The sequence below is a fragment of the Sminthopsis crassicaudata genome, chromosome 2, assembly GCF_048593235.1.
Source record: "Sminthopsis crassicaudata isolate SCR6 chromosome 2, ASM4859323v1, whole genome shotgun sequence".
Taxonomy (NCBI): Eukaryota; Metazoa; Chordata; class Mammalia; order Dasyuromorphia; family Dasyuridae; genus Sminthopsis; species Sminthopsis crassicaudata.
This window is the reverse complement of record NC_133618.1, coordinates 641,712,755-641,775,981: the sequence shown is the minus strand read 5'-3', so window position 1 is coordinate 641,775,981 and position 63,227 is coordinate 641,712,755. Positions and strand designations below refer to the sequence as shown.

At 38.8% G+C, this 63,227-nt stretch overlaps 1 protein-coding gene across 1 annotated transcript; it reads left to right on the top strand.

Annotated features, from left to right (window-relative positions):
- Window positions 1–3,297: 3,297 nt before the first annotated feature.
- ZNF365 (zinc finger protein 365) lies at window positions 3,298–33,495 on the top strand. Its single transcript, XM_074296634.1, has 5 exons — window positions 3,298–3,425; window positions 8,168–8,902; window positions 23,030–23,210; window positions 27,424–27,461; window positions 29,405–33,495. Exons 2-5 carry the CDS (start codon window positions 8,181–8,183, stop codon window positions 29,664–29,666), a joined length of 1,203 nt encoding a protein of 400 aa, XP_074152735.1. The 5' UTR covers window positions 3,298–3,425; window positions 8,168–8,180; the 3' UTR covers window positions 29,667–33,495.
- Window positions 33,496–63,227: the final 29,732 nt, after the last annotated feature.

Below are 63,227 nucleotides of genomic sequence, written 5' to 3'. Positions count from 1 at the left end.
ACTGGTTATAATGTTAAGCAGAATATGCATTTATACCAAATATACCAAATATAACAATATAACAAATATACTGAAGTTACAGAATGGATCTGGGTGAATACTGAGTAACCAAATCATTATGAAGCAGGGAATCCCGGCAGGCTTACTAGAGGAGAAAGAAAAAACGTTCCCTGCTCCTCTCAAAGACTAATGAGCTACATATCCCAAAGTGATCTTACTGGAGGAAAAGGGACCCATACGTGCAAAAATGTTTGTGGCAGCCCTCTTTGTAGTGGCAAGAAACTGGAAACTGAGTGGATGCCCAACAGCAGTAGAATGGCTGCATAAATTGTGGTATATGAATATTATGGAATATTATTGTTTTATAAGAAATTATCAGCAGGATGATTTCAGAGGGATCTGGAGAGACTTACATGAATTGATGCTAAGTGAAATGAACAGAACCTGGGGATCATTATACACGGCAACAAGACTATACGATGATCAATTTTGATGGATGTGGCTCTCTTCTACAATGAGATGATTCAAACCAGTTCCAATTGTTCAATGAGAGCCAGAGAAAGGACAATGGGAACTGAATGTGATTCACAAAATAGCATTTTCACTCTTTTAGTTATTGTTTGCTTGCATTTTCTTTTTCTTCTTTTTTTCTTTCTTTTTTTTTTTTACTGATTTGATTTGATTTTTTTTGAGCAGCACAATAATTGTATTAATATATGTGCATATATTGGATTTAACATATATTTCTACCATGTTTAACATATATTGGACTACTTGCCATCTATGGGAGGACATAGAGGGAGGGGGAAAATTTGGAACACAAAGTTTTGCAAAGGCTAATGTTGAAGAATTATCCATGCATATGTTTTGAAAAATAAAAAAGCTTTAATAAAAAAAGACTAATGAGCTAAAGTTTGAAAACGAGTGGAAATGAGTCATAATTAAATCTCTGAAAAGAGGCACGCCCCATGATATCCATTAAAAATCAACTACAATTTTGCAAAAATGAGTCAAAATATAAATTGACCTTCACCTCAAAAAAAATGATTTAAAAAGAAACTTTGATCAAAATGTCATGTTTCACTGGGGAACAGTAGATTAGGACTTTATTTTACCTAATGTATTGCATGGACATTGTGTACAAGGTACTGATATTGTGTCACTCAATGCTCTGTGATGCAGGAGGTCACAAGCAACAGCAATAACCAATTAGTAGCTAAACAATTTCAGAGGGACAGTGGACAGAGGCTTCAAACCCGAATGAGGAAGATCTAAATTAAAATCCTGTTTCATATACCGAACTGTGTGACCCTAGATAAGTCCTTTAATTTCTTCTTTCAGTGTCAGTTTCCTGATCAGTAAGATGGACATAAAAATATGTAGTCCCTACTGGATAGCATTTTTATGAGGAACAAAAAAGATATAATACACAAAGTGTTCTAGAAACCTTGCATTTTGTTACTGTTATCCTTAGATAAGTCTTAGGAAATTTTCTGAAGCTCAGGGATGTTATGAGATTTTTATCAACCAATCCACAAGCATTTATTAAACACTTCAATCAAATAACAAACATTTATTAAGCTCCACTGTTATTTTTTTTTCTTTTTACCTTGTTCTCAGAGAGCACCTACTATGTGCTAAGTCCTGTAAGAAGCACTACAGATTAAAAAAAAAATACAAAATACAGTCCCTGCCCTCAAGGAGCTACCTGTTAAGTGCCGGGGATACAAAAACACGACAGCAAAAATAAGCTTTTTCCTCAAGGAACTTGCATTCTATTGGGGAAATTGATGTGTGACATATATGGGTACATAAAAAATTAGATAGTTTGGGGGGAAGGCACTGGAAAGGGAGCAAGAAAAGTTTTATGTGACAAGAGAAGTTTGAATGGGCTTGAAGAAATCCGGGAATTCTGGGGCAGAAGTTGAAAGGGCACATTCTGAGGCATCGAAGATAGTGCAAAAATACGGCGATGGGAAAAGAAAGAACAGCAAGAAGACCAGTTTGGCTGAACCGTGGGTGTGCCTGAGGAGGAATAATAAGGTAAGATGGGTAGAAGTTGGGTTAGGTTTCAAATGACAAATACAGGAACTGATATTTGAACCAAAAAGGTAATATAGGGCTGCTGGATTTATTGGTGGAAGACTATTAAGAAGATCGAATGGGAGAAAAGATGTGAAGAGAAGCCCTGATCCCAGAATTCTGCCAGTTTCTGTCAGTACCCAAGCACTCAACTCTTGTGCCTCAGGAGCGTCATCTGTAAAGCGTGGGGGGTGGTTAGCTGGCCTCTGGGGTGCTAGATTCTAGGTACTCCTGGGCTCTCCCCATGGCCTTTTACAAAAACCCTCTCAGGGTTATGATATTCCTCCAGGGACATACAATAAGTCCTGAATATATAAATCCCTGTCTGTCGCTCACCATTCAGGCAATCTGAGTCGGCATCTCCCTTCTCTGGGTCTCAGTTTCCCCCACTGTAAAACAGGAGAGGGGATACATGGTTTCTAAGGTCCTTCGGGGACAGGCCTAAGCTCCGAGGGAAACCTTTGAGGAAGAAGCCCTAAGAACTGCACTGGGAAGGCTTCTCGGAAAAGGAAGATAACGTTAGGAGAAAGGAGGCCTCTGAGTGGACCTTTTGGAGGGAAAAGGCACCCGATGATCCAGCTGAGGGATCTCTGAGTTAGGTTAGCTTCGGGCTGGCTCTAAAGTTCACCTAGGTCAGCTGGCAGCGCCCCACTTCTGTCCCACATTCTACCCCGTCTGGGGTTGGGGGCGGCGCCCTCTCTCCCTCTTCCCTAGCCCCGAGGACAAGGTGACAACCCTAGATCTCCTGTCCCAGCAGCTTCCCCCAGTGATCGATGGCATCGTGAGCGCCCACCGGCAGTGCCCGGGGCCCACCCGGGGGATGCAGTGAGCTCGGCAGTCAGCGCCTCCACACCTCTCAGTCCGGTGCATCCCCGTTCCATTCCCTCCAAGGCCTGACGCCGGACTCCTCCCGGGAGGTGGGGGAGCGCAGTAGCCGCCGGGGTCGGCTCAGCTCCGGTCTAGCTGCCGAGCAACTCGCTGACCGCGGCCGAGCACGGTCCCCCCCCGCCCCCGGGAAGCCCGCTCGGTGGGCCCTCCCCCTACTTCGTCCGCCTGTTCAGCTCCCCCCGCCCCCAGCTCCCGCGGTCTGCTCCTCCCCCCGACCCCGGCCGCCGCCAGCTAGCCTACATCCCGCCTGCCAGCCCCTGCCGCCGCCGTAGCCACCGCCGCACGCTCCGCCCTGGGCGCCGCTCGGGCCCCGCCGCAGGGGGGGGTGCGGGGAGGGAGGGAGGGCGTCAGTGCAACTGGGTACCGGGCTCTGCCTGATTTACGGCTCTGCTGAAAACCGCTTCTTCCGAGCCGCAGCCTCAGCCCCGGCCGCCGCCGCCGCAGCAACAAGTCTGGTAAGTCGGTGGCTGCAGGGGCTGCCGCAGCTGCGCAGCCCGCCGGGGGTGGCGGAGCCAGGGGGAGCCCCGCGCAGCCCGCCCGGCACCGCGCGCCCCGCACGGCCCACCCCGTGCTGAGTGGCTCCGCGCCGGTGGCCCTGCGCAGCCCGCCCGGCACAGCCCACCCTGCATGGCCTGGACCGGCTCTTCCCGAGGGGGTGGGGTGCGGAGGAGAGCTGGGGGCCCTCATGGTGACAGGGAAAGGGAGTGACAGAACTGGGGGCAGGGGGCAACAGTAGCTGTGGAAGCCTTGGCAACGAGCTATTGAGGTTATTCGGGTCCCCCGGGCGCCCAACCCCCAAGAACCTGAGCCCACGCTCGGCAGCGCGGGGGAAGGAGGTGGGGATTGGGCAGCCACAGCGGAGAGTCACCGCTGCCTTCTCATCACCTTCCTTCCCAGCAGCACCATTCCCCCCTCCCCCTCCCCCTTCTCTAACAGTCAGGCAAAAATCGCCATAAAACCACTGGACTGCTGTTGCCTCCTGCCTCTGGACCCCAGTTTGTCCTCCTGCATGGATCAGAACATGTGACGTCCTCTGTCTTTTTTTTTTTTTCCCTCCCAGCAAATGTGTTCCCTTTAGCACATCTCTTTAAACCTGACATCTTCTCCACCAGCAACCCCTCATCCATTGCCCCCCTCCCTCCAGAGCTGGGTCAGAAACCGATACTCTCCCTACTTCTCTACCTACCACCCCCTTACCCCTATCGTGTCCCCTTTCCCGGAGGCCCCCTCCTTATCAGAACACCCGCCCCCCACTCCAATCAACCTTCTCCCCTTCTTCCAGGCATTGGTCCCAGTGAGCCTTTGCGCCTTCTCACAGCAAAGCTAGCCAATAAGTGAGTTTGTTAGGGGCTTTCTCTGTGGATGCGCACAAGTCAATTGGTCTGGAGAGTGTGACACGCCAGCTGTGTGAGGCGCCCTTGCAGCCCTGAGTGCTTCTGGAAGTCTTGCTGAGGCTGGGTCCCCGACATCCATGCTTTTCTAACGTGACGTCCCCTAGCCAAGACTGCTCATGCATGTTAAATTGGGGACCGAAACCATTTACCTGCCCAAGGAGCTCTGGGCACAGTTTGGTGTCGCTTTCAGGCATCCTTGCCAGCGGGAACGCATTCATCCCTTTCAGAAAAGGAGAGCTGCTAGTTGCTAAGAGTTCTGTTGGAGAACTGCCTTTAAATAAACTGGGGATACGAGTATTAGGAGGATATATTTAAAGCTGGCAAGGATTCATCGACTCGATTTGCTCATTTATAACAGCAGTTCCCTTTTCTTCAGAGCCTGGGTTCCTAATTTGAGGGTCAAAGGACAACTTTCAGGGGAGTTCCTGAAGCTGGGTGCTTTAAAAAAAAAAAAAAGGATGTCATTATCATCATTGTTATTGTAATTATTATTTTAACTAACCTTTAGTTTCCTTTTTTCAGTTAACTAGCATTTATTGACTACTTTTTGACACATATTCTGCCAAGTACTGAGGATACAAAAAAGGGCAAAAGATCTCCCCAAAAGAGATCACAATCTGTAAGGAGAGACAAATACAAATAACTATAGAGATAGGAGAGAGATGTAACATAAATTGGAGGTAATCAACCAGAGGAAGGCATTAGTATTTACCAGTTAAGGGTACACAACTTGTACTCTGAGACTGGGCCATAGACTTTACCAAACTGCCAAAGGGGTGCATAGCAAAAAAAAAAAAAAAAAAAAAAAAAAAAAAAAGTTAAGAACCTTTTCTACAGAGTCTGAGGGTTTGTCAGTTTGTTATTTCTATTTTACAAATGAGCAAACTGTGGCTGCAGAAGATTTGATGGCTTGCCGGAGATCATACAAGCCAAAGTTTCTAAATATGTATTCCAAATTTTCCCAGAATACTTCCCTAACATTCAATGAACATTTGTCCAGCCCATTCCATGGTGTAAGCACTGGGTTAGAGACCAGGGATGCAAAGACTAGAGTCCCTGCCCTCAAGAAGCTTACATTCATTCTTCTGTCCAAAATCCTGAGCAGGCTGCATAGGTTTGTTTTGTTTTGTTTTGTTTTTGTTTGTTTGTTTGTTTTTTGGTTTGTTTATTTGTCTTTTTAAAATTACTTGTTATTTAGTCGTTTTGGACTTTTATGCCCCCTTTGGGTTTTCTTGGCAAAGATGCTGGGTGGTTTGCCAGTTCCTTCTCCAGCTCACTTGACAGATGAGGAAACTAAGGCAAACAGGGTAAAGCGATTTGCCCAGTGTCACACAGCTAATATGTATTCAAGGTCATATCTGAACTCAGATCTTCCTGATTCTAGGTTCAATCCATTGCACTCCCTAGATTGCATGTAATTGCAATAACTCAGTAATATTAAATCGACTTTTATTGAACTGAAAGGCTGTATTCCAGCCAAAGGCCTCCTTTGTTGGAAGCATTCATCAACGGAGGACTACAGGCTTTCAGGACCATTTATATGCTTTGGATGCTCTTCAAAGTCCAAGGGCACAAAGGTTTTTCCTTGTACCGTCATAAGCAGGACTCTGCCTGAGGCTGAAGAGGTGAAATTTGCAGGTTTGGGAATTACAGTTGGTTGGTTGTCTCATTACTCATTATTATTATTATTATTATTTAAGACACCACTTACAGTTGGGGAAAGACAGCTGAGTTTGCTTTTCTCAGGACCTATTTTCTGTAAACAAATATGTTTTCTGTAGACAACTGTCCCCACTTTCATTACTTCAATATTTCCTTGCCTTTGTATGAGCAGCTAAGTGAGCTGGGGCCTGGGAAGCAAGAGACAACCAATCCTGGAAAAGTGGTGTCATAGAAGCCCCCGTGGGCCTGGAAGGCAGTCACCTGAGGCATCCAGCCCAGAATAGAATAAAGTCTGTGTCCCAACCCAAGGCTTCCTTTTGATATTCTTTTTTCCTGCAGGGATTCTGGGCAGAATGTCACTAGTTGCAATAATTCATCCATAGTAAATTGACATTTGTTGAATTGAACAAAACATATACCCAACTAATGGCCTCCTTTCGTATATTCGATCAGTAATGGACTTTAGAATGGGCCTTAGAAACGTGAGAAATTATGGCTACTTTTCAGTGCCTCTGAATTTACATCTGCAAGGTAGATGGATGACATCCCTTTTATCTTGAAAATGGGAACAAACTAATAAAACCTCAACATGTTTATTTTACTTCATCTATCTCATTTTATTTGATACTCAAAACATGAGGGTATGTGAGTAGTCTCAAAACCAAGAACATCTGGATTCAGGTGTTGCCTCTGATCTATGCTGGTTCTGTTACCCTAGGCCAATCCCATCACTTTTCTTGTCCTCTGGGTAACACTAAGAACTAAGAGGTTCTGACCTAGTTAGGTAGAGGGAGTTTCCTTCCCTGGGAGTTCCCTATTTATACTAATGAAGTCACAGTCTAGTCCCTGTCCCTGCTCAAAATAACCTTCTAATGTAATTGTTGCTGGTAAGCTTTGAAAAGTCTACACCTGTGACTTCATCCATGGAATCAATTCCTTGAAGGTAAGATCTTGCCATCTTCCCCGTACTTCTTGCCTTAGAAATTTGGCTGGAGATGCACGGAGGTTATAACCAGGATGAATCAGACTCAGGTCTTGCACCCAGGTCTCTCCTATTCCAAAACCTGTCTTTTATCCGAGATACTGTCTTGCCTCTCTAGGTGCAGGTCTTTGTTTAATCTACATTTTATAGGCGAGAAAATGAATCTTCCAAAGACTCCCTCCTCATTTCTACCTCCTGGCTTCCCTCAAGTACCAGTTATAAATCCCTTCTCTTACAGAAAGCCTTTCTCAACCCCTTATTTTGGTGCCTTCCCTCTGTTGATTATTTCTATGTTGTCTTATTTGCATGTTGTGTCTCCTATTAGGTTGTGAGCCCCTTGAGATCAGGTATTGTCTTTTTCCTCTTTTTGTGTCCTCTTGCTTAGCACAGTGCCTGGTACACAGCAGGTGTTTAATAAGTGTTTATATTCTAACTGGCTAGGAAATGGAGCCTATTCAGTCAGTAAGGAGTAGAATCAGAATTTGACCTTGAGTCCTGCTTCTTTCTTATCTCTGACACACAGTTGTATTTTAAGCAGTAATATTATAATCCAAGCCTGGTTTGCTATTTTGTTCTGGGGATTTCTGCTTTCCAAAATTGTAAAGTCCTCCTTGTACCACCAAGGGAATTGCCTGGCTGAACTGTAATTTGTAATTGGAGAGAGGATGGACTGTGTAGACAACATCAGGAACCAGTTCTGGAGAGAGATGGGAAAATGATGTTTCTGAAGCTGGATTCCAGTTTTTTACATCCATCCATTCTGTGTAGCTGCTGAAGCCCCAGTTGGGCCTCTGACTAGCTGCACTTTGACCCTATCAAATGGAGGGGGCTGGACTAGGTATCCCCTAGGTTCCCTCCTTTTTGAGAACTCTGACCTTTGACTCGATCAGAGGGTTCCTACCTGTTTTTGTGACATAGATGCCTTTGGTCCCTTTTTCTAATTCTCTTAAATTCATTTGATAACAGACATAGGATTTCAAAGGAAATCAATTCTTTTGAAATCTAGTTATCTAAAAGATATTTTAAAATCCAATTCATGGCTCCTAGATTTGAGGAACCCTGATTATCACCAGCCTCTATCCCAGCTTTTCTTTCTTGCAGATCTGGCATTTGAATATATGTAGAAACTCTTTGGTCTTTTTCTCCTCTCCTCCTCCAGGATTTTTAGAGTAATGCAACAGAAGGCTTTTGAGGAAAATAGATACCCCTGGCAAGAGTCATTTGAAAATGTTGCTGTGTGCCTGCCATTTCGCTGCCCACGGTGTGGAGACCATACCCGCTTTCGAAGCTTGTCTTCCTTGAGGGCCCATCTGGAGTTCAACCATAGTTATGAAGAAAGGAGTCTCATGACAAAATGCAGCCTTTTTTCTCCCCTCAAAGATCCAGACCTGATCACTTCATCAGAACCCCTGAAATTAGGGAGTGATGGCCGAGCGGTCAGACAGAAATCCAGCTATGTGAACTTGTGTAACCTGTCCCGGGAAAACCTGAAAGATCGCAAATCCCTTCAGGTGGTGGCGGAGAGGCCCGTGTCTTTCGTGCCCATCTACACCTCCATAGACTCCTTGGATGGTCCGAGGTCCAGCCCTGGGCTGCCCACCACGGATGCCAAAGCTTCCTTTGAGGCCCATGTGAGGGAAAAGTTCAATCGGATGGTTGAGGCGGTGGACAAGACCATCGAGAAGAGGATCGACAAGCTGACCAAAGAGCTCGCACAAAAGACAGCGGAACTCTTAGAAGTCCGAGCGGCTTTTGTGCAGCTGACTCAGAAAAAGCAGGAAGTTCAGAGGCGAGAGAGGGCCTTGAACCGGCAGGTGGATGTGGCTGTGGAGATGATCGCTGTCCTGAGGCAACGGCTCACGGAATCCGAAGAGGAGCTTCTCCGAAAAGAAGAGTGAGTGAGGGCCAGGAGGGGAGGGGACAGACCCTTCATACTCAGTGACAGCAAAATAGATTTTTAAGTTTTGGTTGTTTTAATGAGAGAGCTGTGGAGGAGCCCTTTCTGACCTTGGCGTAAATTGGAGTGATAAATTCAACTAGAGTGTTGGACTCATGGGCGGGGTGGAGGGGAATAAGTATCCATAGGTTGGCAGGAGATAGAATGCTGGGCTTGGAGTCAGAAAAGACCCAAATTCAAATCTGGTCTTAGATACTAGCTGAAGAAGGAAATGACAAACCACTCCAATATCTTTGACATGCACATAACTGAAATGACTGAGGAACAGACATTTCAAGAGAAAATGAGAGCAACTTTACTGCTGCTTCAGGTAGGAAGACAGGCAGGGGAGGAGGTATCACCTAGAGTAGTACTACTGAAGACTTCTAAAATTCCCACCCTTGAACAGAACCCTCATTGCCCTGCCCTAGTTGTTGTTCTGCTTTCCATTTGCTTTTTTATTCCCATCAGCCATTTTCTTTACCTTTAAAAGGAGAGATGTTGGTTCCAATGATCTGTTTTAGTAGGAATAATGAATACTTTCAGGACCTATGATTTTATCTTTTGGGGTCTTCTTTCTGAGGTGAGGTTCAGCACTAAAATGATGGGGGTTATGTAGGTACCAGATAATGGTGGGAACCAAAAGTTGGAGTTCGATCCCATGAAGAATTCCTAGTGGCCATTCTCTTTGGCAAGACGTAGGTTTATTTGGGGGAACAGATTACAGACAAAAAGAAGGGATAGTAAATATGAAAGAATAGGAGACCATGTGAAAGACAAGTTCCTCAGTGGAACTCACAATTACTCAATAGAAAGGGAGTATCCCATGAGGTTGAGGCATGCCCTTAGCTGGTGGACTAAATCCTGGAAAGAACTCAGCACCTTAAAAGAGTTAGTTAGCCCTGAAAAAGAGAAATGGGGTTGGGAAGCAGGAGAGATGCTACATGACATGGGGGAGAGAAGGGAAAAGACTCCATGAGATAGAGTGTCATGGAAGGTACCTGATGGAAGGCAGCATCCATGGAATGGCCCATTAGTTGAATTTATAGGGGAAATGTAACCTCGGACATGACTGGGATTTCTGACATGGCAAGGGGAAACTGCCCCAAGTCCTCTACAGAGGATGGGTCTCAGGAGTTTGACATAATTTGGATTTCAGCCTGGATAACCTCCCCAGGACTAAACTGGCTCTGGAGCTAAACCGATCTCCATCAGCGCCTTCTCCCTGCTAGTCTCAGAGCTTAATTTTTGTCAATTCCTCTGCTAACCACACCTAGCACTGAAGATCTCATCATTTTTACATCTTTCAATCATAGCTGTTTTGGCCCAAAGGAAAGAGAGCTGAATTTGGAGTCAGAGGCCTTGGATTAAAATTCTGCTTCTATTGCTTCCTGTGTGTGTGAGGGCCACAGGTTCCCTGTTCACAAAGGGACTGGGCTGGAGCAGTGAGGGGGTCTCCCTTAGCTTCTCATCTATGATCCTCTAACTTCTGTGGGACTTCTTGGTCTTTGGGAGTCACTCCTCAAAAAAAATTCTCTGATATTTCATTGTGATGCAGAGATGGCTAATGGCTATTTCACTGGAGCAGCTCTGACGTGATGGAAAGAGAAATTCTGAGAGAATTATTTCTTAGCAAAGCTAGCAATTGCCAATAAATGGGGTCGGTGATCTCTCAATGATCAAAGACCCCGGAGTAATGGATCATAGGATCTTTCTTAGTGTTAATAAGATGATGAGCAAGATCTCAAGCAACCAGTATGTCTTCCTATGATTGGCTGGATGGTTCAATGACATCCCTGGGAGATAAGATCAGTCCTCAGGCAATGAAAGTAGATTGTAAAGTGATGGGATTAGCCTGAAGACAAGGAAGTACAACTGTGTAGATTGGGGAGACTGATCTTTAGGTTAATTAGGTTTCTTTGGAAAGTGAATGGTGAGTGAAGTTAGATAGGGTTTTTCTCTGGTAAAATATAAGCTTCTGCAGGACAGGTGTTGCCTCATTTTCATATTTGTATTCCTAGTGTCAGCAGGGACTCGACCCTAATGAGTCACTTCATTTGTTATTTGTCCATCATTTTCAACTTGACTCTTATGTGAGCTGGATATAAATGAGGCAGTCTTCAGCCTCAGTCTTCCTGAGTTGTCAAAGTCCAGTAGCAGGACAAAAGTCAAGAGTGCCAGTGATAGCCTGGGATCCAGAGGATAACTTTGGGATCTTTAATGGCTGACCCATCTCTAAGTTCTCCATAGCTCCTGCTTCAGCCGCCTTAATGACTGTTGGAGCAAATTGTCCTCTTCTACCCATTCCCATGATTGGGGTTGACACCTCCCTAATTTACCAATGGATTCCAGGTCTGTCAGTTATCCTCGGCTTATTTTAGCTTGTCTGTCGAAATGGTTTACTGAGATGGGGCAGCTGTTCATTCTACAGCTCCTTGGAGCCACAGGTGAGAGTTAGATGAGAAATGGACACCAAAGTCCTGCAGAGGCCTTGGCAAGCCCTCGCGCCAAAGGCATAAGTCCCTCCTGGATGCCTCATATACCCCTAGACTCTAATACTTTTTTGCTGACAATGGGAATGTGTGCAAGGCAACACACTCTGGGAATATAAAGGTCAAAGAAAAAACCAGCCCCTACTCTGAGAGTTTTAACTGTATTCAGGAGGGATGCAGCGGGTCAACTGAGAAAAACTAATAGATCGCACTTATTTAAGGTTTGCAATGTTTTTCTACATGCATATTACCTCATTACCTCTCCGCAACAACTAGGTACTATTACCTAGGACCTACTATTAGTAGTCCCATTTTACAGGTGAAGTGACTTGCCCCAAGTCATATATATAACAAGTATCCAAAGTAGGATTCAAATTCAGATCTTTGCCTCCAAGTCCAAGCTCTGTGAACTATATTACCTAGCTCCCTCAAAATGCATACAATAATTTGAGGAAGAAAGAAAGAATACTAACATATGGGGTGGGGACCATATCGGGAAAGCTCCCATGGGTGAGTCTTGAATGAAGTTAGGAGCTCTAAGAAGTAGAGGAAAGGCTCAGGACCTGGTAGGATCATAGTATTTAAAGTTCAAGGAATGTATTCTTGGCAGGGGGGACTGAATGCAAAAGCATAGAGGCTGGAGACAGAGCATTGGGTTGGAGAATCAAGAGAAAGCCAACTTGTCTGGAAAATGGGGTGAGTGGAGGAGAATAATATGAAAGAGTCCTAGGAAGTAAGGCTGGAATCAGATTGAGGAGGGCTACAAATGCAAACCATTACTCCAAATTTTATAACGAAAGGATGATCAATGATTTGTTGTTTTTTTTCCCTGAGGCAATTGGGGTTAAATGACTTGCCCAGGGTCACACAGCTAGGAAGTGTTAAGTGTCTGAGACCAGATTTAAATTCAGGTGCTCCTGACTTCAGGGCTGATGCTCTATCCACTGCACCACCTAGCTGCCCTAATGGTTTGGTCTTCTTTAAAATCCAATAACAAATCAACTCACATTGTATTTTAAAAATCTTTTCTGGAAAGGAGATATCCTTCTGGACAGATTCAAAATAGAAAGACGGGAATCATAACTAGTAATTGTGCAGATTGGTTCAAGAGTATAAAATTAACTTGGAGCAAGCAGTGCAAAATCTCTCTTAAATGACTTATTTAAAGGAAAATTCTCTTGGAAGTAGGTGTGAAAAAGAGGCTTCAGCACAACCTGACAGCTTCAGAAGATGAGTGGTAAGTTTTGTTTTTTTGCTGAGGAAGTGGAGGTTAAGTGACTTACCTAGGATAACACAGCTAGGAAGCATTGAGCCTGAAGTTGGATTTGCACTCAGGGCCTCTTGACTTCAGAGCTGGTATTCTATCCACTGTGCCATCTAGATGCCCCTTGAGTAGTAGGTTTTAAGGTGAACTAGAAGAAGAAGAATTTTTTGCTGTTGCTGAAGACTGAGAGTCCTGTTGAAGTTGTGTTGCCCTGTGATAAAGCCCTGATTATACCACTTTAGTTTCAGCTCTGTGACAGGCACGGGATTCATTTTTGTGCATTTGTACAACAAAGAATTTCGACTTTAATTATAAATTCCCAGTTAATGCTCCCATCTGGCACAGACAAGTCAAGTCAAGCCAATGAGCATTTATTAAGTGCTTAATATGTGGCAGCCACTGGGTCAAGAAAAGGCAAAAAATACTCATTGTCCTCAAGGAATATTCATTCCAAAGAAGGCGGTGACAAGTAAATAACTAGGTATATTCAGCATTCTAGTAGCTTGAAGTTAATATCATCAGGGAATATACTAGAAGCTGTGGGGAGGAGGGAAAGTTGGTAGAAATATCTCCTGAAAAAAGGTGGGATTTGAACTAAGAATACATCTTCAAGAACTGAGTTTTCAAAAAATAAACAATAATTGAATTGTTTGAGTGAAATGTTTCACTGCTGGACTAAGGGATGAGGAGAACAAATATGGAAACTAATTCTATTTCCTTTCTGCTAATTTGTCATTTACATAGGTCTCTTCTCAAAATCTGCCCTCTAAATTCAACTTAATTCAATTTTGTTCTTAGTATTCAGGAGTTTTTCAGCACCCATTTGGGGCCTTCTTAGCAGAGATACTGGAGTTTTTTTGTTGCTGTTGTTGTTTTGTTTTTTTTTTGTTTTGTTTTTTGTTTGTTTTTTTTTACATATTTGTTTTTTTTTTTACAGATAAGAATATTGAGGCAAATAGGGCAAAGTGACTTGGCCAAGATCATACAGCTGAGAAGTGATTCGAAGTCAGTCCTCCTATCTCCAGGCCCAGTGATCTATCCATTAGGTTACCTAACTGCTCTAAGTAGCGCTATATTGTGGGACTATTCTCCCATGGCCCCTTCAACACTTGTCATTTTATTTTCTTTTTTATTTTCTTTTTTTGGGTCATCTTAGCCAATCAAAGGCATATGAAGCAAAACCTCAGAATTAATTAACTTTCACTCCTCTAATTAATTGCGATTTGGAGCATTTTTTCACATGCCTATTGATTAATAGCTTCATTTTCTTTCTTTAAAAAAAAAAACCTGTTCTTATCCATTGATCATCTTATCAACTGGGGAATGGTTTTTATTCATATAAATTTGAATTAATTCCATATCTATTTTAGAAATGAGCTCTACTTGCAGTAAAATCTGCACCAAAAAGATTTTGTTTTATTTTTTCTCGCCAGAATGACTTTTCCTTCTAAATTTAGCTTTGTCATTTTTGTTTATGAAAAGAAAAAGACCTTCTTTTTTTTTTTGGTAATCAAAATAGTCCTTTAATCTTCTGTGATGATTCCATGCTTGGCTCTGTCCTTTCCATAAATCAGAAAGTAATTTTCTTCCTTGTTCTTTTAATTTGATTGTGATGTCACTCTTGATATCGAAGTTTTATACTCTTTCGGACCCAATCCTAGTATGAGGTGCTGGCCTGAACCTGATTTTTGTCACGCTGTTTTCTTCTTTTCCTGGAAGATTTTGTTAAATATGGAGTCCTTGCCCCAGTAAGTAAGATCTTTGATTTTATCCCACACCATGGTATTAAGTATCTTTGGTTCTAAATGTTGTGGGCCTAATCTTCTGGTTAACCCTCTATTTCTCCCCCCATATCAAATCATTTTGGTGATTCCTGTCTTGTAGCATAGTTTAAAATCTAGTACTTCCCTTGGCTCCAAGAGAAGTGTGATATTGAAGACCTTGGGTGAAGGGCCATGTGAAGATCACTTAAAGGAACAGAGAGTGGTTAGCCTGAAGCATGAGAAGAGAATCTAATCTTCTTGAAGAAGGAAACTGCCATTTTTTTTTCTTTATTTTTACATTCTCCATGTCTAGTATGGAGCCTGGAACAATTAAGAATGAATGTTCTGGTTCCTTGGGCTCCTCCAGATCTTAGATGTTTGGATCCTGTGGGAGAAGGGCTTTAAACATCGGACAAAGAAAAAGCAAGAGAACCTTTTGGGTATAAGGAATGTCAAGGACAAAATCCAGTCATGAGCAAGTGTTGTCGGTAGGGGGATAATGAACGTGGCCGTAGCATAGATTATAGGGAGAAGGGTTAGGATGTAATGCTGGAAAGAAGGAAAGTAGTAGCGCAGGATTGTGGAAGGTGTCCTTGAATACTATTTGAAGGCATTTTAGCTTTGCTTTAAAGGAAATAGGATTTTGAGACACGATTTGATCTCTGATGGAAGAAGACAGGTATTCTAGCAGTGTAGATGATCCCTTAGAAGAGGCAGGGATTTGGAGGTAGAAACCCCTTTAATCAACCAGTCAGCAAATCTGTAGTAAGCATCAACTATCTTAAGAAGAAATTGTGCAGGTAGGTGATAATGAAAGATTGGGTGAAAATGGGAGGAACAGGAATAGAGAGACGGAGACAGATACAAACCATGTGGCTGGAGTAGAATCAATTTGCCTTGTTTGTTGGGCATGAGAAGTGAGATGTGTGGAAGGGTTAAAGCTGTCCCCAAAGTTCCTTTTTTTTTTTTTTTTTTTTTGAGGCAATTGGGATTAAGTGACTTGCCCAGGATCCCACAGCTGGGAAGTGTTAAGTGTCTGAGGCCAATTTGAACTCAGGACTGGTTCTGTACCACCTAGCTAAGATAGTACAGATCCTTTATGGGTATTCTAAAAAGCTATAATAAGGCAAAAAATTTTAGATTTGATATCAGAGGACTTGATTTTGTATCCTAGGGCAAGTATTCCCTTTCCCTCTCTGTGCCTCAGATTGTTTATTTGTAAAATGAAAGGTTAGATCATTTTAAGCATCCATCTATCTCATCACCTATATCTCTGTGCACCATATCTCTTATCTCTATATCTGTGAGTTATATTTCTGTTATTTTTTTTTCCCTGAGGGGCTGGGGTTGAGACTTGCCCAGGGTCACACAGCTAGGAAGTTTTAAGTGTCTGAGACCAGATTTGAACTCGGGTCCTCCCAAATTCAAGGCTGGTGCTCTATCCACTGCACCACCTAACTGCCCTGAGTTATATTTCTGTATGTGTGAATAGATGATGGAAGGATCACTTATTAAATATTTACTATGTACCGGGAGCTAGATTAACATTGCATGTACAAATAGAAGCCGGCAAGAGAGTTCTTGTCCTCGTGGTGTTTCCATTCAGATGAGCAGAGACAATATAGAAAGGGAAGCTGGAAATGGCGGAGCAAGGTCACTGTGAAGGAGGGGGGGAAGTCTGTGGAATGAAATGAGACCTCTGTGAATAAGGAGGAGCATGGCAGTGGTCTTTCCTGAGAGACAGACAGAAGGAGGGCACACGGGTGCTGGTGGCTGAGGTTACCAGGGCTGAGGGATGGCATTCAGAAAGACCTTTACCAGCACTTTCATAGAGATGAAGGAGGAAGGAGATGCTAGGAAGTTGAGAAATTGGGAGGCATTTTAAAAGAAGGTTCCTCCCTGCTAGTATCCTCAGCACCTTACACTGTTGCTCAGTTACAGTCCTTCTAGTCTCTTGCAGACTCAGTCTTCCCCTATCCAACCACTCCCGGGTCTTTGCCAGGAAAACCCCAGGTAGCTTCACGGAGCGTGGAAGAGTGTCTGCTACCCACAGTCAGGTTCTCTGTTTCCATCCCTGGCCCGGCTGCCAGCACCTGGCACCAGTTCCACTGTAAGCTGATCCATGCAGGTCCATGTCAGTCTGGAGCAGATAGATGGCAGATGTTGGGTAGAGGAGCTTGCTTGTTTTACCAGCTCAGCCCCTCTCCCCTTAAATGGCGTGAGCTGACACTCGATCAGGTACCTACAGCCTGTCTGTCTGCCCTGGGCTGGTAAATATCCAGGCAGCAGGTGGATGAAAATTACCTCACTTTTAATTGTCTCCTCTCTGGTTGGCGAGGGCTGGTATTTAGTTCTTCCTAACTGATATTTATACAAATGGGGCAACATCAGGGCTGTTGTCTCCATCTTGTACCTGATTTTCCTCAGCGTGGCTTCGGACAGGTGGGGGGGATTTCAAGTGTCAGATTTGCTTGTGTAAAGAAACAGAATTTGTTTCCAATTTTTTGGGGGGCAGAGGAATTTTCTGTAGCCCGATCAACCAAGAGGCACCTGCTATGAGGGGTCAGTAGTCAAGAGCCCCAGTTCTCTTTATCAGTTGTGAGGAGACCATATCCTTGGTGGTGACTTTCCATTGCTCAGAGAGGAGCTGACTCCAGGGGAGAAAATATTCTGTGTGAGCAAATTTATCCCTGTCCAAGGACTTATGCTAATGGTAACTAGATTCATTCTGACATTCAGGATTTCTCCAATCGGTTTTTGTTTGGTCGGGTTTTCAGTTTTCAGTTTTGTGAGTCAGAAAAGGATAGAAGTACTTTGGTGGTTATTTGATGTATGTGTATATATGTGTGTTTGTGTGAATATATGCATGTTGTACATGCGTGTGCCTGTGTGTATAGGTGTATTATATATATGTATGGAGATAATAGTCTTTGTGATCAAATTCACCTCTGTCCAAGGACTTCTGTAATCAGTAACTAGATTCATTCTGACATCCAGGATTTCTCCATTTTTTTTTTTTAAGTTTTCAGTTTTTGAACTTCTGGATCAGAAAAGGGTGGAAGTACTTTGGTGGTTTTTTAATATATGTGTATATACGTGAATTCATGTGAATGTTTGTGAATGTACGCATGTATTGTGTATGTGTATATAGGTGCATTATACATAGGTGTGTAGATAATAGTCTGTGTGATCAAATTCACTCTGTCCAAGAATATATATAATCAGTAACTAGACTCATTTTGACAGCCAGGATTTCTCCATTTTTTTTTTAAGTTTTCAGTTTTTGAACTTCTGGATCAGAAAGGGATGGAAGTACTTTGATGGGTTTTTTTGTGTGTTGTGTATATGTGTGCATGTATGTGTGTATATGAGCATGTGGACAGGTGTGTATGTATATACATGTGTGTATATCAGTTCTAGAGAATTGGAGAGCAAGCTAACAACATTTAGTATAAAATAGAAGAGGGATATTTTGGGGGGGGCTGCCTGGATGAATGCTTTGTTCTTTAATTTTGGCCTTCATTGGTATAAAAAACAGCTGATATAGGCTATTAGGTGATTTGGCTGGGGTCACATTGCCAGTAGAAACCAGAAATAGGATTTGAACTCAGGTCTTCCTGATTCCCAGACTGCTTTTCCAACAACAGTGTCATGCTGCTTCTCAATATTGACTGAATAATTAACCAAAGTCAAAGGGGTGAGAGGGAGAATAAATTGTGAGCAGCCCATGTGGTCCACTGATCTCTGCCAGATAGCAGATAAAGCTAGAAAAATTCTAGTGTTGGACATGGGTGGAAATTACATATGGTGGGTGGAAATGGAGGGGCATGGTCTGCATTCAGTTCAATTCAGCAAAGCAAATCTCCATCCAGAGCTGGGCACCAGAGAGACAAGGCAAAAGTGATGGGGGACCCACTCACTAGGGACTTTCAGTCTTTTGAAAAGAATTTTATTGGGAATTTAACAGTCCTTAGCCAGTTCAAACACTTTACTATTAAAAGAACAAAAAAGAAGCCTGCATAAGAAAATGTGTACTTTGGTGTGCCTTTTTTTTTTTTTTTTTAAAGAAGCTGCTAAATGTTTCAGGCAAGTAATACAATTATTCTGTTTAGGTCTCATTCAACATAAACTTTTTGTTTGTTGCTGAATATTTGTAAAATGCTTTGTTCTTTAAAAAAAAAAAACCAACTCTGAGACTAGGAATTGGGTTTTTATTTGTTACTTTTATTTTTAGTGTCTTTTTTTTTTTTTTTAAAGTCCCCAGAGCTTAGTACAGTGCCATGCCCAGAGTGGATGCTAATAAATGTTTGCATTGTTTGGGGAGCAGAGAGAGCACAGTATGTACCCACTGAAGTCATTTTGGGAGGGTTGAATGCCAACAGTGGAATCCAGAAAGGCCTATGTAGGCCTTGAGGTAGTGGTGATGAGATTATGGGGCTGTTTGAATGTGGGAGTGTAAATAACATTTGTCATGATTGAAAGCTTACCTGCTTTACCTATATTTTCTTATTTATGCCTTTGTCAGGTAAGAGCTACAGGATTATAATTCCCCTTTTACAGTTTTAGGAAGATTATATGGCCATCATGATCTGGTTTTTACCCAAATGAATGTGTTAAGAGGTCAGGAAATGGTTTTCTGCACCTTATGCATGTCTTCATAGGAATTGGGTGCTGAATGCTAAGGGAGCTTTCATTTTCACTTTTAGGAAAATCCAAAGACATTCCACTTCTAAAGGTTAAGTAGAAAAGACTGTGGCTTTGGAATCATAGGATCTGGATTCAAATCTTACCTTTAACACTAACTCTTTATGATATTTGATGTTTTTCTTCCTTAAAAAAATAAAATTAACAATTTATTTTATATTTATTATTTACTAGTTTTTATTTATTGATTTATTTTATAGTTTTATAGTTTCTTTTTCAGAAAACTTGCTTTCAGTTTTATTTATTAATTAATTTTTCTTTTTATTTTCAGTTTTATTAATCTCTCCTTTGATTTTCAAGATTTCCATTTTGATATTTAATGGGCATTTTTAATTTGTTCTATTTTAATATTTTTAGTTATATGTACAATTCATTAATCTATTTTTTCTCTCTTTTATTAATGTGCAATTTTAGAGATGTAAATTTTCCACTAAATACTGCTGCTTTGACTGTGTCTCACAAACTTTGGTATGTTGTCTTATTGTTATTATTCTCTTTAATGAAATTATTATTTTTATGATTTGTTTTCTGATCCACTCATTCTTTATGATTATATTATTTAATTTACAATTAATTTTTAACATATCTTTCCCTGTCCTTTATTGAATAAACTTTTAATTAAATTATGGTTTAAAAAGTATACATTTAATATTTCTGTTTTTATGAATTTGTTTGCAAAGTTTTTATGCCTTAACACATGGTCAGTTTTTGTAAAAGTATCCAGAATGAAAAAAGATGTACTCCTTTCTGTTCTCATTGTTTTCTCTAGAGATATATCATATCTAACTCTTCTAATATTCAATTAATCTCCTTAACTTCTTTATTTATTTTATTGCTAGATTTATCGAGTTCTGACAAAAATAAAGTTGAGATCTCTCATTACCATAGTTTTACTGTATTTCTACCTATAATTCATTTAACTTTTCCTTTAAGAATTTGGAAGCTATGCATTTGGTATGCATGTATTTAGTACTGGTATTACTTTATTGTTTGTAGTAATTTTTAGCAAAATATAGTTTTTCTTTTTATCTCATAATTATTTCTATTTTTTGTTTTTCTTTGATTACTACTTTTATTTATTTATTTATTTTTCACTTCATATGCTTGGGTTTGACTCCTCTTAATTCACTGATGGGTTAGAGGCCTTCTTCTCCAACCCCTTATTTTAATTCTGTGTAAATCTCTCTTTTCAAGTATGTTTCTTGTAAACAACATGTTGTTGGCTTCTGGTTTCTAATCTATGCTGTTTTATGGGTGAAATCATCCCATTCACAGTTTTGATCACTAATAGTACATTTCTCTCTATGCAATTTTCTCCTGTTCTTCATTCTTGGCCTTTTTGTTTATACAATCCTTCAAAAATCTCTTTTGCTTCTGATCATTGTCTCTGTCCCCTTTTTACAGAAGAGGAAACTGAGAATGAGAGAAATAAATCATTTGCTTAGGACCACTCAGTAAGTGCCTAGGAAAACCAGCTTTTATTATTCTTTTCTATCCCATTAATGTATCACAAATTACTCTTTGTTGGTTGTTCTGGTTTTTTGTTTTTGTAATAACCTACAATACTGCACTGGAGAGTTTAAAGAGATAACACTTTTGGGATTCTTTTCCATTCTGTTTTCAAAGCCATGGTCTGACATCACATGGTACTTCAAGATTTGTGAAGCATTTTACAGATAGTCTTTCACTTGAATCTCACAACAACTCTGCGTAGGATTATTATCCTTTTTCTATTCATGAAGAAACTGAGGTTGAGAGTAGACATTGACTTGCCGGCCCCTGGTCACAAAGTGTCTGAGTGATAGCTGGGTCTCCCCTGACTCAGGGCTTTGGGGCTTATTCTGCCTTACACCTCATCTTCCCCCAACTTCTTTCCCCGCCACACACACAAAACACTCGACTACCTCAATTAGACAAAGGCAGATGTCTTCGTTTCTTCCCTGGAAGTGTTGTGCTGAGCATCGAGTCTCCAGAGCTGTTGTTGAATACTGGCTCTGCTGATGACTTCTTTTGTGACCTTCGGCAAGAAATTTAGTCTTCTTAATTTTACATTTTTTCATTTGTCACATGATAGGGTTGGACTAGATGATCTGTGCAATCCTTTCCTTTCTAAATTATTTCTTCCTCTTCTAATGGCTAGCACAGAGCTGTGCCTTCAGCAAGTGTATAATTGATTCATAACTGAACCAATGAATGAAAGAGTAAAATCTCCCAAGTGACAAAGAATGGTGATACTGTTTCTTGCTGTTTCCTAATTAAGCAATTCCTGCCTAATGAGGTTCTGCAGAATTGAACTCAGGTCTTCCTCACTCCAGATACTATATATTTCTTTTTTTTAATTTATGTTAAACATGTGCAATTCTTCTATACATATATCCACAATTATCAAGCTGCACAAGAAAAATCAGATCAAAAAGGAAAAAATGAGAGAGGAAACAACTATAAGCAAGCAAACAACAAAAAGCTATAAATATTAGTCCTCTCTCTGAATGCAGATGGATCTCTCCATCTCAGCTCTATTGGAATTGGCTTGAATCGCCTCATTGTTATAAAGAGTCACATCCATTATAATTGATCATCATATAATCTTGTTGCCATGTACAATGTTCTCTTGGTCCTACTCACTTCACTCAGCATCAGTTCATATAGGTCTCCCCAGGCCTCTCTGAAATCATCCTGCTAATTGTTTCTTATATAAAAATAATATTTCATAACTTTCATATACCATAGCTTATTCAACCATTCCCCAGCTGATGGGCATCCACTCAGTTTCTAGTTTCTGACCACTACAAAACACTTTTGCACATATGAGTTCTTTTCCCTTTTTTATGATTCCTTTGGGATACAGGCCCAGTACTAACACAGTAGAGACACAGATTGATAGCTTTTTGGGCACAGTACTAAATTGCTCTCCAGAATGGTCCACAATGTATTAGTATTAGTTATATATTATATATTAGTATTAGTTTTCCCCCCTGCCCTGAAACATTTATCATTATCTTTTCCTGTCATCATATGATGATTAAGCTGTCACGTAGGGAAGAGTAGATAACAACTGGATCCTTTTGAAGACACTTAAGAGAATTTGGAGATTGTTAGCCTCCTAAGTACAAGTCAGAGAATGGATTCAGCTATTTGATTTGACTTGTCCAAGAGAATCATAGAATCTCAGATAAGCTGGATGGGAAACTGAGAGGTTATAGAATCACAGAAGTTGCAAGTCAGGAGGGATGTCAACAGCCAAATCATTTATGAAAGAGATCCTTATTATAGTCCAACTCTCACATTTTACATATGAGTAAACTGATAGAATCAGAGGAAAATAATGAAAGAAATGGCAACCTACTCCGTTATTTTTGCCAAAAAAAATCCCAAATGAAGTCATGAAGAACTGGATATGACTGAAAAATGACTGAACAACAACTGAGATAGAATGTTGTATATGTGAGAAAAATCAATGAGGTCATTTGGCTGTACTAAAAAAAAGGCACGAAAGGGAGTGGTGTCTAATAAGACTGGAAAGGTAGGTTGCAAGCAGACTCTGAAGGCCTTTAAATGTCAAATGGAGGAGGTTATATTATATCCTAGAAGTGGGGATGCATTCTAAATACGGAGGATGCAAGGACATGCAAGTAGGAATGAAATGTCACATAGAGGTTAATATCCAATATGACTAGGAGAAGTGTGTGTGTGTGTGTGTGTGTGTGTGTGTGTAGAAAGAAAAACTAGAAAAGGACCAGAAGGGTGGCTTTGAGTCTGCTTACGATGGACTTTAAATATCAGAACAAGGGGTATATGTTGTAATACTTATTTTATCAATTTTCTCTGTTCTTCTGTTTTGTTTTTGTTTTTTGCCTTGTAGAGAAGTTGTCACATTCAACCATTTCCTTGAAGCGGCCGCAGAGAAGGAAGTCCAGGGAAAAGCCAGACTCCAGAATTTCATCGAGAATCTGTTACTACGGGTTGACTTAGCTGAGAAGCAGTTAGAGTATTATCAAAACCAACAGGTCTCAGGCCACAGCAAGGGTGCCAGTGAGCATTTGGTGAGTCTAATGAACATCTTCATTTCTTTCCCTGCCATGCTCCTCTCCTCACCTAGCTTATTGCACCCCTTTTACCGGGCTCAAGAAGCAGATGAGAATTCTTAAAAGGGCAAACAGTGGTGCACCATGGGAGCAATTCTAACCATATGACCCTCCTGTCTCCTGTCCCAGAGGGGTTGAATGAGTTAATTTTCTTTGTAGTCTTCCTTTCATTTCTTGCTTCATTTCTAGTTCTCCCATATTCTCACAGTTTCACATAGATTTATCTTTTGGAGAATTCAAGTCAACATTTATCAGGCAACTATTATGTGCCAGGCACTGTGCTGAGCAACGGTAATACAAAGACGAAAATCAAAAGCAATCTCTGCCCTCAACATGCTGGAGGAACAGCATACACACACCACACAGATAAATATGCAGTGCTTACAACTAGATAGATACACATTTATACAAAATATGTACAAAGTAATGGGAGTCGGGAGGATAACAAGTAACAGAAAAATCCGAAATAGCCTCTTGGATAAAATGTTACCCAAACTGAGCCTGGAGGGAAGTTGGAGGGTCAAGAGATGGAGCTGGGGAGGGAGAATTCTTAGTGTTAGGAGAAATAGAGATTTGGGAGTGCAGTAAACAAGCATGGGTAGCTTAGGTGGAGAAGATGTTGAGAATGGGGAGAATAAAGAATAAGAAATGGCCTCTGTCCTTATCATCTAGAAGAGGAGCCAAGATTGCCCCACAGACAATAACCTGAGATCATCCAGGAAAAGGGCATGAGTAAGAGAAACTGGTAGGAAGCTGAGTGTGTCCACAGCCAATGAGAAGTCATGTCTGGCTGGATGTGAATGAGCATCCATCTGAGCTGGTAGATTCCCTGAGCCATGTAAAGCAGGAAACATTTATTTCTTGGAATGGCTACCCCAGCATTTTTTTTGGTAGACTCAGCTTTGGCCAGTCATGCCTGCAAACCTTTATTCCCTTCAATCTCCCTCTAAAATAGATATCTTTTGTCTTAACATGATCTCTGGTGGCCAGAGGTATCAGTCTTTTTAGTCAGAACTGCATGGAAGACATCGTTCTTTACTCTCCCCGTACGCTGGTGTACAGTGGGTCAAGCTGAGAGGTGCCAGCGTTTGGGAATTTGAAATTAATTTCTCTCTAACGTAACTTCTCCCTGACCTGTGTTAAAAGTCCGGATCATGAGCAATATTAAGTCCTTTGATAATGTGTCATCTCTTTACCTCTAAGTTAGCAAAACACTTACCTTGTTTTTGGCAATTTTCATCAGTCCCCTTCAATGAAACCTCTGGGCTGGACATTCATCCTCCTGGTTTTGTCATCTCTACACATGAACGTTTCTCTCCTTCCCTCGCTCTCTTCTTTCAAGCTTCTTTGTTCTTTTCACCGGGATGTTCTAAAAATGTATTATGTTTACTCCAAGGTTTTCTCCTTGCCTCTGAAAATGCTGCCGAGTTATAGATGCAGAATGACCTAATTGCCCATCTGCTCACATTGGAGCTGTTTGGATATATTTTGGAGATATTGGGCTGATTTTGTTTGAAATGAGGATTTGTATTCAGTGCCCAATTATCATTCGTTGATTCCATTCATTTGAGCACTTATTAAGTGCCTTCTGTATGCCTGCTGGGAAGAACAGCTACAGGAAGGCAACCTGAGCTTGTACTAAATGAGGATCAGTTGAAGAAACTGAGACCTTCCTGATCTACACTCTTCTGCCAAGGCAAAACAAAATTATTAATGCTTCTGTCCCTCAAATTACTTTGTGTTTTCTTTTTTTTTTCCCCTGAGGCAATTGGGGTTAAGTGATTTGCCCAGGGTCACACAGCCAGAAAGTATTTTTTAAAATTTTTTTTAGTCTTTTTTAAATTAATTTTTATAATTATAACATTTTTTGACAGTACATATGCATAGGTAATTTTTTTACAACATTATCCCCTTGTACTCCCTTCTGTTCCAAATTTTTCCCCTCCTTCCCTCCACCCCCTCCCCTAGATGGCAGGCATTCCCATACAGATTAAATATCTTATAGTATATCCTAGGTACAATATATATGTGCAGAACCGAATTTTGTTGTTGTTGTTGCAAAGGAAGAATTGGATTCGGAAGGTAAAAATATCCTGGGGAGAATAAACAAAAAAGCAAACAAAAAAAATTGCTCACAGTTTACACTCATTTCCCAGTGTTCCTTTTCTGGGTATAGCTGACTCTGTCCATCATTGATCAGTTGGAATTGGATTAGCTCTTGTCTGTGTTAAAGATATCCACTTCCATCAGAATACATCCTCATACAGTAACATTGTTGAAGTGTATAATGATCTCCTGGTTCTGCTCGTTTCACTCAGCATCAGTTGATGTAAGTCTCTCCAGGCCTCTCTGTATTCTTCCTGTTGGTCATTTCTTACAGAACAATAATATTCCATAACATTCATATACCACAATTTACCCAACCATTCTCCAATTGATGGACATCCATTCATTTTCCAGTTTCTAGCCACTACAAAAAGACAGCCAGAAAGTATTAAGGGTCTGAGGTCAGATTTCTTCAGGACTTCAGGACTGTTACTCTATCCACTGCACCACTTAGCTGCCCAATACTTTGTGTTTTCTATACATTTGTATATGCTTTTATGAATATGCATGCTGTTTTTCCATATAAGCTCCTTGAAGACAGGTCCCAGTGATTTTATCTCTTATCTCCAGTGCCTGGTATATGGTAGGAGCTTAATAAATGTTTTTGATTGATTCATTAATCTAATTAATCAATCTAAAGATGAAAAAGGCCTGGGAAAGAGAAGACAAAAGGAAGACAAGGGCATTTGACTGAGTAATAGAAGGAATGACACATAGAAGGACGTTTAGACCCATTCTGGAGAAGGCAGAGCGAAGAGTGAGGGCAATGAGTGGGATAATAGAAAAAGACAATTTTAGTCTGGTGGACAGGAAGAATTTCTGAACAATTCTAGCTGGCCCATTGTGGAGTGAGTTCCCCAGCTAAGGATGAAATCATGGATAGGTGAAAGAAAGGAGTTCTTTTCTACCATTCTACCATTCTGCCTCATTTATAATCTTCCATATTAATACAACTTTCTTCTTTTGATATTTTTTTCTTTTTCTTTTTCTTTTTTTTTTGCTGAGGCAATTGGGGTTAAGTAACTTGCCCAGGATATATGTGTATATGCATACAAATAAGTATGTACATTTGTATATGTGTGTATACATAAGCCTACAGGAATGTACACATGTGTTTGTGCATTTTTACATATGTATGTATGTGTATACACACATAAACATGCACACAGAGACTGTACAAGTAGCCATGTTGAATAGATGTAAGGTAACCTTGAAGGGGAAGGTATCAACAGTTGGGGGGATGAAGAAGGACCTTCAGGAAGCCACTGGTGCTGGAGCTGAGTCTTAAAGAAGCAAAGGCCTCTGAAAGGTGGAAGTGACGAAGGGGAACATTCCAAGCAATCTCTGCTTTAAATCCTATTTTCCTTACATCTCATAGGAATTATTCTTTTTTAAACAATTATTTTATTTAAGTAAAACAGAATAAGAAAAACAGAAAAACAGAAAAGGAATGCAAAACAAAATAAAATAAAAGACAACACAATGTTATGTGCCCAGAAGAACATTAGGGAGGATTCAAAACATATAATAACAAGTTACCATTTCAAGAAAGTATACACACACACACACACACACATATATTAGTAGAAGAAATTATATTCATGTGTGTCCATCTTTACTTCCTTGTAGATTTTTTTTTGTTCTCTGCTGTGCTTGTAGGAATTATTCATGGGGCCTCTATATTTTGATTTTTTTTTTCATGGCAATATGACCTCCTCAATATGAGTGGAGATTGCAACTTATTTATGCTTTCGCATTCTGTGTAATTTTTGTCCATATTCTTCCATGAACTCTCCATGTTAGGAGCCAACATGTTGGAACAATATAACCTTCTGAAATAAGTCTCATAGCAAAGATACACGACACACACAGAGAAATCAGTCTGAATTCCAATGTGAGAGAGCAGCAGCCAAATAATTCAGCACTCTTCCATATGGAAATCAGTGTGGCCCACCCAATGGGTCCTCACAATTTATACAGAGTCCTTGTCGGGGTGGGGGTGGGGACTAGGAATTGTTCAATCCACCTGTGAAGTAATGCTTTTCTCTTATTTGTTTTTCTTCAGTTTACAGACATCGCTTCAAATAGGAAACCAAAATGCCTGTATGTACTTATATTTATGTTTTTGATTATTTAATTTAGATTTTAATAGAGAATGTTTTCATGTTGCATTCTTTTTTTACGATTCACAGGTGATATGTCTACACAGAGCCATAACTAGGATAAAATAATCAGACCTCTATCCCTGGGTGCTAAAATTTGGAGTGTGCTCACAGCACACAAATCCCTTTTACAGCATAGAAACAGCTGAGATCAGCACCAATACTAATTAATTAAAACAGGTTATAATCCAGATGAGTTCTATAATTTCCCATCCTCCCAGGTACTGTCTTTCCCAAAAGTAGTCTCTAGGGCCCTCAAACACCAAAATAGCTAGTTATAACTCTGTGTAATTAGACATATACAAATATCAACAACGACATGATCATATGGTGTATGTATGGTGAAGATCAGGAAGAAATTTACCATTGTGTTTCTTATTTTTTAAAACTTCACTGGGGACCGTCTGATTACTACTATGGAAAAGTATAAGTTTAAAAAAAAGGGAAAAAATGATAGGCAGAAATAGCAGGCGGTAAAGTAGTCAGAAATAGACTTTAGACATATTTCTTCATAAACGAGGGAAACTGGAAGGATAAATAGTCCAACTTCCTCAATCAATAAACATTTGTTAATGCTTGCTAGTGTCAGGCACTAGCTAAGCACTGTGATACAAAAAGCAAAAGACAATGTTCTGCAGAGGAAAAAAAGATTCCTGCCCTCAAAGAGCTTACATTATAATGTGGGAGGGAACATGCAAACAAATATATGCATATGTAGGAAAAAATAGGAAATAATTAATAGAAGGAAGGCCCTAGCAGATGAGGAAACTGAAGTTCAGAGGGAGTCCAGAGGATTGACTAAAGAAATAGTAAAAGCTAAGAACTAGCAGAGCAGAATTCAAGCATATCCTTTGATGTCATATCCAATATTCTTCCAGGATTTATTCCCTCAAACACTTCTAGTGTCCTCATTACTATAATACTAGGAAAGACAGTATGGGTTAGAGAGAAAAGCTTTTGGACTGGACTTCAGGTCCTATTACACATCAGCTGTGAGACTGTGGACAACTGGCTTATCTTTGCTGAGTCTCGGTAATAAATAAAACATATTTTAAGTGGTTTTCCAATCTGAAAATGCTGTAGAAATGTTAGCTGTCATCTTCCTCCTCCTCATCTTAGTCTAATACATGTGTATCACTTAACTTGTTTAGTTAGTTAAGAAATATTACAAAGGACTTGGTTTATGTACCCTATTCTTGACTGAGTACTGGGAGCTGTTTATTTAGTTGGTTATTTTACTGATGCTTTCAGGTTTACATTGTTATCACTTCTCAGTGATCAAGTAGAAATCCACCTTATAATAAAAAAGTCAATTTTAAATAATTTTTCTCTAGTTATATATAAAGCAATTTTTTACATTTAAAATTTTGCACTAAAACTTTGAGTTCCAGATTTTCTTCCTTCCTCCCCACCCTCATGCTCCATTAAGAAGGTACATGTGAAGTTGTTTAATAATTAAACAAAAACAAATTGAGCAAAATTAATTTGTTAGACAACACAGATCAACATGGTGGCCGTGGCTGACAATGTAAGCTTCGTTCCATCCATGGCAGCCTCCAGCCTTGCCACTTCAAAGGAAGAATTTCACCGTCAGTGCCGTACTGCTGCAGCATTGATCAGATTTCTGAAGTTCTTCAGTGTGTGTGTGTGTGTTTTCATGGTCATTGTGTAGCTCGTTGTTTTGTTCTTGTTTAGTTAGTTCTCTATCAGTTCTTGTAAATCTTGCCAAGTTTCTCTGAATTCTTCGTAGCCTTGATTCTACTTCTTTAACTGATTATGGTCCTTGCCTTTTTCCACTTTAAAAATAGGGGCTCAAAAAACCAACTTAAGCCCCTACAGGTTTTCAAAGACAGGATCTTCACTATGTTTCTCTCTGATCTGCAGGTGTCGAGGGGCCCCTCACCCTGCATGTCACAATCCTGACCTCAAGGCCCACTTCCACCCAAAGGGAAGGAATTCCCTGAAGAAAGCCAAGGATGAACGAGGGAGCATGCAGTCAGCTAGGTTTGCCCATGACCTTGCAGATTCCTCGAGAGAACTCTGGAGACCTTTGAAAAAAGGGGAGCCTCTGGGCCCAGCCAGGAAGGTCAACGTCAAGGCAAAAATGGTCAAAAAAAAGTCACTAGCCATCGTGAACATCATCTGAAGAGAGTGGGGGTCTCCAAGCTGCCAGTTCTGAGCTTTGGGGAAAGGAAAGTAATTTGTTCCAAGTACCACTTGGCTGTCCCACAGGACATTGATGATTAACACATTAACTTTGTGAGAACAGGAAAACCTCAGTTAACTAGCCCTCAATTAACTAGAACATTAAGTTAACCACCTCTGAGGACCACATCACCTTAGAGGAAAAATCACAATAAACAAATAAACTTATACTAATGTCTCAAGCCCCTACTCTCAGTATATGCTTGATGACTCTTAACAATTCTACCTAATTTTCTCCTCTCCTAAGTATACATTGCTAATCCGTGATCATTCATTTTCTGTACCTAAAGCTACATAGTGGCCTTAGCCATCAGGAATATTCAACTGTACTTCCTGGCTTATTAAGAAAAAAGTGAATTTTATAAAGTTTTTTTTTTTGCCCCCACTGATAACAAAGATTGGGACAAAAAAAAAAGTGATACTACCTTGTGACTTTACACAAGTCACTTAACCTCCATGGACCTCAGTATCCCCATCTGTAAAATATAGGGGTTGGACTAGATGTCCACTGAATTTCCTTCCAACTTGATCTATGATGCTACAATCCTGTAGTTTCTACTTGACTCGTAGTTGAAAAATCAACTTAAATAAATCAGTTTATCAGGATCCCTATTTACTCAAGTCTTCTGGTTCATTGAGGTTTTGCTGTTGTTTAGTTCCCTCAAGTGAAATGTCGGTTATAGGGTTATGTTTTTCTGGATCCCAAGACCCCGCTATTCTGTTAGGGAGCAGCTTAACTTGTTGATGCAAGCATGGGATTTGGGGTCAAATCTCACCCTTGCTAATTATGAGTTGGGTGACTTTGGGCAAGTTTCTCCCTGGAGGTTGGACTTGGGTCCCTTCCAGCTCCTGTGATCCCACATAGAACCTAATTTGGGTTCACCCCTGTCCTTTTCTATGGCTGCACATTTTGCATCCAGACAGCCTGATGTTGTTTCTTATTAGCCGGCATGTTCTTACTAGCATCTCCTTAGTCACCTGTGGTTGTGCTGTCCATTGGACTCCTCAGCCCCTGCGTCTATCTGACTGCACTCACCAGTGGCCATCTTCTTCAGCATCGCCATATCCTGGGTCTGCAGATGCTAGAAATATCAGCACGGCTTTTCCCCCATGGCACATTCACTCTTGGCAGTGCTTTCTCCTTCTCAGCCGTAGTAAATGGATGTGATTTTTTTCTCTGATATCCTTTCTTCCCAGGCTGCCTTGTTCTTTGTTCCTTAGAGCTTCTCCCCACTCTTATGATTAGTACACTCACTAATCTTGCCTTGAACCTAATATTTGATATGCTTAATACATTAGCCTGTCTGTTGAAGTAATCCTGAAGTTAATGAGGGTAGGCCAGCCCCCTCCAGTCCCCTAGGAGCCCCCTCTGAGAGTAACTTCTATTTCTCCTAAGGTGTGTCCATTTGGAAGCTTCTTTGGGATCATCCCTTGCTTCCAGAAACGGGTTTTTACATCGCCGTTTTTCAAGTAAGAGTATCAGACCTCACAAAGAGCTCACAAGTGCTGATGTCTGGAGTTATGAACAAGGTCAATCTTGTCCACAAGACAAAGGTCCATGTATATATGACTCAAGTACATGAATAATTTATTTTTAAATACTCAGGGGGAGGGGGGAATAAAGGGGAAGATATGTGTCTTTGTGTGTGTGGGGAGGTGATTTTTAAGTGACTTATATAATTACAATGATAATCTAACTAAATGAACATTAGTCAGAGTCTTTTGCTCTGGTCATTACTGCCATAAGCACCAGACTAGTCATGAATTGAGAATGGGCAGTGAGGGTTTAATGAATTGGAAAAAGTCTGATGAGATATATAACTAGTTGGTACACATTACATATCACAGTATTCAAACTTGTCATAGTGAAAAGTTTCCATCCCTCGACCTTTGAGGTCAGGGAGATGGGTATTCATGTCATGTCTGTGAAGGAGTCCTGTGGATAAAGTGCCCATGAGTGTCACTGTTTAGGTTGAAAGTCACATTGTAAAAAAAAATTGGTAAAGTAACATAGATATTTATTTGGGGTCCTGTTGTACCCCAGACACTATTTATTCTTACTGTTCATAACCTAATTGCACTTTAGAATTTCTGTACTGATTCAATGAGTTCTCAACTATATTGCATGCTCTCCTTTCTGTCAGGTAATGTGTGTATGATGTGATGACAGCATAATGAATGCTTTGCTGCAAAGTGAGTGGCCAGAAACTCTTATCTCGCTGTATCCCTTTGAGTTATGGCAACCAACATCTTCAGTTTTCATTCAGCAAGCCCTCTCTATCTGGGTGAAAACAGTGGTTCCCCAAAGTACCACCATGGCACATGAGTATCATTCAGGTGTGGAGAGAAGGGAGCAACTCCTTGCCTGCCAGAGCAGTGCTTTTGTTGCTGACAGTTGTGCTTATTAAAGGCAGGGACGTGCGCCTTACCTAGCCTTTTTTGTTCTTGTCTCTGGATTTTTTTGCATCACAGTCAGGGAGCATTAGGAGTACAGGGAGGTATTATTGGCTCAGCCCCCATACATATCCCGTGGGGCTTTGTAGACAAGAATCCCTGAAATGGATGTGGAGGGATTTACACTAACAATCAGGGTTTTAATGAAAGGAATTTTCCAAACCTAAGTCTGAGCTTAAGGTGGGACCAGGGAACTGAATTTAGCATCAAGAGAAATGTGGTCAAAAGAAAAAATTTAATTTTAGCTTGTGGGCTTCTGCTAATTTTCTGGTTTGAAGGGGTGTTCATAACCTTATGCTAACCATTAAATGATCTTCAGACCACTCTTGCCATGAAAAATCTTATCATCCCCCAAAATCCCAGAAGGCAACCAGAAAAAAGATTAAGTCTTCACTTTTGATTGTTTCTTTCTTGGTGCTGACTCAAAGACCTTGGTCTCAGTCAACCTTCTGACATGGAATTAGAAAGTCAGACGCTTCCGTTAATCCCTGATTGTGAATCTTTGTGGCCAAAACCCATTTCATGAACTCCATCCAACACTTCAGCTCTCATAATTAACACTAAGTGGTAGGTGAATAAACTTAAAAGCAGGGCAGAGGGACCAAGTGAAATCTTTGCTCTTCATTCTTATCTGGCATTTTTATATGGTTGGATCAGGGACAAACCAAAAGGTTAGCACATTCTAGTCAGCCTGAGAGTGCTCATCTCTCTACATTTATTAGACAATGGAAACAAAACTGAACTTTGCGTGTTACATACCTATAATTGAGGTATCTTCTATACATTCAGTAGGAATTTTAAAAAGAATAAGAAGTTACAGGTAAATTCTAAACCCACTAAAAGGGCTGATGTCATGCATGTGGGGTGCCATGTATCTATTGTTGCTTTATTTAGCCAAGGAAGAAAAGCTGAGATGTGGAGTCTGGCTTGCTCCTGTGGGGTCACTCTATGGGCTGTGCCCTGGGTAACTGGCCCCCAGTTTGTACATATTAAGGGAGATATTTGCAGCTAAAGTTAATACTTTTTTTTGTAGGTGGCACCAAAGGTATACGGCGGAAAATGTTCAGTGTTGAACAAATCAATCTATTTTTTATTATTTGGTTCAGACTCGAACTTTTTTTCTTTTCTTTTTAAACTGGATTACAAAGTCTTAATGCTTAACAAAAGTCTTAAGTTCAGGTTACTTAAAGATATTGTTTTGCAACCTACTGCAGGGCCAGTCCGTTGTAGAGAAGTTGGAATATACTGTTATCAGAGTTTTAAAAGAAAATGTTTTTAGACTATGAGAAATTCTAACAATAAAGCTATATTTCTGAGTAACCATGGTGGTGTATGGATGTATATTTGAATTTCAAACTGTTCATGGCTCAGTATCATCTTGGGTCTTGTTACACCAAAGAAGTGTCTCTTTATGAATAGGAGATTTGTTGGTTACATAGTCACTATGATTTCATAGTCACTCTGACATAATGCTGTGGCCATTTTAGCACATGGCCTCTTTCAAGTGACTTGCCCAAGGTAACTTGGGCTTTAAGTGGTCCAGATGGGATTTAAACTGAAGGCATAAATTCTCTGATACCAAATCCAGCCAGATTTTCTACCATACAAAGGAAATTACAGAATCAGAATTTCAGAGCTGAAAGATGTCACCTAGTCTTAACCAGCACTGAACCTAAGTTTGTCTCATTAATCCTGCTTCTGCTATCTAGAGTTATGCAGAGTAAATAATCCTTCTTCCACTCTTGCAGCCATCTCTGAGGTTCACCCTTCAGTTTTGTCTTCTCTAGAATGGGCAGCCCGGGTCATTTTTTTCAGTCTGACCGTTCTCTGAACTCCTTACAAAAGACCCAGTGTAAGACTTCCAATGTTTGGGATGGGTAATTTGGCTAATGGCCAAGGATGAAGAGTGAATTAAAAATCATTAAGGGCTTATCAGGCTCTCATGATCACTGAGGATAAACATATGACAAGAGAGACAGCCCTCGTCCTCATGAAAACTTACATTGGGTAATGAGGTGGTGCAGTGGATAGAGCCCTGGGTCTGGAATGAGAAAGATGAGTTCAGATCTAGCTTTAGATTTTCTTTATAATCCTGAGGAAATTGCTTACTTAACTCAGTCACTTCAGTCATAGATTTGGCCCCATACAGGGCTCTCAGCCTCAGTTCCCACATCTGCTAAATGGGCATAAAATAGCATGTACTTCCCAGTTTTGTTATGAGGATAAAACAATATAGTACTTATAAATTGCTTTGTAAACCTAAAAGTGCTACATAAATGCTGTGATTACTTTATTGTTATAATCATCATCATTATCATCATATTCTAATAGGAGAGAACAACATCCATTTAGAATAGTGGCTAGACAGTTCCAATGATCTTGTGATGTAGAGACATCTGCACCCAGAGAGGACTGTGGGAACTGAGCATGGATCACCACACAGCATTTTCACTCTTTTCATTATTGTTTGCTTGCATTTTATTTTCTTTCTCATTTTTTTTCCTTTTTGATCTGATTTTTCTTGTGCAGCAAGATAATTGTATAAATATGTATGCATATATTGGATTTAACATGTAATTTACCATGTTTTCCCCCCTGAGGCAATTGGGGTTAAGTGACTTGCCCAGGGTCACACAGTTAGGAGTGTTAAGTGTCTGGGGAGTCATATTTGGACTCCGGGTCCTCCTCACTTCAGAACTGGTGCTCTATCCACTGTGCCACTTAGCTACTCCTATTTTTTACCATGTTTAACATATATTGGACTACTTATCATCTAGAGGAGGTGATGGGGAAAAGAGGGGTGGGGATTGGAACACAAAGTTTTACAAGAGTTAATGTTGAAAAATCATCCATGCATATGTTTTGAAAATAAAAAGTTTTGGACAAAGCACCAGCCCTGAAGTCAGGAGGACCTGAGTTCTAATTTGATCTCAGACACTTCACACTTCCTAGATGTGTGACTCTGGGCAAGTCATTAACCCCAATTGCCTCAGCAGAAAGAAAGGAATGAAAGAAGAAAGGAAGGAAGGAAGGAAGGAAGGAAGGAAGGAAGGAAGGAAGGAAGGAAGGAAGGAAGGAAGGAAGGAAGGAAGGAAGGAAGGAAGAGAGAGGGGGGGGAAGAGAGAGAGGAGAGAGAGAGAGAGAGAGAGAGAGAGAGAGAGAGAGAGAGAGAGAGAGAGAGAGAGAGAGAGGAGAAGAAGAAGAGGAAGAAAAAGAAGAAGAAGAAGAAGAAGAAGAAGAAGAAGAAGAAGAAGAAGAAGAAGAAGAAGAAGAAGAAGAAGAAGAAGAAGAAGAAGAAGAAGAAGAAGAAGAAGAAGAAGAAGAAGAAGAAGAAGAAGAAGAAGAAGAAGAAGAAGAAGAAGAAGAAGAAGAAGAAGAAGAAGAAGAAGAAGAAGAAGAAGAAGAAGAAGAAGAAGAAGGGAGGGAGGGAGGGAGGAAGAAAGGAAGGAAGGAAGAAAGAAGGAAAGAAAGGAAAGAAATAAATAAAGAAAATAGAATAGTGGCCAGGGAAGGGAGTTATGCCCTAGGAAGTCACAGAGAAGGTGACGCAGTATATAGGACAGTTAGGTAATGAGGAAAAGATTTGCAGGGGGTGGGTTACCATTTGCATGAATGGAAGTTGCCACAGCAGTGGCGCAAAACTATTGAAGCACGTGTTTGTCCACATTGGAAAGTACTCTGTAAAAACCTCATTAGGAAATGTTTTCCTTTACTTCCTCCTCCACTTAGTATCATCCATTCCCTTTATTATGTGCACCATAATCACTTCCCGATGTATTCTGTGTCCCTACACTCTTTCCTTATTCAAACAACAATAACAACTAACCAAAATGGACTAGCACAATGACCATATCTGACAATGTATGTGCCATTCTGTCACTAGTCTCCAGCTTTTCTACCAAAATCTGGGAAATGTGCTTATTATATTGGTTATTATATTTGATCTGAGATCAGTTATTTAGTGGTGTTTTCACTTATGTGATTTAATCTAGGAGTCCCCAATTTAATTGACATGAGCACGCTTAACCCCTGTTGAGTCTTAATAGCTTTTATGAATTGTTTTTGCTTAAAAAACAATTCTGTTGCCCAACATTTCCCACTCCAGGGATGTTAAACACCCTCAGGTTTCAGTTAGACTGATTCTAGGGTGACAGCTTTGGACCATTCACAAAAGACCAGTTTGATGTCCACTGTACTAAACTTCCTCTACAAATAGTAATGACAATCACTAGCAATTACCAAAAAACAAACAAACAAAAAAACCAAACCAAAAAAAACCCAAAAAACCTTTTCTTCCCTTAAAATAGTCAATAGAACATTAAATATTTTAATAGTCAATAGAATATTGAATATTTTAAAATAGAAATTAGCAGCTTTTTTTTGGCCTGAATTCTTTCAAAAAGGACAAGAAAGAGATAACAAGAATTATGATCATAGCAATACACTTTTTTTTAAAGCAGTATACATTTTAAGGAAGGAAGGGTTCTAGAGATTATAAGTGCTTTAAAAAGTTTAGGTTGATCTTGGTTCCAGAGAGAGGAAGGAGAAACAGTGGGTAAAAGTCACAGAAACCAATTTAAACGGAATAAAAAGACAAATCTTCTAACAATTAGAACTGTCTCAAAGAAGGACAAATCGCTTTGTGTTGCAATGGGCTCTCTCTCTCACTAGTGGTCTTCAAGGGAAGTCTGCATGAACCCATGGCAAAGATGTTGGGGAGGGATTCCTGTTCGGCTTCCATTAGACTAGCTGACCCCTGGAGTCCCTTCCAGCTCTGAAATTCTGTGAAGAGCAGAAATAAAGACTCTGCCCCCCAGCTGAGCCCCAGATGGATCAACAACAGATGTCAGTGGAAGACGGATGAAAGAAAAGTTCATTTCTTTGAATTTTCATCATCTTGGGCCATTTTTATCCTGTGAGATTTTACTTTGTACAGAATCAAACCCTATTCTTCAGAGCCCCAGAGGCAGAATGGTAAAGTGGAAAGAGCCCTAACTCTGTAGTCAGATTTCAGGCTATCGACAAGGATTTATTATGGATTTACTGGGTGTCAGACCCTCTGATAGGCACTGGGGATACAGAGACAAAGACAGTCCCTGCCCTCAATGAGTTTGCAGTCTAAGGGGGTGGGTGGGAAGACAACATGTAAATAGTTAGGTAGATACCAAATTGTTACAGAGTGGATGGGAGGTGTGATCTGAATGAGGAAGGCATTAGCAGCTAGGGAAACCAAGGAAAACTCCTGCAGAAAGGGTACTATTTGAGCTGAGCTGTGAAGGAAGGAAGGGAAATTAGGAGACAGAGATGAGGAGAGCTTTCTAGACCCAGGAGACAGTTAATTCCACTTAGAGTGTCGAGTTCAAGGAACAGCAAGTAGGCTAATAGCTGGATCTGCCCCAGAATTTTGTCTCTGATGCTGATCACCTTCTTGATTCTGGGGCTTGTTTAGCTTTTCTGACTCTCACCTACCACATCTTTAAAATCAGAGGCTTGGATAGCTGTCCAATCTCAGTCTGTGATCCTATGACCCAGTGACTTGGTGACCACTGAGGCATTTGTGTCTGACCCATGACAAAGCCTTCTAAGATCATGTGGGTCTGAACAGCCACCATTGGACACATTAACTTGAGGTCATTTTGGTCATCTTTGAGAACCAAGGACGACAGCCAACCAACCAATTCATCACTTGATGATCCTTTGACCCCTTCTAATTATTACCCTATTTTCCTTCATCCTTCAATCAATATCTAGCACATTACCAGTGACAATGGGAGTGCAGGAAGTTGTTTATGACAAATGATTAAGAATGAGCATGAAAAAAGTGGCAATATGAGAGTGACCCCCAGAATAGCATGTTGATACCCATGAGATAGGAAAAGAGCCAGAGAAAGGTCTCCAGCACCTTGGCCAGATCCTGTGCAGCACAAAGGATGAAAATTAAAAATTGACCAAGTTTCCAGAGAAATGGACAAAGTGCACAAAGAGGCAGTGGTCAGAGCCAGAGGAGAATACCCCCATCAGGGATATCATGGACCTTTCCAAGGATCATCTATTACTAGTCATTTAAATGACTGGTAATAGATGATCCTCGGAACTTTTTCCTAGAACTTTTTTCCTTTGTGTAGCTCATGGTCCTTACAACTTTAAATCTTCAAAAGTTTCTTTTTCATTAAAGCGCTTATGTGTCTTGTCCTACTTTTCAGTCATTAAAGCTGTTTGGATCATGAAACCTCATTAAACCTCAATTGAACTATTCCAAAAGCATGCAATTCAAAGAAACTGCTATAGATGCAATGAACTAGATTCCCCAGTGGCCCTTTAGAAAATATTGAATAACAGCAACCTGATTAATTCAAAGATTGCCTTTCTTTTTTTCTTTCTTTTCCCCCCTTTCTCTTTCTTTTTCCTTTCTTTTTTATTTCTTTGTTCTCTTCTTTTTTCTTTTCCTTTTTTACCTTTGTAATTCCTTCCTTTTTCTTTTTCTTTCCTTCTTTCTTTCCCTCCTTTTCTTTCATTTTATTTTTTTCCTTTCTCTTCCTTCCTTGCTTTGTTCCTTTCTTTTTCTCTCTCTCCTTCTTTCTTTCCATAAGGCTTGCAGGTGGAGATAACATTTTTCTCATCTTTGATTTTTTTTTTCTTTCATTATTTCTGGGCTTGTGATCCTGAGAGTTTTCAAGGCATATGTGTTGGCCAGAACAACCATGTTATCTTCATTAATTAAAACTCAAGTCACTTTGAGTTTTTGACATCCTTTCCATGTTAGTTAACAAAGCTTCATAAAAATTCTAACTTCATGGAGCCATTATTAAAACTGAAAATCAAAACACTAGGATAGATACATAAGTTTGAAAAAAGGGCTATTAATTCAAGACATTTTACATCCCACAAAAAAGAAGTAGAAATGGTAATGATGAATCCATTCTCCAGAAAAGATTGTTTTATTTTCCAAACTGTAATGTTTCTTAACACTAATTTTGAAGTAGAAATGGTTCATCTTTCCAATATATTTATTTTTATTCCTTTTAATGGTGTGCAAACCAGTTTCAACTGACTATAGAATTCTCCTGGTTTACTAATTCTTTTTTTTTGTTTGTTTTGTTTTTTTTTTTTTAGTTTTATAATTATAAATTTTTTGACAGTATATATGCATGAGTAATTTTTTTTTATAACATTATCCCTTGTATTCATTTTTCCAAATTTTCCCTTTCCTCCCTCTACTCCCTCTCCTAGATGACAGGCAATCCCATACATTTTACATGTGTTACATTTACTAACTAATTCAACAGAGTTTGTAATTTGGAAATGATGATAATAATATCAATAATGGCTACAATTTATACAGCACCTAATATGCTATATTATTATGTTAAGTGTTTTACAAATATTACCTCATTCAATCCTCACAACGACTCTAGAAGGTAAATACTATTATTATCCCCATTTTAAAGTTGAAGAAACTGAGGCAAACAGAGAGTAAGTGACTTGCCCTGGAACACATAGAACTGGTAAGTATCTGAGGCTGGATTTGAAGTTGGATCTTCCCAACTCCAGGCCTAGCACTCTATCCATTCTGCCACCTAGCTGCCTCTAAGATAAATGTGCCCCGAATGGTTAGCGCTTATATGCTAGATATTCTGGGAAGCTTTAAGATCAAGTAAACTCAGTCATAGCAGCTCACTAGCAGCCCAGGGCAAGGAATGTGTAATTTAAAAGCAAAACATTGAATTGAAATGGAAACAATTAGTGAGAAAAGGCAAACAATTTGATATGCCATTCTTGGAATTGGAGTCTTATCCCAGAGCAAAGAGATAAAGGAATGGGTAAAGCAATCCTCAGCAAACTTATTTTTTGAGATAGATATCCCTGCTGCGTGCCCCTGCCCAAAGTTAGGAAGAAGCACTCATGAAATCCAGGCCCCTCTCCAGCACAGGGCACTGCCATTCTCCTCCACATGGATGCAAATTGCTAGGTTCCCTTCCTGGCCAGTCTCTGGGACTAGAAAGCTTCAAATGTATCTAAAATGCAGTTACCCCCATTCTATTTGATACCTCTTGCCATGGTAGTTCAAGATTATGTCAGGATTTTCTAGACTAAACATTTCTCGGTGCAATTCTGCTTCAAGATACTCCTATTTCCTCCAGCATCAACATCTCCTTGTGTTAAAATCCTGGTCACCCAGGTGCTCAGTCTTGCTATGTCTCCTACCTTTTCTCAACTCTACCATCCTCATGCTTTTAAGAAAAGCTCACCAACAGGAAACTCATCATCCCAGAGATGCCATCACGTGGGTACTCACACTTCAGCAGGACCCTCAGTAGCTTCTGCCCCTCTGATCAAAGGGCTGTAGAATGGAGCAAAAAACATCTCCCTAGAAAAACAACAAGAGAAATTGAATTTTTATTGGGAAATGGATTCAGGTTCATCCTTAAAACTACACTACTCCTAACTTCTACTACATCTACTCCAGTTAGAAAAAAAGTCCTGCAAATCAAGTCCTCCCTTCTGTCTCTTCCCACCCAGTAATCTAATCACTAGAAAATTATCATCCTAGAGATTGCTTCATTTTGGGGGTTCACACCTCATTAATTCCCCACTTCCCTGCTTGGAGGATTAGAAGGTAGAGCAAAAAAAATCAAGCCAAACCAAACCAATCCAAAAACAAACAAAAACTTCACCTCCTCCCATAGTATCTTTTATAGAGGGCTCAAAATCCTTCCTTTTCCTTCAAAAGCCCTTCTTTGTCACTGGCTCCTCCGCTTGGTTTCCACTCCACTATCACCATTCTTCCTATTGCTTTTCAATCACCTTTTATGTATTGCCTTCTTCCATGTAAGCTTCTCGAGGGCAAGAAATCCCTTGCCTTTTTTCATTTGTCTTTCTAGTGCTTAGCACAGTCCCTGACATGAGAGGTTTTCAATAAATGTCTGTCCTGTCGTCATCATCTCATCCTGAAGCTCTCTGCACTTGGAACTATAGATTCCCCTCCCTTCTTCTCTCTTCCAGGTTTTCAGGACACTCCTCTTTTGGTTCTTCCATGTTTCTGACCTTCTCATTATCCATGTTGTGCCAGTAAAATGCAGGGCCCTCATGGCTCTGTTTTGGATGTTCTCTTTTCCCCTGCACGCCCATTTGATCTATCAGTTCTCAGGAGTTCAATCATCATCCCCATGCAGATAATTTCTTGATCCAGAAATCCAGCTCCTGTCTCCCTCCTGAGCTAGTCACCTAGCCTGTAATACATATTAAATATGTAATTCTTTCTTTTCTTTTCTTTCTTTCCACTTCTTGGCTTCCTCTTAATTTTGCTATTTATCACTAATGGTCCTTTTTAATCTTTAGACATCTTGAATCATAAGCTCCCATAGGAGCCTCAGACTTAACCTTTCCCAAGTAGAGTTCATCCTCCCCACTCCCACCCAACTCTTCCTGCTTCCAAATGACCAAGGGCATCAGTATGCTCCTTGTTCCCCAGACTCACTTTGGTTTTCTTCTTGGCTTCCCATTTGTGCTTATCCTACACATTGTATCTCATTCTGAGTCATTTGATTTCTCTCTTTACTACATCTTCCCCATACTTCCCCCATACATTGTCTTCCTCCTCACCTCCTTTTGCTAGCTACCTTTAAAACTCAGTTCATAATGAAACTTCTATAGTGGCCTTTTCCTGGGCTACTCCCCCAGCCTTCCCCATCTTCTCCTCCAAAATTGACTTCCATTTACTAGGTGTATATACTCTACGTACCTAAATATTTGCATATTGTCTTCCCCATTAGAATGTGAATTCTTTTACAACACAGACCACCTTTGGTCTTTCTGTGTAGCTCCTGAGCTTCGCATGGTCCTCCACACATAGTAGGTGTTGAAGGAATGTTTGTTAATGGACTAATTCAAAGAATTAGCTCCTGTTGAGTGTTTTTTAAGGTGAGGGATAAAACATTTCATCTTTTTCCCATTTTAAAATCCTACTTATTTTTTTCACTTACTTTTGTCATGTCCCTCCTAACCCCAATAAAAAAATTTAAAAGGAAAAAGAAATTCTCTTATATCATCCATACTCAAAGCTATATTTGTCTCTTATTCCAAAGTTTGAATCCATCAGCTCTCTGTCAGAAGATGGGGAGTGTATTTTATTTGACATCATTTTCTACTGATTATTCCCATTCCCACATCATCCCTCAGTGATTAACATTTGATCATACAAATTACTTTGAGACTAATAAAGCTAGACGAATAAGTCTAAATAATGCTAGAAATATTACAGGGAGAAGGGGGCAAAGCTGATAGCCTCTGTCAACATTCCTGTCACCACAGCAAAGGTTCAGGTTCCCATTATAGAAAGGGGCAAAGAATCACAGAAAAGAAAGCAACTGGCATTCGTAGAAATCAATCTATCAATATGATGCTTTGGGGTTTGGAAAGCACCGTGTTTAAATTATCTCATTGGAGTCTTGAAGACTTGGGAGGGATATTCTGTAGAAGGAAGGAAGAAAACGGGCATTTAAATGGTTAATATATGCCAAGTAATCCACTAAGCATTTATAATTATTAGCTAACTATTAACAACACTGCCAGGTGGGTGCTATTGTGATCATCACTTTATAGTTAAGAAAATGGAGGCAAGGGGCAGCTAGGTGGTGCAGTGGATAGAGCACCAGTCCTGAAGTCAAGAGAACCTGAGGTCAATTGTGGCCTCAGACACTTAACATTCCCTAGTGACTCTGGGCAAGTCACTTAACCCCAATAGCCTCAGGAAAAAAAGGAAAATAATATGGAAGAAGGAAGGAAGAAAGGAAGAAAGGAAAGAAGGAAGGAAGGAAGAGAGGGGGAAGGGAGGAAGGAAGGAAGAGAGGGAGGAGGGAGGAAGGAAGGAAGGAAGGAAGGAAGGAAGGAAGGAAGGAAGGAAGGAAGGAAGGAAGGAAGGAAGGAAGGAAGAGAGGAAGAAAGAAAGAAAGAAAGAAAGAAAGAAAGAAAGAAAGAAAGAAAGAAAGAAAGAAAGAAAGAAAGAAAGAAAGAAAGAAAGAAAGAAAGAAAGAAAGAAAGAAAGAAAGAAAGAAAGAAAGAAAGAAAGAAAGAAAGAAAGAAAGAAAAAAAGAAAGAAAGAAAGAAAGAAAAAAAGAAAGAAAGAGAAAGAAAGAAAAGGGAAGAAAGAAAGAAAGAAAAGGGAAGAAAGAAAGAAAGAAAAGGGAAGAAAGAAAGAAAGAAAGAAAGAAAGAAAGAAAGAAAGAAAGAAAGAAAGAAAGAAAGAAAAAAAGAAAGAAAGAGAAAGAAAGAAAAGGGAAGAAAGAAAGAAAGAAAAGGGAAGAAAGAAAGAAAGAAAAGGGAAGAAAGAAAGAAAGAAAGAAAGAAAGAAAGAAAGAAAGAAAGAAAGAAAGAAAGAAAGAAAGAAAGAAAGAAAGAAAGAAAAGGGAAGAAAGAAAGAAAGAAAGAAAGAAAGAAAGAAAGAAAGAAAGAAAGAAAGAAAGAAAGAAAGAAAAGAAAGAAAAGGGAAGAAAGAAAGAAAGAAAGAAAAGGGAAGAAAGAAAGAAAGGAAGGAAGAAAGAAAGAAAGGAAGAAAGAAAGAAAGGAAGGAAGAGAGAGAAAAAGAGAGAGAGAGAGAGAAAGAAAGAAAAAAGATCACACAGCTAGTAAGAGAGGTGGGATTGGAACCCTACCAATCTAGATATTCATGATGCCTCTCATTGGATTTGGACCTGGATGGTAACTTATAAATCATTCTTCTAGAACCTTCTTAAATTACAACTGAGGATACTGAGGCCCAAGGTGCTAAAGGGAAAATAAGATCATTGAGATCAATCCTCATTTTTTACAGCTAAGGTAACTGAGGCCACAAGATTTGACATTCACAAGTGACATAAGTCACAGAGGCCCAAAATAGCAGAGTTGGAATTAGAATTCAGGCCTCTGACTACAGATTCAGAATTCTTCACAGTTCAACCCTTGCCACAGTTTACACAGAGAATAAGGAGGATGATAGAGAAGCCACATCCTATGATTCCAAACCCAGTGGTATTTCCATCAGGATGGCGAAAAGAATTCTAAAATAACTTCTTGAGTGGAGAAAATTCACCTCCTTTTTTCCTTCCATTTTTATATATCACTTGCACAACTAGAATGGTAAATCCCTTCAGGGGATCCCATGAGTTTGAATTTGAACTATTTGAAGTTAAAAATCATATAAAATATGGTAATTGGTTCCAGTTTGAATCCAGTTAATATGACTGCTTTTCCAGTGTACTCCTCTCACGTCCACTTCTTATTTCAGGGCTATATAATAAAGATTGAAATTGGGGGAGAGGTTGTTCAATTAGCTTGGTAAAATTAACACAATCAGCCAAGTCCATGCATGTTTTCCACGTGTATAAATGCATACAGCATAGTAGATACAGAGCTGACTTTTTAGCCTGAAAGCCTTGGCTTCAAGGCACTCTTTAATATATGTTGGCTGTGTGACTCCAAGCAAATCACTTAACCTCTTAATTCCCCAGGCAGCTCTCTAACATTATCCATCCCAGAAAAGGTTTTGACCTGAACTGGTAGAGGAAGTTCCCTATTTGAATTAAGTTGCAGGTATAGTTACTATGCTGTTCTATACCCATAGACTCTCATAGCTCCAGAGATGGGGGATTATGGGGGTAGAACACCATCAGATTTGGTGGTTTGTTTTGGCAAACCTTTTCTTTTTTCATTCTTTGTTATAAAGGATAACTCTTTGGAGAGGGGAAAGAGAAGGCATATATTGGAAAATAAAGGAGACCGAAGAATGAAAGATGTCTGATTTTTTTTTAAATTAGAAAATTCCCAGAAGTTGAGGAACCCAACTTTCTACTTCAAGTCCAAGTATAAAATTGGAGGATTGGAGGTGGACACATGGGGTCAGATGCTATAATTATGTGTCCCGGAAGGCCTGACTTCTCCATCTCAATCATCCAGGAAATTTCGGACCATTGGAACTCTTTAATTGATCAATTTTGTTATTTGCTTCTCCTGAAAGTCATTGGTGATAATAGCTCAGCAGAATAATTCTCATCAAGGATAGGGCCACTGGTGAGTAGTCTTTACCATTCCTACCAAATTGCCACTTGTGTTGTTCCTAAAAGTTGCCCACAATGGCAGGCAACATCTTGAGTCTACTTGAGCTAAAATCCTACCATTCGAGCCCCTTTCGTTTGCGTCACTCAGTGCTGGCTGCTCTCGGCTTTTACATCAGCCTAATGCCGATGATTACCGTACATCCTGTGTGAAGGGCTTGGAGGAGCTGTTTTAGTGTTTGGGCCACAAGACCTTATTTGTTTGTTTTTTCCTGCCAGAAATGATCCCGGGGGAGAAAACATACAATAGGCTTTTATTAATAGATCTATTAGAATCATGAACAAAATGTCCTTTCCTATTTATGCGCTAATGCTGTATTTGGTTCTTCTGAGGTTCCTGCCAGCTGCCTTCTCTTCTGAAGTACAGAGGAGAAAAGAAGAAAAACCTTAAGATAATAAATCCATTTGTCAAGTTCACAAAAAAAATAATTGTTTATGTGACCTAAACCAGGTATGTTACATGACATATATTATGTATGTCCTATTAGCATGGAAAAGCTCTTGGCTTGAAATAAGAAGACTTGGGTCTGAATCTCAGCTCTGCTGCCCAATAGTTATGTGATCTTGCAATCTCTGAGTGAACTCAGTCCCTCAATTTCCTCATCTATAAAATGGGAGGATAATATATTTACTCTCCTTGACTCTACAAAGTGGTTATAAGAATGAGATATTGATTTTGCATTATGTCAAGTGCTCTCTTAATGTAAATATATCAACTCATACCGGAGACACTCAGAATTTCTAACTGGTTTTAGGTATGTGAAGCAGGTTCTGAGCCTTCAAGCTTTATGGGAATCTGAGCACTTCTAATGCTGATCAATTTCTTTTGCTGCAGAATTATAGACTTAAAGAGCAGGAAGGGTCCTTTAGTTTAACGCTTCCCATTTTGTGGATGATGAAGAGAGGGCCCAGGTCACATAGCAAGCTAACATTTCTTCTGCCAGAGGGAAGTAGGCAACTATTCAGCAGTGCATAAGTAAGGGAGATGATGAGGAGAAGCCTTTGGTTGGAACTTTGGTTGTGTCTTAATGAAAGGGAGGGGCAAGCCCACTGATTGTCGCTTTGAGAAGATTGGGGATCATCTACTAGAGCATGGCCATTGGTAACACATTGCAGAGTACCTCATGTGTCTCATTGACTAGCTCCAACTCTTTTGGCTCAACTAGGAACACACTGGTTTGTTCCTGAGATTCTAGATGAAAGCTGTTCCCTTTTTGTTGTTGAGGAAACTAAGGCAGAACAAATTAGGGAAACTGAGGCAGAATAATTTAGGGACACTAAGGCAGAACAATTTAGGAAAACCAAGGCAGAACAATTTAGGGAAACTGAGTCAGGACAATAAAAGAGAATTGTGGCACAACACAGGGAGGATAGTAGCATAGACTCTTATCCAAGAGATGGTCGCATGCTGGTCCTGGCTCCTGGTTCCAAGTCCTGAAAAGGCAGCAGCTGAGGCTCATTGTAGTTGTACAATTTCTCAATCATGTGGTGCCAGGGAAGAGGAACTATGTGTCCAAGCAGTGGGATTTGGCGATCCAGGCTCCTGTTTGGGGGGGGGGAGCAGAATTTATGGGCAACACTGAGTTATTGGAGTATTTAAGAACTCAGACTTCTAGAAAGAAAAAAAGGGGATTGCCTATGCAGTGACAGCCTCTGGGGGGAAGAGGAGCATATCCTTGTCCCCGGAGCTGTAAGAGCATCAAGAGACTGACTCTTCACATGGAAGAGTAAAAAGACTTGATAGTTGCCCTTTATTCGTACTTCAAGGTCCTTTTGGATAATGAAGGTCCAGTGGGAAAGTGGATTGCCTTCCTAGCAACCTCTTGTGAATTTTCTAGAGGAAGTCTAGGCTTCTAGGGTGATACCAGTAAGGCTGGAGACCGATCTGTATCCCTAGGATGGAAGTGGTCCTCACTCACTGGGATGTTGGGAGAGTTTCCTCTTCAATAAACTCGTTTGTACCTTCTAAAGGGAGACCAAACCACTAGGTGGCACTGTGAGACCAGAGCAGACTGAAGCTATGGTGAAGGGTGGGTTTGGGCATTTACCTAGGAAAAATTGTATCCCCTCGTTATGTTATATGAAAATCTTTATCAGCTTTTTTTTGTTTGTTTTGTTTTTTCCATTTTCTTGGTGGTGAAATAGAGGCTGTCCTGTTCATCCTATGCTTTGTTACCTTGAGTGCTTTCCTAGGAACGGATGGCTCTTTTATTTACATTCCTAGTGACCCAGACAAATTACAATTCAGCTCTTTCCTGAGATTTCTCAAAGCAAACATTGGATTAAAAACCCCCCACAAAGGTCCAATGGTAGGGCCCCTTCCCAGACTAAACCCTGGAGAGCTAAAGATTATCAACCAAGCTTGAGAGCCTCCCTCATCAACTTCAAGTTCTGTGCCGTAAGAGAAAACTAACAGCAAAGGGGCATAGGATGAAATTAAATCTGCCTCGACATAGTCAGGACTCAAGTCTCAGCCACCTTCTGAGGGAAGGACTTTCCTTGTCACCCTTAATCTGAGATGATCTCCAATTTATTCCAACTGTATGGTCTGTATAGACAACATGTGTGTTGGCTTTTCCATTACACTTTAATTCTTGTGATCAGGAACTGTCTTTTGCCTTTACTTTTTGCACCTCCAGTCCTTAGCAATTAGGTTGCACAGTGGATAGAACACTGGACCTAGACCCAAAAGATCTGAATTCAAATTTGGCCTTAGATATTTACTATCTGTGAGACCCTGGCAAGTCCTTTAACCCCATTTGCCTCCATTTTCTCATCTGTAAGATGAGCTGGAGAAGGAAATGGCAAACCACTCTATTATCTTTGCCAAGAAAACCCCAAACGGGGTCACAGAGTCAGATAACATCATCATCATCAGTCCTCATCAGATAACATCATCATCATCAGTCCTCAGCACAGTGCCTGGAACATAATAGGCAGTGAATAAATGCTTGTTGCCTCTATAGCTCGAATATTTATCCAATTGGACACTGTTTTGCAGAAGCCCATTTAATAGGTCAGACACCCAGTTGTATGATGTCTATCCATTGTAGCTATTTACATTAAGAGGAAAAAGACTAAGTGAGTTCAGGTATTGTGCTTCTGTTTAGCTTTCTTTTCTTAAAAAAAATAACAATAAAACTAAATTTTAAGTAAGAGTATAAACCTGGATTTAAGCTTTCCAGTAGATGAAATTATTTGCTGAATCTGGCCCTGGTATTCAATATGAGACTCATTAAGTTAATGAAATGACATTTTTGGGTGCTAACTGGATCTAATCGCAGAGCCCTCAGGGGCAGAATTTTAGAGTTGGAAGGAACTTTGGAGATCCACTTGTCTACATCCTTCATTTTACAGATGAAAGGATTGACTGGAACAATAATATGTCTTGCCCGATGCCGCACAACAATTAGGAGAAAAGACAAGTGTAGAGGCCAGGTCTCTTGATTCCTATTATGGAGTCTTTTCATGATGCTTAAATCAGCAGAATGGAAAGAAATATCTCACCAATAGAGCTATCTCAAAATAGGATGGGCTTCTTTGGAAACTGGTGAGTTGCTTCTCATTATAGGATTCTAGGTAAATGTTGAATAACCACTTGACTCAGGAGGATTCTTTTTTAGGGATGTTCTGGACTCAACTTTCTCTGAGTTCTCTTCCTGAAATGATGTTCTAGGCTCCGGTGCCCTTGGAGCAGAAAGATGTGAGCAAAAGCTCTACTTGCCAGTGTCAGGGCAGCTTCTGGTGAATGCCTGGTTTCAGCCCTTTCCCTGAACCCATACTCCAGGAATACCAGAAAAACAATGACAGAACTTTGGTGATTTGTACTGCGGCCAAGCTTAGAACAACTTAGGCTGACTCACCATGGCCAGGATGCTTCAGTGTCCTTGGTATGAGTCACAATCCATGTGTGGAATATAATAATCTCAGATCTGAGTTGTAAAATAGGTGTATTTTTAAATTGCCTTTAAATGTTTTATTAAAAAAATATTTCAATCCCTGAATAACAAAGTCGCTTGGAATCTGAGAGAAAGTAACAATTGGAAAGTTTCCATAAAGAAGGAAAATTTCTTTTTGCCTTTTGTGTTAGCTGAGACTCCGAGGTTCCTTGGTATAAAGCTCAAAAGGACCTCAGAGGCTGAATCCTCTTCTTTTGGTGATGATAAAAATCAAAACCCAGTAAGGTTGTAACTTTATACAGATTTATACAAATTGTAGTAATCAAAAGTGAGTTTGAACCCAGGCTCTGATTCCCTCACATTTCCCAGTGTTCTTCCACTATACTCTAGTGCCTCACGAAGTCTTCCTGGAATGATTCATTATGTTGCACGGATAACCTTGAGTTCTCCGCAGCTATGGGATCCCAAGCTTTGGCAGGGTCTTGTCCCATGGAAAGACTTCAGACACTTGAACAACTCCTGTTGCTCAGGAGCCAGGAAGATGAAGAGTATGCTGATAAGAAAGGTAGAAAAAATGATGTGTAGAAGAAGATGATAAAGAAAGCCGAAAAAAAGAGAAAAAGAGGAGGGGAAACATGTTTAGAAATAGTAGCTCTTGGTGGTTGAGTACTTTGATCTTAGAAGGTAAGTTCCTTGGAGGCAGGACCTGTCTTCCATTTCTATTTATATCCTCCATGACTAATTGAAGGGCTGTAAGTTGTTAAATGACTACTTAGTTAGCTACATCTTAAATGATGCTCACCATTGTTCTTCTCTCAATCATACTGATTAATGGATCTTTCACCTTAAAAACACTTTCAACAACCCAAGAAAACTGATGACTAAATGTGAATATTTTCATTGCTCTGGAATTGTTATTGTTCTTAGCATTTCAGAGAACAAAGTCCTTATTCTAAGAGATGGTGACCATCTGATCCCAAATTACTCCCTCAATCACCATTGACTGGGAACACAGAGCCTGGAAGCAACTAACGGGTTGTAGCTACTTCTCACATGCAAATCCTTGTTAGCTGGCTGACTGCCATAACTTTTTCCCTTGCTTTTTGGCTTACTTCCTATTTGAATTCTCGAATTGTGATGATGATTCTTATAGAGATCTTTTTAAGCTTTTGGGCACTCCATTTTGTATTGTAGAATCTTCTAACTTTGACGAAGAAACTTAGGGTAATTTTGAAGGAAACATGCTTTTAATGTCTACAAGAAAGTCAAAATGGGATTATGAATCATTCATTTCTCAATTCATTCATTCACTCTACCTTTCCACTATACTTAATGCTGGGAATACACAAACAGATCTTTCCCTCAAACAGCTTATGGTTCCTTGGATCAAAGATTCAAAGGAACATTGGCCAAGAGCTAAAATAGACTCCAGAGGTGTAGTTCTTCTCTCTCATTTTATAGCAGAGGAAATTTAGATCCAGGAAGATGACTTTTCTAGGTCAATTGGGGAGAAGGGAATAGTGGATATACAGAAACAAGTAAATTAGAAGAAAGAAAGAAAGAAAGAAAGAAAGAAAGAAAGAAAGAAAGAAAGAAAGAAAGAAAGAAAGAAAGAAAGAAAGAAAGAAAGAAAGAAAGAAAGAAAGAAAGAAAGAAAGAAAGAAAGAAAGAAAGAAAGAAAGAAAGAAAGAAAGAAAGAAAGAAAGAAAGAAAGAAAGAAAGAAAGAAAGAAAGAAAGAAAGAAAGAAAGAAAGAAAGAAAGAAAGAAAGAAAGAAAGAAAGAAAGAAAAGAAAAGAAGGAAGGAAGGAAGGAAGGAAGGAAGGAAGGAAGGAAGGAAGGAAGGAAGGAAGGAAGGAAGGAAGGAAGGAAGAGAAAGAAAGAAAGAGAGGGAAAGAAAGAAAAAAGGGAGAGAGAGGGAGGGAGAAAGGAAGGAAGGAAGGAAGAAAGAAAGAGAAAGAGAGAGAGAGAGAGAGAGAGAGAGAGAGAGAGAGAGAGAGAGAGAGAGAGAGAAAGAAAGAAACAGAGGGAAAGAAAAAAAGGGAGAGAGAGAGGGAGGAAGGAAGGAAGGAAAGATAGATAATGGATAGATAAGTAGATAGATAATATATATACATACATACATATATGTGTGTATATAGATGCCTTTGTGTGTGTGTATATATACAGAGAGAGAAAAATAGTGAGAGATGTATATGTATATGTATAAATATAAATTGTTTGAGACAAAAGGGTACATTAAGTGACTTCTTAAAGGCCATTCTAACTTTAGAATTCCATATGGCCATAATCATAGTTAAGGATTCTTTCTTCTAAGCTGAAAGACTTGGATGCTTTTTGGAGGAAGATGGGAGAATCTGGACCTAGTACTAGGTACCCTAGAAATGACACTCTGGAGCTGACATCCTAGGACCAGGCAAGACCACTGGAGGATTTTGAGGTTCTAGGTATAAGGACCAAAGTATCTGAACTGCCATAGGGATGAAGTACTTTCTTGAGAAGAAACATCAGTACCTTACTGATGGTACAAAATACCACACTAGTTTTGACTCTGCATATGACTCTCTGAGGAGAATTGGGAGGGATACTTTAAACCTTCCTGATGACTGCCTCTTGAGGTTGAAAGTCCCTGCCCAGGAGAAAACTAGTTAAGGACTCCCCAGAGAAGAATGGGTAAGCTGAGTGAAAAACATAGTAGACAGAATTGGCTGTGGAGTTGCCATGGAGATGCACATGTTGTTATGAGGGATAATATTCTGAGAGGAAAAAGGGATTGAAGAGAATTAAAGGAGAGAGTCAGTATTGATAAAGAAAACAAAGACTTCCTCTTGAAAGGTTTTTTAGGCAGTGCAAAGAACACACTGAGTTATAGAATATAAGCTCCTTGAGAGCGGGCATTGTTTCATTTTTGTCACCTAGAACAATGTCTGGTACAGAATAGGTACTTTGTAGATGCACATTAATTGCTTGATTGATACACTAGCTTTGGAATAAGGAACACAGGTTTGGATCCTGCCTTAACTATACCTTAAATGGGTAATGTGTTTAATTTAATTCTCTTTGACAAATATTTATTAAGGCTCTATCATATGCAAGGCATTGGTTCTGTCTGAGACTTAATTTGTTAATCTCTAAAATCTGATTTCCAAAGTCTAGAATAATAGCACCTACCATATGCATTTCAATAGAGCCTCCATGAGGAGTACTTGGGATAAGCCTTATAGTAGGAAAGATCTGGCTTTTTCCCCCTTTCTCCTTCTCCCCTTGCCCCAAAACTTTCTCTGTCTACACAACATTGGTATAGAGCTCTGACCCTCCTTCATACTAGTACTGTTCCACCCCCATTCACCCCATCATCTCCTAAAATCTAATCATCCATGGTGGAAGGTTTTCTATCATTTTCAAGGTCAGGGAGATCAGGAATGGGCTATGATTGGAGGAGGAGGAGAAGATGGTCAGTAGAACAGAAGACACTATTGATGGCTCACTTATTGGTGAAAATGCCTCTATGAAGGTTCTGTCTCAAGTTGTCACTGTCTCAAGTTTACTTAGTAATGATTTATTATCTGAAAGAAATTAACTTTGCAAAAGGATCTTAAAAAGTTATGTCAAAGATTACATGAAATCAACCAAAGGTAGACTAAAAGAAAAGAAGAAACAGTAAAACTTTTTACAATAAAAGCTACAGAAGAAATCAAACACATATTTGCTAATTTCAAAAACTATCACATGTTTCTAGGTGAAAACATGATAGCTATTCTGGACCACCATGAGCATGATGTGACCCCATTGACAATTTTCTTTAAAAAAAAATGTAGACAGATGTGGCTGATTACTTTGGAATATCATAACTGAAAGCTGTTTTCTGTCATTTATACACCAGAACTTGGGCAAATTTATTCTCATGCCATTTTGAGCTTTTTAATTTTGACCTTGACTTCTTTGGAATGGAGACACTATTTTAAAAAATATACATCATATAGGTTGTTTAAAATAAAACACATTTTAAAATAAGCCACCTCCCTCCTTTATCTCCAACCTCAAAAATACCACCAATAAGGTAAGTCTTGTTAGGTGGGAAGAAAGAGTATATTTACAAATGAATGTGATATTTAAAAGAAGCTCCAATATGCCAATTAAAAATATTCCCTCAATAACATACACAATAATTATTCATCTAGTCATTTATTGACGGCATCTAATGAGGAAGAACCTACAATCTTCTAAAAACTCATTTGACTTTAGCACTGCAGTGATTGGTAAGGATTTTTTTTTCTTGTTTCAAATCTTAATAAACCTCATTTCTCTTGGTTCTGCCCTCTAGAACTAATCAAATTAATTGAAATTTCTCTTCCCCTAGGATTTTTTTCAAACCCTTGAAATGAGTGATTAACTTCTTTATCTCTTGTCTATACAAACAATCTTAATTTTTTTTTTTTTTCCCTGTAAAATTCTAGGACTGGGCTGAATGGTCCTTTAGTTTATTTCAAGTTCTAAATCCTCTGGGTTGGAGTGCCTTTTCTGTTCTAGACAGAATAGGAGATGCATATCATGTTAATCAGTCTGATAGGTGTGAGGTAATATCTCAGAGTTGTTTTACTTTGCATTTCTCTAATCAACAGTGATTTAAGGCATTTTTCATGTGACTATTGCTAGGTTTGATTTCTTCTGAAAATTGTTCATATCCTTTGATAATAAATTGGGAAATGACTATTATTTTTTATAAGTTTGTCTCAGTTCCCTACATATTTGATAAATATGGTCTTTGTCAGAGAAATTTGCTGTGAAAAAAATAATTCCCCCAATTTCCTACTTTCTTTCTAATTTTGGCAGTATTCATATTGTTTTGGCTGCAAAGGTTTTGCAAGAACTTTTTAATTTAATGTAATCAAAATTATTCTTTTCTACTTTCTGTGATTTTTTCTATATCCTGTTTGCTTGTAAACTCTTACTCATCCATAAGTCTCACAAGTACTTATTTTCATATTTCCCTAATTTGCGTATGATATCATCATATATCTAATTCACTTACTCATTCTGACCTTATCTTGGTATTTGTTTTGGGATCTCTATCTAGTTTCTACCAAACCACTCTCCAGTTTCCCTCACAATTATCTGTGAAATGGTAAATTCTTTTCCTCAAAGCTTGGATCTTTCAGTTTATCAAACACCAGATTACTATGATCAGTTAATATCTGTATTATGTATCCAAACTATTCCGTTGATCCAGCTCTCTTAATTAGTATCAGATTGATTTCATGATTACTTTTTTGTAATATAGTTTGAAATCTGTAGACTTCATTTCCTTCATATTTTTTCATTGATTTTCTTAATATTTTTGATATTTTATTCCTCCAGATGAAAGTTGATATTGATTACTTTTTTCTTTTCATTATTTTTTTCTATTCATTATTTTCTCTACCTCTACAAAATAATTATTTGGTAGTTTGATTGGAAAACAATAAGTAAGTTGATTAATATAGGCATAATTGTCATTTTTATCATATTGATATTGAAGAAATATTAATTGTTCAGGTATAGGTTGACCCATTTTTATCATATTGGGTCAACCTATACCTGAACAATTAATATTTCTTCAATTGTTTAGATCTGCCTTTATTCCTATGAAAAGTGTTTTATAATTATGTTAATATAATGACTGGATTTGTGTTTGTACATAGAATCCAAGAATTTTATACTGTCTGAAATTATGTTAAAGGAAATTTCTCTTTTGTGGAGATTAAAATTATCACCTACAATAAGAGAGACTGGGGCAGAGCTCTGAGCCAATGGCACTTTATTAAAGGGTCTGTGGTTCCCTGCAAAAAAGTGGATCTCCAATTTTCCTCATGATCTGAGATGCTTTCTCTTTCTAGACCCCTATTTTTATAGGGATAGATGTCATAAATTCAAGAATCGCTGTACTAAATACATAACAATTTCCTTGATTGGCAGGTGACACTTAAGCTAAAATTAGCAAAATAAAATATCATCAGGGTCATAGGTTGGATGAAGCAAGGAATATCTCCACATAAGATGGCCAGGCTTCTCCTTAGGTTAGGCCAGAGGAAATGGTACAAGCTCTCACAAACAGTGATCTAAGTGGTCATAAAATGGTTATTTGCTCCTATTGGACAAGGGATTGGTCTGGAGGTACAAAAATATGTAATTGTCATCTCTGCTTCACAAGGCTTGATCACCATGAAACAAGGGTTGAGAGCTTTCTATAATTAAGCAAGTGAACTTAGAACCTGCAGTTCACAACTCTGGGGCCTTATATATAAAACTTTGATATGATTCTATCACATTGATTAATACTGATCAGAATAAATTAGGAGTCCAAATGAATTGCTTTCATACTTTCTATCCCTACTGCTAGATTTCAAGAGGTAATAAGTCAAAGTACTGACAATTTATATATTTTTTTTTGTTAAATCCCAACAATTTTACTAACGTAGTTCATTGTTTCAACTAGTTTTTAGTTAATTTTCTAGGGTTCTCTAAGTATACTATCATATCACCTGTGAAGTGTGATAGTTTTGTTTTCTTATTGCCTATTTTAATTCCTTCTATTCTTTTTTCTTGCCTTATTGCTATAGGTAACATTTCTAATGCAATATTGAATAAAAGTGGTGATAATGGGCATCTTTACTTCACTCTGATCTTATTAAGAAGGCTTCTAGGTTATCCTCATTATAGAAAAAAATTGTGTCATTTTTAATGTCAATTACTTGTCATTTTAAGTAAGTCTCAGAATAAGATAGATAGTATAAAACATACTTCTACCAAGGTCCAGAACATACTCTTACATATATTCTTACAATTTCCATGAGAAAAATGAGTTTAATTTTAGAATTTAATTGAAGTGATGTACATATAGCAAGAATACACATGGCCAAAGTCTAACTTCCAATTATTGGTAATTCTTTTTAAATTTTTAAAAATTTTGTATTTAAATTTTATTTAATTAATTATATATATATATATATATATATGTGTGTGTGTGTGTGTGTGTGTGTGTGTATACATATATATATATATATATAATTAATTACAATTTATATTTTAAATTAAATTAAATCACCACCACTACTATCATCATCTTATTTGGTAGCATTTATATAGTGTTTTGAGGTTTGCAAAGAGTATTGCATACATTTTCTCACTTGTTGTGGTGGGTGCTATTATTATCATCATTTTACAGATCAGAAAACTGAGGTTGAGAGATGCTCAGTGATTTGCTCATAGTCACATAACTAGTATGTGGCAGAGAGAGGGTTTGAAACATGTCTTCTCGACTTCACATCTGGCACTTTCTCCATTCTGCTACCTAGGTTCTCTGATGCAAGAGATTATATTTCTTAAAGCTGTTTCTTTCCACAGATGATAATTTTTTCTCTGTTCATCTTTGATTATGTTTGTCCTTAATGTGTTTTCTGGAGGCACTGTTAGCTATTGGCTCAGCATCTCTGGTAGCACATTCAATGGGAGTCATGGAACATTGAAGGGGGGAAGAAAAGAAAGAGAGAGAAAGAGATAGACAGAGAGGCATACACAGAGATGAAGGGACAGAATGAGAGAAGAAGAGAGGGAAACAGAGAAAGGGAGAGGGACACCGAGAGATGGGGTGAGGTAGGGAGGAGATTTTCTTTCAGGGATTTAGCTCTAACCATTCAACTGAAAACCTCCAAACTAGAAACCATCTACTAATAGACTATTCTACCATTTGATTGAGTTCATTGATGATGTGGTTGCTAGTTTAATACACAGATCCAGGCTGGGTCTGATTCTTTTAGTCTCACACTGTTTTCTGTATAATGCTATATCTGCCTTTAATTCAAAGGCCAAAATTCGGTAATCTCCTCACATTCATTAAAGATATATCCACATTTAGCTTATACTTTTGATCAATTTGTAGGACAATTCAAGCAAGATTAATAGATCAATAGATAAAGCATTTAATAAGCGCTTCCTATGTTTTAGGCACTGTGCTTTATCAAGGTCTCCAAATCTTCCATGCTGAAATTACTTGGGTTGGGAGTGGAAGCATATTCTTTTAATAGATGTAGAGCTTGAGGGAACGTGAAAGGACGTCTTGTTCACTCCCCACATGAGACACTTCCATACACATGAGGGAAAATGTCCATTTTATTATTTATGTTACCTTGGGCAAGCTCCTCTGCATATTTTCTTTCCTGATTACAATGTAAGTTCTTTGAGGGCAGGAACTATTTTATTAGCTTTCTTTAATAAGATCTCAAAGCATTTTTTTTTCTTATTAAAAACCTGAATGATTATAAGCCTATTTATTATTAAGTGTGAAAGGCTATATCTTGTCATTGCAGTGCTCATTTACAGGCATGCTCTCAGTTACAAGAAGAGCATGAGTCTTACTTGTTAACTATATTAAATATGAACAGATAAATCCAACCAGTCTTAATCAATCAAAACCATTATCTTCCTTCCTTTTTTCCTTCTTGCCCCAGGGGCTGAAGTTCCCTAGTTGGCTAGCTTTTCCCTAGCTCTCTAGCTGGGTAGGGATGGGCTGATCTCATCTCTGATTCAATGATCCTTTTATCTAGCTTTTCAGGGAAAAACCAGGCTATAATCACATCCCCAGTGATGAAGAATATTATTATTGTTGTTATGATTAATAACTGCTGATATTTACATAACACATTGAGATTTGAAATGTGCCTTATCTCACTTGATCATGGGAAGCAGGAATTATGGTGATCTCCATTTTATAGATGAAGAAACTGAATGTGAGACTTCTATGACTTATCCCTGGTTAGACAGCTAAGAAGTACAGGACAAGGGATTTGATCTTCCATTTCTTAATTGCATATCCGCTGTTCTGACAAGTTTAAGCACTTTGCTTGAAATTGTGGGTATAAACCTAAGGATAAGACTTGGGTTTCTGTATTGTCATCTGGTAGTCTGGATACAAGGTCAGAAGGTTGTAGCTTTTCAAACCCGTCTCACCTCTGATGAACTGAATTGTTGAATTGTGTCCCATTTTTGCAGTAAGAGATGGGATGCTTAAGAATGATGACTTTGTACTCTGGGGGAGGGTTTTAGTGGGGTGTATGGCCACCATACATGTTATAATTTCTTTTTTTTTTAATTAAATAATTAATTAATCATTATTATTTTTAATTAAAGCTTTTTATTTACAAAACATATGCATGGGTAATTTTTCAACATTGACCCTTGAAAAACTTTTCTGTTCCAAATTTTTCCCTCCTTCCCCCCATCCCATTCCCTAAATGGCAGCTAATCCAAAACATGTTAAAAATGTTAAAATATGTGTTAAATCCAATATAGGTATACAAATTTATACAGTTATCTTGCTGCATAAGAAAAATCGGATCTAGAAAGAAAGAAAGAAAAAACCTGAGAAGGAAAACAAAATACAAGCAAACATCAACATAAAACATGAAAAGGCTATGTTGTGGCCCACACTCAGTTCCCACACTTCTCTCTCTGGGTGTAGATGGCTCTCTTCATCATTGAACAAGTGGAACTGGTTTGAATCATCTCAGTGTTGAAGAGAGCCATGCCCATCAGAATTGATCATCATATAGTCTTGTTGTTGCCATGTATAATGATCTCCTGCTTCTGCTCATTTCACTTAGTATCAGTTCACGTAAGTCTCTCTAGACCTCTCTGAAATCATCGTGCTGGTCATTTCTTATATAATAATAATATTCCATAACATTAATATACCAGAACTTATTCAGTCATTCTCCAATTGATGGGCATCCACTCAGTTTCCAGTTTCTAGCTACTACAAAAAGGGCTGCCACATGTGGGTCCCTTTCCCTCTATTATGATCTCTTTGGGATATAATCCCAGTAGAAACAAAGCTGGATCAAAGGGCATGCACAGTTTGATAACTTTTTGAGTATAATTCCAAATTGCTCTTCAGAATAGTTGGATCCCTTCATAGTTCTACCAACAATGTATCAGTGTCCTAATTTTCCCATATCCTCTCTTAACATTCATCATTATCTGTTCCATTTTAGCCAATCCGACAGGTGTGTAATGGTATCTCATAGTTATCTTAATTTGCATTTCTCTGATCAATAGTGATTTGGAGCACCTTTTCATATGATTAGAAATGGGTTCAATTTCTTCATTCAAAAACTGTCTGTTCAGATCCTTTGACCATTTATAAATTGGAGAATGTCTTGATTTCTTATAAATTAGAGTCAGTTCTCTATATATTTTGGAAATGACTCTTTTATCAGAACCTTTGAATGTAAAAATGTTTTCCCAGTTTATTGCTTCCCTTCTAATCTTGTCTGCATTATTTTTATATGTACAAAACCTTTTTAACTTAATATAATCCAAATTATCTATTTTGTGATCAATAATGATCTCTAGTTCTTCTTTGGTCACCAATTCCTCCTCCACAGATCTGAGAGGTAAACTATCCTATGCTTTCTAATTTATTTATAATCTCATTCTTTATACCTAGATCCTGAACTCATTTCAACCTTATCTTGGTATATGGTGTTAGGTCTGGGTCAATGCCTAGTTTCTGCCATACTAGTTTCAAATTTTCCCAGCAGTTTTTGTCAAATAGTGAGTTCTTGTCCCAAAAGCTGGGATCTTTGAGTTTGTCAAACACTTGATTACTATAGTCATTGAATATTTTTTCCTGTGAACCTAACCTATTCCACTGATCAACTACTCTGTTTCTTAGCTAGTACCAAATGGTTTTGGTAACTTCTGCTTTGTAATATAGTTTTAGATCAGGTACAGCTAGGTCACCTTCATTTGCTTTTGTTTTTCATTAATTCCCTTGAAATTCTTGACCTTTTGTTCTTCCAGATAAATTTTGTTATTTTTTTCTAGATCAGTAAAATAGTTCCTTGGGAATTTGATTGGTATAGCTCTAAATAAATAGATTAGTTTAGGTATTATTGTCATCTTTATTATATTAGCTTGACCTATTGAAGAGCACTTGGTGTTTTTCCCATTGTTTACTTCTGACTTTATTTGTGTGGAAAGTGTTTTGTAATTTTGCTCATATAGTTCCTGACTTTCCCTTGGCAGATAGATTTCCCATTATTTTATACTATTAGTTATAAATGGATTTCTCTTTGTATCTCTTGCTGTTGGATTTTGTTAGTAATGTATACAAATTCTGAGGATTTATGTGGCTTTATTTTGTATCCTGCAACTTTGCTAAAGTTGTGAATTATTTCTAATAGTTTTCTAGTTGATTCTCTGGGTTTCTTAGAAAATCATATCATCTGCTAAGTGAAATGAGTAGGACCGAGAGATCATTGAATAATTCAACAACAATACTATATGACGATCAATTCTGATGGATGTGGCCATTTTCAACAATGAGATGAACCAAATCAGTTCCAACAGAGCAGTAATGAACGGAACCAGCTACACCTAGCAAAATAACTCTAGGAGATGACTATGAACCACTACATAGAATTCCCAATCCTTCTAATTTTGTCTGCCTGCATTTTGGATTTCCTTCACAAGCTAATTGTACACTATTTCAAAGTCCGATTCTTTTTGTACAGCAAAACAACTGTTTGGACATGTATACATATATTGTATTTAATTTATACTTTAACATATTTAACATGTATTGGTCAACCTGCCATCTGGGGGAGGGAGGGGAAGGAGGGGAAATATTAGAACAAAAGGTTTGGCAATTTTCAATGTTGTAAAATTGCCCATGCATATATCTGGTAAATAAAAACTATTAAAATAAAAAAAAATCATATCATCTGCAAAGAGAGACAATTTGGTTTCCTTATTGCCTACTCTAATTCCTTTAATTTTTTTTTCTTCTCTCATTGCCAAAGCTTGTATTTCTAATACAATATTGAATAGTAATAGTGATAGTGGGCAACTTTGTTTCACACCTGATCTTATTGGGAATGGTTCCAGTTTATCCCCATTGCATATGATGCTTGCTGATGGTTTTAAATAGATGCTACTGACTATTTTAATCCATTTATTCCTATACTCTCAAGTGTTTTCATAGGAATGGATGTTGGATTTTATCAAATCCTTTTTCTGCATCTATTGAGATGATCATATGTTTTTTGTTAATTTGGTTATTGATATAGTCAATTATATTAATAGTTTTCCTAATATTGAACCAGCCCTGCATTCCTGGTATAAATCCTACTTAGTCATGGTGTATCATTCTGGGGATAATTTTCTGTAATCTCTTTGCTAATATTTTATTTAAGATTTTTGCATCAATGTTCACTAGGGAGATTGATCTATAATTTTCTTTCTCTATTTTTGTCCGACCTGGTTTTGATATCAGTACCATGTCTGTGTAATAAAAAGAATTTGGTAGGAGTCCTCCATTCCCTATTTTTTCAAATAGTTTATATAATATTGAAGTTAATTATTCTTTAAATGTTTGGTAGAATTCACATGTAAATACATCAGGTCCTAGGGATTTCTTCTTAGGGAGTTGATTAATAGCTTGTTCTATTTCTTTTTCTAAAATGGAACTATTTAACAAATTTACTTCTTCCTCTGTTAATCTGGGCAATCTATATTTTTGTAGGTATTCCTCCATTTCACTTAGGTTATCAAATTTATTGGCAAAAAGTTGGACAAAGTAACTCCTAATTATTGTTCTAATTTCCTCCTCATTAGTGGAAAATTCTCCCTTTTCATTTTTGAGACCAACAGTTTGATTTTTCTCTTTCCTTTTTTTAATCAAATTAATTAAAGGATTTTTTTTTCATAAGGCAATTTTTAGTTTTATTTATTAATTCAATAGGCTTTTAACTTTTAATTTTAGTAATCTCTCTTTAGAATTTCAAGTTTGGTATTTGATTGGGGGGGTTAATTTGTTCTTTTTCTAACTATTTTAGTTGCAAGTCCAATTCATTGATTTTCTCTTTCTCTATTTTATGCAAGTAGGCATCTAGAGATATAAAATTTCCCCTTATTACAGCTTTAACTACATCCCACAAATTTTGGTATGTTGTCTCACTATTGTCAATCTCTTAGATGAAATTACTAATTGTGTCTATAATTTGCTGTTTTAATCATTCATTCTTTAGGATAAGATTATTTAGTTTCCAATTAGTTTTTGGTCTATTTTCTCCTGGCCTTATATTGCATGTGATTTTTATTGTATCATGATTTGAAAAAAATATATTTACTATTTCTGTCTTTATTGCATTTAATTTTGAGATTTTTATGCCCTAACATATGGTCAATTTTTTTAAGTTCTATGAACTGCTGAGAAAAAAAATGCACTCCTTTATGTCTTTATTCAATTTTCTCCAAAGGTCTATCATATGTAACTTTTCTAATATTTTATTTATCTCTTTAACTTCTTTCTTATTTATTTTGTGGTTCGATTTATCTAGTTCTGAGAGAGCAAGATTGAGATTCTCCCACTAATACAGTTTTGCTGTCTATTTCTTCTTGCATCTCTCTAACTTCTCCTCACGGAATTTCTGTACTATATCATTCAGTGCATATATGTTTAGTATTGATATTGCTTTGTTATCTATAGTACCCTTTAGTAAGATATACTTTCCTTCCTTCTCTGTTTTAATTAGATTTATCTTTGCTTTTACTTAATCTGAGGTCAGGATTGCTACCCCTGCTTTTTTTTTTCTTCATCTAAAACACAGTATATTCTGCTCCAGCCCTTTACCTTCACTCTGTATGTATCACTATGCTTTTAATGTGTTTCTTGTAAACAACATATTGTAGGATTCTGGTTTTTAATCCAGTCTGCTATCTGCTTTGTTTTATGGGGGAGTTCATCCCATTCACATTCTCACTTAAAATAACTAATTCTGTATTTTCTGCCATCTTATTTACCCTAGGTTATGCTCTTCTCTTTCCTATCCCCCTTCTCTCCTCCCCAGTATTTTGCTTTTGATGACCACCTCCCTCAAACAGTCCTTCCCCTTTAGAAACCCTCCCCCTTTTTTACATCTTTCTCCTAATTCTTCTATTTTTCCTTATAGTAGATTTTCCCTTTCTTTCCCCCCTTTTCCTCCTATTTCCCTATAAGGTGAGACAAGTTTTTTTTTTTTTTT

Coding starts and splice junctions, on each gene's coding strand:
- ZNF365 (XM_074296634.1), top strand. CDS start 8,181: ATGCAACAGAAGGCTTTTGAGGAAAATAGATACCCCTGGCAAGAGTCA. Junction 8,903..23,029: donor GAGCTTCTCCGAAAAGAAGA/GTGAGTGAGGGC, acceptor TTTGCCTTGTAG/AGAAGTTGTCACATTCAACC. Junction 23,211..27,423: donor AGGGTGCCAGTGAGCATTTG/GTGAGTCTAATG, acceptor GTTTTTCTTCAG/TTTACAGACATCGCTTCAAA.